We start from the raw sequence: 72,089 nt of genomic DNA, 5'->3' as shown, positions 1-72,089 counted from the left end.
ACTCTGCTTCTTCACCTGTGACATGTTGGGTAGCTCGCTTCCTTCAGGCTTGGTGTGAAGGAGGAGCCGCAACAAAACCCAGCTTCATCTTCTTAATGGTGGATGAGTCAATGTCAAGCATCTTGGGGTCAATGAATTCCCCAGAGAGATCCACCTCATGGAACTTAAGGATGGTAGTTATGAGTCTACCATATGGAAGGTTTCCCCTGTAATGAGGTACTGTACAGTGTTCCATAGTCTTCATAATCAAGTATGGAAGATTGATAGGATTGGCAGTGACAAGACACCAAGTAATGTAGGCTTGAAAGGGATTGACTTGGTCTCTATGGCCTCCTTTGGGCAAGATGTTGTAGCTTACAATGAAACTGATCATCCTAGGTAGTTCATGAAGTTGGATAGCTTTAACAGTTGGTTCAAACCCAACATTGTCTTTCATGGTGGCACTATAAATTTCATCTACATTCATAAAGGTCTTGGCATCCCCTTTGGGAGGAAGATATGTCATATCTCCTAAGGTGGGAATTCCCAGGATCTCTCCTAGATCTTCATAAGTGAACATGATGGGAACACCCTTTACTAGGGATGTGATGGTAAGCCTATCATTCACTATTTGGGTTCTAAGATTACAGTAAAAATGTCTGGCAAGGTCAGGATAGCAGGGATCAACATAAATTAAGGTATTTTTCCAACCCAAATATTTAAAATATTCTTCAATGTCATAGTCAAGGAATTGAGAAACTCTTACAGTTCTTTCCTTGTCAACCTTTCTCTTCTCAAATCTTCCCCAGAGAATGGAGGCTTCTTCTGAGATGAAGAGAGACTTGTCATATGCTGCAGGGCTCTCTCCAACTTTGGCTTTCTTCTCTGGTAGCTTGCCCTTGCTTTAGTTTGGAACCATTTGAAACTTAGGGCTTTAGAGATTTGAGAGAAATAGAGATTTTTGGGTTGGAAGTGGGTAGATTGTGTAGGAAGAGTGATTTGGGGCTTGGATTTGGTGAAATTTCAAGAAATTTTGTAGGGTTTTGCCTTGGAGTTCAGAGAAAAAGGGTTTTGGAGAGGAGAGGTCTCGAACAAAAGAAGAGGAAAATGAAAAGAATCCTCTCAGTTCTTGTTTAAAAATAAATTTTTCCCGTGTCGGTCGACCTACACGAGTCTGTCGGTCGATCGACAGGTCAAAAATAGGGATTTTATGGGATTTTAGCCCAGAATTCTCTAGCAGCCTGATTTTTGGGCTTTTTGAGGATTTTACTTTACTCAAATGGGTTGCAGATCCTGAGTTCTCTCCTCAAATAGCAGAATCTCTCTTTACTTAATGGCTTGGTGAGGATGCTTGAAAGTTATTTTATAGTTTCAATGTATTTTAAAATAATTTCCCCTTTTTGAACTGTCTCTAAGAAAGTGATGCCTAATATCAATATGTTTGGCTCTTGAATGGAGAATGGGATTTTTGCTTAAATTGATTGCACTTGTATTGTCGTAATTAATTGGAGATGAATCAAAATGTATCCCATAGTCCATGAGAGTTTGCCTCATCTAAAGGACTTGAGCACAACACCTACCGGCCATAATGTACTTGGCTTCAGTAGTGGAAAGAGCAACAGAGTTTTGTTTCTTGCTAAACCATAAAACCAAGCAAGATCCTAAGAAGTGGAATGTGCCACTTGTACTCTTGCGATCAAGATGGCACCCTGCAAAGTTGGCATCCAAAAAGCTTATTAAATCAAAATTTTGGTTCATTGGGTACCATAATCCTACATTTATAGTACCTTTAAGATATTTAAAGATCCTTTTAACGGCACTAAAGTGGGATTGCATTGGGTTGGCTTGGAATCTAGCACAAGCACACACGCTAAACATGATGTCTGGCCTACTAGCGGTGAGATATAGAAGGCTGCCAATCATGCCTCTATAGCATGTAGGGTCTATGGGAGTGCCTTTCTCATCTTTAGATAGCTTTAGAGAGGTACTCATGGGGGTGCTAGATGACTTTTGTCCATCAAAATCAAATTTCTTGAGAAGTTCTTTAGTGTATTTAGTTTGACATATAAAGATTTCATTTTTTGTTTGCTTAATTTGAAATCCTAAGAAAAAATTTAGTTCACCCATCAAACTCATTTCAAATTCATCACTCATGTATTTGCTAAATTCAACACAAAGATTTTCATTGGTAGATCCAAATATAATATCATCAACATATATTTGCATAATAATATAGTCTTTTCCTTTATGTTTCACAAACAAAGTTGTATCAACCTTACCCATTTGGAATCCACTTTGGATTAGGAATTCACTCAATCTCTCATACCAAGCTCTAGGAGCTTGTTTGAGTCCATAGAGAGCTTTGTTAAGTTTGAAGACATGATCCAGATATTTTGTATCCTCAAATCCGGGAGGTTGTGCAACATATACTTCCTCCATGATAAAGCCATTTAAAAAAGCACTTTTGACATCCATTTGGTACAGCTTAAAATTTTTATGACATACAAAAGCAAGTAGCATTCTAATAGATTCCAGTCTTGCTACCGGTGCATAGGTTTCATCAAAATCTATCCCTTCTTGTTGATTATATCCTTTGACAATTAATCTAGCTTTGTTTTTAATGATTGATCCATCTTCATCAAGTTTGTTTCTAAACACCCATTTGGCTCCGATAATAGAATGATTTTTGGGTTTTGGGACAAGCTCCCAAACATTGTTTCTTTCAAATTGATGAAGCTCTTCTTGCATAGCAACTATCCAATCACTATCTTCCAATGCTTCTTTTATGTTTTTAGGTTCAATTTTGGATATGAAGGCAACATTGTTGCAAATGTCTTGAGTTTTAGATCTAGTTTGAATTCCTTTGTCTAAGTCTCCAATGACATGATCCAAGGGATGGTCTTTCCAAGGTCTAACCTCTTTGGGTAGATCCTTTGGTTGGTCTTCGGGTTCTCTTAGAGAGAAATTTTCTATGCTCTCCCTAATCTCAACAAATGTATCATCATTATCAACCAATGGCTTGTGTCTATCTTTAGGAAGAGATTCATCAAATTTTATATTCATTGATTCTTCAATAATCAAGCTTTTCTTATTGAAGACTCTATAGGCTCGACTATTTGAAGAGTATCCAAGAAAAATGTCATCATCGACTTTAGCATCAAATTTTCCTAAGTTATCCTTAGTATTCAATATATAGCATATACATCCAAACACTTTAAAGTAATTAACTTTAGGTAGTTTATTATGATAGAGTTCATAGGGTGTTTTGAGTAATATAGGTCTAATTAACGCACGATTTAACACATAGCAAGCCATATTGACCGCTTCGGCCCAAAAATATTTTGGAAGAGAATATTCATTTATCATTGTTCTAGCGGTCTCTTGGAGTGATCTATTCTTTCTTTTAACCACCCCATTGGATTGAGGTGTTCTAGGAGCGGAGAAGTTATGGGTTATGCCTTATTCATTGCAATAACTCCCAAATTGGTTGAGATTGTCAAATTCTCCTCCATGATCACTTCTAATGGTTGTTATGAGATATCCTTTTGTATTATCTTACATAGAGATGCAAATTCATCAAAGGCTTCATCTTTATATTTTAAAAATAGAGTCCATGTGAAGCGAGAGAAATCATCAACTATTACAAAGATATATCTTGAACCGCCTAAGCTAGGTGTAGTAATAGGTCCAAACAAGTCCAAGTGTAGTAGTTCTAAGGGTCTAATGGTAGACACTTCATTTTTAGATTTATGAGATACCTTGGTTTGTTTTTCTCTTTGACAAGCATCACATACATGGTCTTTTTCAAATTTGAGTTTGGGTAAGTTTCTAACTAAATTCTTAGATGCAATGGTCTTAATTACTTTTACATTAACATGTCCTAATTTTCTATGCCATAGGTAGAGATCAATATCATTTGACATAAGACATGTATTACTAGAATTAGCTTCATCCAATAAGCAGATATAGATATTATTTTTCCTAATTCCTTTCAAGATAGTCTTATCATTTGAATTTTTCACTAAGCAATGAGAGGTTTTGAAAATGACACAATATCATATATTACATAGTTGACTCACACTAAGTAAATTATACTTTAAATTGTCCACTAAGCATACATTAGATATGATTGTGCCTTCAATGGTGATTTCACCGATGCCAATGATTTTTCCTTTGCTATTGTCCCCAAATGTCACCATTCCTCCATAGTAATTGTTTAGCTTGGTGAATAGATTGGGGTTAGCCGTTATATGCTTGGAGCATTCACTATCAATATACCATTCAATTGCTTCCTTGCTCTTCAAGCATACCTACAAAAGCAATCAATTATATGTTGGTCCCCATAATCTCATGGGTCCATTGAGGTTAGGATCGATCATACCCTTAGGTATCCAAGCTCTTCTAGAATTTTGATTTTGTGTTGTAGGTGTGAGAGATATAGGTTTTTGATGTCCATATGATCTTTGGGTTCTTCTTGGCCCTTGAAATTCATAGTGTCTATATGGAACATAGTAATTTTATGATGTGTAAGACTTATTGTTGATATAGGCCCTTTGGTGATCATGGGGCCTAGTGTATATGTTTGGTCTATAGTGATTTTGAGGTCTTTGGGGTGCATATGGCATATATGAAGCATTTTGCCTATATGGTTGAAATGGCTTAGGCTTGGGATATTGCCTTTGTGGCCTTTGGGGCACAAATTCTCTTTGAGGTTTGTTGGTCCTCTTTTGAGAAGTATAGTAGAATGCATGATGCTTCTTTTTTGTATTCGGTTCTTTATATATCACTTTACCATCAATATAGGCATCGATGCAAGTTTTATGCCCGGGTAAATGATATTTTTCACATACAATGGGATGTGAGGTTTGGCCTTGGTTTGATTTTCTCCATTTTGGAGTTCTCATCTTTCCCTTTTCTTTGGCTTGATGTGGTCTTTTACCATCATAGCCTAGACCTTCTTTATTTTGAGGTCCCTTTTGTGGGGTTCCTAATAATGTATCTAAGGTCTTTTGACCCTTAGTAAAGGTGTGCAATGTGGAGGTTAGATTCTTATTTTTTTCTTCTAGGTTGTGTACATGTGAAGTCAACTCATCAATTTTATGTAGAAGATTGGCTGCTTCTTTTTCTAAGGCCTTTTTAGAAGCTTCCTCTTGGAGACTTACATTATAAAGTTCTTCAAAGGCCTCTTGAAGTTCTTCATATTCTAAATCATCATTGCAAACCGACAAGGAGCTATGATAGGGAGAGTTTACCTCGTCATCATCATTATTGTGAGTCATTAGTGCCAAGTTGACGGTCTCTTCATCGGATTCATTATTTTCTTCTTCACTATCACATGAATCCCATGATATCTAGGTGGTGCAAGCCTTTTTCTTTCTACTTTCCTTCCTTTTTAGATTGGGGCACTCAGTTTTGAAGTGTCCGGGCTTTCTACATTCATAACACACAATGTCCTTGTTAGTATTGAAAGGTTTTTCCTTTGAGTATGTTTTACCTTTATTTTCTTTTGATGGTTATCCTTTGTAGAATCTTCCTCTTCTCTTTCTTAGGAATTTTTGGAACTTCCTTGTGATTAGAGAGATTTCTTTCTCTAGATCCTCTTCATCGCTTTCTTCTTCTTCGGATTCACAAGAGGTCTTGAGTGTGTTGGACTTTCTCCTTGGTTCTTTTACATCTATAACTTTATCATCTTCAAGGAGTTTAATTTCATGGGTTTGTAGAGTACCCATCAATTCATCCATGTGTAGGACCTCTAGATCTTTTGCTTGTTTGATGGCGGTCACCATTGATCTCCACTTGGAGGGTAGTGATCTCAAGATCTTCCTTACATTCTCTGCTTTGGTGTATTCCTTTCCTAAGCTTTTCAACTTGTTAACAATGTTAATAAACCTAGTAAACATATTAGAAACACTTTCATCATCAAGCATTTTAAACAATTCATATTCATGAATAAGCTTGTCAATTTTGAGTTGTTTAACTTGTGATGTTCCTTCATAAGTAACCACAAGAGTATCAAACATCTCCTTAGCTGTGTTACACATACTGGTTCTATTGAATTCCTTTTCACTAAGAGCACATTGTAGGAATGCAATAGCTTTGTAGTTTTGTTGTATGTGTATTTTATCCGATGGTGTCTATTCGGATTTCTCCTTAGGTATAATTTTTCCTCCAACTTCTTTTGTGATTTGGAAGGGACCTTCTTCAATCACAGTCCATACATCAATATCATGAGCACACACATAATTTTTGAACCTACACTTCCAGTAGGCAAATCCTTCACTATCAAAGTATGGTGGCCTAGAAGTGTTGAGCCCCTCAATTTGGTGTGTAGATGATGATGATGCCATGGATCATTTTTAGCACAATACAAAGACAAATTTAGTCTTAGTTTTGAGCTCCCGCTCTGATACCAATTGTTGGATAACTTAAAGGGGGGGTGAATAGGTTACCACTAGTGAATTTTGACTCTTTTTCGATTGATTGCACACTTATATTAAATATAAAAAGCAAAAGTAAATGAGGCACAAGATTTATAGTGGTTCGGCTAACTTAGCCTACATCCACTCTTCTCAACCTTAAGAGAATTCCACTAGTATTTCCCTTTCAATACAATAGGTGGGGAAATAACACATTTACAACTCTTTTTAACAGGATAAGAGGATCCTTACAATCTTAGTTTCAGGACAAGAGTATCATTTCAATCTCTTAAGGATGACAGGGTCCTTGTACTAATCTAAGTACCGGTCTAGATTAATACAACAATGCTTTATCAAATCAAAAGCATAAACAAGTAAATACAATAAAAGTTTGGTATAAATACCTATCAAAGAGTAGTGACACTTTTACCCTTTGAGTGATGGTGCTCAATGATATGAATGAGAGTAATGCACCTTGAGTCTCCTAGATGATTCTCCTTGATGGCATGAGTTGGAGAGAGTGGAGAGTTAAGAGCTTGGTAAGATCTCTTTGAGGAGCTTGAATTGAATAATTTAGCTCAATGACAAATTTTTACTTTTGTACTTTCACAAATGTACTATGCACTTTTTCTATTAAAAGATGCATTTTGTTTCTTGTTTGGATGTGTTTTATAAAATCAAAAGTTGGAGTTTGTTTATTCTCCAACAGATATAAAACAGTCATATTTTTAGACTGTTAGTCAACCTATAAAGGTTTTCGGTCGACCATAAAAAACTAGCCGTTGAAAAACTAGCCATTAAGGCCAAGTTTGGGGCTGTCGGTCGATTGTCGATCGACCTATGGATCGACCTACAAGTGTCGATCGACCTATAATTCTGTCGGTTACAACCGACAGGCTACTGGAAACAGGTGTGTGTTTTTTATGTTCTGTAGGTCGACCAATAGACAGTTGTCCTATTTTTGACTGTCTGTCAAGGGGATTTTTGGTCTAGCTTCCTTGGGATTTCATAGGTTTTTGTTCAACACTTTTAATGGTCATATTTCTTGAGTCTAGGGTATGGGAATGAGTTCCTCCTAGGGTCTCTTGCATGTGAGTGTAATGTGTATGCAATGTGATATACACATGTAAAGAAATGTGTTCTAATGCACTTGAATCTTCTTGGAGAGTCTTTGTCTTGTTAATTCTTGGCTTCCTTTAAAAGATGTTCTTCAATCTTCAAACTTCTTCTTTTTCTTAACTCTTCTGTTGTGAGCTCCGTTGATCAAGTCTTTCCTAGATGCTTGATGCTTCCAACGTCTGACTATGAAGCTTGCTTAAAGATTGGAATATTAGTATTAATCTTAATGTTTGTTATCATCAAAATCAGTTTATGGAGGAATGTGTTTTTCAACACCCTGGACATATAATCTTCATCATCACTATCATCCTCATTAGAAGCATCGTTATCAACAATGGATGAAGAGGCTTGCTTGGGCCTGGCTTGCCGACTAGCAGGAGGAGGAGGAACATTGGATCCACTAGTAGGAATGCCCATCTTCTTCAAGATAGAAGCATCGATTGTAGAAGGATTTGAAGTTGGAATTTCATCAGATAGATCAACTTCAAAATGATTGAAGATAACTATTAGGAACCGACTATAGGGGAGGCTTGCCTTGGAGTCCCTTTCAGCAGCCAATTCCATAGTTTTCATAATCACATAGGACAGACAAATTTGGTGAGAATTGGCAATGCACCAAATGAGATAGGCTTGGAAGAGGGTAACTGCATCTCTATGCCCACCAAGAGGAAGGATATTATAGGTCAAAATCAAATTGACCATTCTAGGAATGTCTCCAGATGAATAGCAGTAAGACCCTTGGTTTCCCCCAAATATTCTTAAAAATTGAATCATACACCTCATCAACATCCATAAACCCTGATGGAGATGTCTTGGTACGGAGATACTTGCGATCTCCAGAGTCATCTACCCCAATAATCTGAGCAAGCTTCACAATGTCAAAAGAAATATGTTTTTCATTAACAAGAGAAGTGATTGTATAGTCTCCTTCAACTACAACTACTTGGAGATTGCAATAGAATAGTTGCACAAGCCTAGTACAGGCTTTCTCTTGGGGATAGAGTATGGAATCCCAACCTAACATCTCAAAGAAGGTATTGATTTCAGAAGGAAGAATATTGTTGAGTTCAATAACACTTACAAGCCTTTCTCTAATAAGCTTCTTAAGTTGAAATTGCTTCCACCAAATCGAAGCCTCCCTATAGATGAACAATGTTTCATCATAAGCATCTTTCTTTGAAGCTACTATCTTCCTCTTCTTTGAAGATTCTCCTTTTGAAGTCATTGAGAACCAGGGTTTTGAAGAAAAAGGAATTTGAAAGGTTTTTTGAGAAGAAAGATGTGAAAACTTAGAGATTTGATGGTGAAGATGAGTTTGGATCACCAAAAATGTAAAAATCTGCAAGGGTTTTGCAAGATGTTGCCTTAGAAACCCTAGGGAAGAGTTTTGGACAGAAGAGATAGGGGTTTTGAAGAGTTAGAAATGAGCCATTTCAGTCTCAGTTTTGTTTAAAAAGCAATTTTTTTGCCACCCAGTTGATCGGTTTTGACCATCCAATCGACCGGATGACCTTGAATATGCCCTTTTTGGCCTGTTTGGCCCTGAATGCTATCATAAGATCTATAGGGGCAGGCTCAGAGGATTCTTCTTAGAGAAAAGGGTTGCACATACCTAATTCGCGTAGAAGATTGCAGAAATATTCTTCAGACAGCGGTTTGGTAAAGATGTCAGCGACTTGCTTTGCAGTTTCAATATGTTCGAGGACCACTTCTCCCTTTAGAACAGTATCTCGAAGAAAGTGATGGCGAACATCTATATGCTTTGCTCTTGAGTGAAGAATTGGGTTTTTACTGAGATTGATGGTGTTTGTGCTGTCGCAGAATATTTTAGAAGGATTGAATTGGATTCCATAATCTTGAAGAGTCTGACGCATCCAAAGGATTTGGGCACAGCACCTTCCAGCTGCAATGTATTCAGCTTCGGTAGTTGAGAGTGCTACATAGTTTTGCTTCTTGCTGAACCAAGAAACCAGACAAGATCCAAGAAAGTAACAGGTACCACTTGTGCTCTTGCGATCAATATGACATCCAGCAAAATTAGCATCAGAAAAGCTAAGTAATTCAAAATTATTATGCATTGGATACCATAGTCCTATATCAATTGTCCCTTTCAAATATTTAAAAATTCTTTTAACAGCACTCAGATGTGATGGCATAGGATTAGATTGAAATCTAGCACATGCACAAACACTGAACATAATATCTAGCCTACTTGCAGTTAAATATAGCAAACTTTCAATCATAACCTGATTACGAGTAGGATCAACAGGGATTCTACTCTCATCTTTTGAGAGAGTGATTGAGGTACTCATGGGACTGCTAGAGGCCTTTTGGGAATTAATGTCAAATTTCTTCAATAATTCTTTGATATATTTTGATTGATTGATAAAATCCCATTTTCAGTTTGTTTGATTTGAAGGCCTAAGAAGAAATTGAGTTCACTCATTAGACTCATTTCAATCTCACTTTTCATGCAATTTCTAATTTCAATACATAGTGAATCATCAGTAGCACCAAATATAATATCATCTACATATATTTATACTATAATCAAATTTGAGCCTTTGCGTTTGACAAATAATGTAGTATCTATCTTACCAATGGTATAGGCATTTTCAAAAATGTCTTCAACCTATCATACCATGCTCTTGGTGACTATTTAAGTCCATATAAAGCTTTCTTTAATCTAAAAACATGATCAGGAAGAGAAGAACTTTCAAAATCAGGGGGTTGAGAAACATACACTTCTTCTTCAATGAACCCATTCAAGAAAGCACTTTTCACATCCATTTGAAAGAGTTTAAAATTTCTATGACAAGCAAAAGCTAAGAGCATTCTAATGGCTTCTAATTTAGCAACAGGGGCGTATGTCTCCTCAAAATCAACTTCCTCTTGCTGATTAAATCCTTGAGCCACTAGTCTAGCTTTATTTCTTACCACAATGCCATTTTCATCCAATTTATTTTTGAACACCCATTTGGTTCCTATTATGGATTTATTTTTGGGTTTTGGCACAAGCTCTCAAACATCATTTCTTTCAAATTGATGGAGCTCTTCTTGCATGGCCAAAATCCAATTACTATCTAATAAAGCTTCTTTTATGTTCTTGGGCTCAACCATAGACAGAAATGCAGCAAAATTGCAAGTGTTTTGTAGTTTAGACCTGGTTTGAACACCTGATTCAAGGTCACCAATAACTTATTCTAATGGATGACTCTTTAAAGATCTAACTTCTTTGGGAAGTTCCAAAGGGTTTTCTTTGGAAGTTTCTATATGAGAATCTTCATCTTCTTTTAGGGAAGTGGTCTCAACTCTTTTAGAAATTTCAGAAATTACCTCTTCATCCTCATCAACTAGAGGTTTGTATTTTTCTGTAGGAGATATATCAAATCTAATATTCATAGATTTCTCTACAACTAAGGTATTTTTGTTGAATACTCTATAGGCACGGCTATTGCTAGAGTACCCAAGAAAAATGGCTTCATCTGATTTTTCATCAAATTTTCCTTTATAATCTTTAGTGTTCAAAATGAAGCATTTACAATCAAAAATTTAAAAATAGTCAACTCTAGGCTTCTTTCCAAAATTTAATTTATAGGGTGTTTTAGATAAAAAATTTTGAATCAAAATACAATTTAAAACATAACATGTAGTATTCACAGCTTCAGACCAAAAGTATTTAGGTAGGGAATATTCATTAAGCATGGTTCGGGCTGTCTCTTAAAGAGATCTATTCTTCCTTTCAATAACCCCATTGGATTGGGGTGTTCTAGGAACAGAAAAATTATGAGTGATGCCTTCATCATCACAATATTTTCCAAACTGGTTGGAGTTGTCAAGCTCACCACCATGATCACTTCTTATTGTAGTCACCAAGTAGCCCTTTTGATTTTGAATTTTTTTACACAGATTTATAAATTCATTAAAAGCGTCATTTTTATGTCTAACGAAGCAAGTCCATGTATATCTAGAATAATCATCAACAATGACAAATGTGTATACTTTTCTGTTCAAACTTGGAGTAGGAATGGGGCCAAATAGATCTAAATGAAGAAGTTCAAGTGGTCTAGTAGTTGAAACAATGTTTTTAGATTTATGAGAAATTTTGACTTGTTTACCTTTTTGGCAAGCATCACAAAATTGATTCTTGTCAAATTTTAGTTTGGGTAATTTTCTCACAAGATCCTTAGAGGCTATTGATTGAATCAATTTGATGTTAATATGTCCAAGTTTTCTATGCCACACATTTGAAGCTTTATAAGAAACTAAGCAAGTATTGCTAGAACTAGCTTCATCAATAATGCAAGTATATATATTGTTATTTCTAGTTCCTTTCAATACTATTTCATTATTTGCATCCAAAACTAGGCCATGTGAGACATCAAAACTTACTTTGTATCCAACACTACATAGTTGACTTACGCTAAATAGGTTGTAAGCAAGTTTGTTTATCAGATAGATGTTTGAGATGATGGTTCCTCCTATGTTAATGTTTTCTATGCCAATTATCTTTTCTTTACCATTATCTCCAAAAGTCACCCATCCTCCATCATACTTTCTCAACTTTATAAATAACTTTGCATTTTTCATCATATGCTTGGAGCACCCACTATTGATGTACCATTCAACTTGTCCTTTGCTCTTCAAGCATACCTACAAAATAAAGTTTACACATGTATTGATCCCCACAATCTGTTGCATCCACCATTGTTAGAGTTGAGAGATTCCTTAGGTACCCAGACTGTCTTGTATTTGGGACTATAGTTTGAGTCCAGAACATAGTTCTTAGGTCGTTGGTACCTAGGGTCACAAATGTCAAATGGAGATGGTGCCCTTTTCTGCCTTCGTGATCTTTGCCAATCGAAAGAGTTTTGGGTCCTTTTATCTCTTTGAAATCTTTGATGGTCATAAGGTTTATATGAGTTAAACTTCATATATGGCCTGTGGTTTGGTTGAGGTCTATAGCTTCTTTCCATTGTGTATGGAGCATATGGTCTTTGATATTGGCCTTGGGGTCTTTAAGGTCTTTGAGGTCTTTGAGGTACATATTCTCTTTGGGGTCTATTCTTTCTTTGAGAGGTATATTGAAATGCATGATGATGTTGATTTCTAAACCTTTGATTTCTATGCCCTTGATTTCTATAACCTTGATTCCTTGAAGGGGGAACATGAGAAGTTGACGTTTGACCTTGATATGTTCTTCCCTCTACCACTTTTTCTTTACCTTTGGCATGGTATGGGATTTTCCCATTATATCCTAAACCTTCTTTGTCTTGTGGTGGTTTTTTAGGGGTACCAAGAAGAGTGTCTAAAGATTTTTTACCCTTGGTGAAGGTTAACAAAGCTGACGTCAATCTCCCATTTTCTCCTTTAAGTTGGGCAATATAAATACGTAGGTCATCTATTTTATTGTTTAATTCTATTACTTCCTTTTCTAAAAGGAGTTTGAAGCTTTAAGCTTGCGACTTGCCTCATAGAGAGCTTCAAATCCCTTTTCAATAGCATATTAATCTATGTCATCTATATCTATCTCTTCAATTGAATCACTATATTCAGAATTAGAAGTGAGATAGGCTGAGTTTACCTCAATGTCTTCTTCTGTTGCCATGAGAGCTAGATTTCTCTTCTCTTCATCAGAATCTCCCACTTCTTCTTCTTCACTTGAATCCCATGAAATTTCAACAGCATACGCTTTCTTCTTATCTTGTCCCTTTGGACACTCAGTTCTAAAGTGGCCACTTTTTGCAGTCATAGCAGACAATATCTTTCTTAGAAGGAAAAGTTTTATCTTTGGTAGAAATCTTACCTTTGCTTGCTTGTCCCTTATTGCAGTATTTGTCTCCTTTTCTTTTGAAGAATTTCTGGAATTTCTTAGTGATAAGAGACATTTCCTTTTCTAAGAGATTGATATCCTCTTTTTTATTGCTCTCTTCATCTGATGATTTAGTTATCTTGAGAGCTATTGTCTTCTTCTTTGGTTCTTTTATTTTTGACCATCTTTCATCTTCATTCAATTCGACTTCGTGAGTGAGAAGTGATCCAAGCAGTTCATCCAGACTCACTTTGTTGAGATCCTTTGCTTCCTTTATGGCCGTTACTTTCGGTCTCCACTTAGGGGGAAGTGACCTGAGAATTTTTCTTACATTCTCAGACTTGGTGTATGTTTTACTCAAGCCCTTCAACTTATTTGTAATGTTAGTAAAACATAAAAACATGTTTAAAATGCTTTCATTCTCTAACATTTTAAACAATTCATACTCATGCACAAGTTTATCAATTTTGGATTCCTTTACTTATGAGGTTCATTCGTATGAAACCACAAGTGTATCCCAAATCTCTTTAGCCATTTCACATATGACTATCTTATTAAATTCATAATTGGTCAAGGCATATTGTAGAAAGATGATAGCCTTGTAATTGTACTAAATTTTTTTCTTTTCAGCAGGAGTTAATTTAGAGATTTCCTTAGGCACACTTTCACCATCTACAATTTATTAAAAGAATAAGGTCCATTTTCAATAACATGCCAAACTTCAAGATTATGTGCACATGTGAAGTTCTAGAATCTAATTTTTTAATAAGAAAAATTATCTCCATTGAACAAGGGAGGTCTAGAGACATTTAGTCCCTTAAGAGAATTGGTGTAATGCGATCCCATAGATCTCTTAGTCTCAAGTAAAATGAGCTCCCGCTCTGATACCACGTGTTGGATAACCTAGAAGGGGGTGAATAGGTTATTACTAGTGAATATATATCCTTTTAAAAATTTCTTTGAATTTAAACAAGATAGAGAGAAAGAAAATGCGTAAATACAGGACACACAAAGTTTATAGTGGTTCGGCTAGATTAGCCTACGTCCATTCCTCTCAACCTTGAGAGAATTCACTAGTTGCTTCCTTTCAGTACAGTAGGTGGGAAGAACACCTTTTACAATCTTTTTCTACAGGATAAGAGGATCTCAATCTTTTAAGGATAAGAGAATCCGAGTCTTATAAGGACAAGAGAATCCTTGCAATGCCTAAGTATAGTCTAGGCCAACGCAACTAATGCTTTATAAACTTAAAAGCATAAACTAAATACAAGAGAATAAAGGTAAAATTACCTAGGCAAAGAGTGTGATGTGTACTCCTTGCAAGTGCCAAATGTTGCAAGAATGAATGCTTGCATAATAAAGACCTTCTTTAAGAACTATGCCTTAGTAAGTGAGCTTGGGAAAGTCCTTTAAGCTTTGAAGTCAACTCTTGAATGATGTAGACAAGACTTCAATTATGAAAACAATTATCACTTTTCACCTTTCTCAAAAGTAGGATTTTGGACTATGGTTCATATATGAAAATAATTGACATGTTCTCTATTTATAGGCTAATTAGTGGCCTAAAGAACATGTACAAAATGTGCTCTAACGGATCTATTTTTTATCAATCCGGTCGACCTAAAGATTAATCTGGTCGATCGGATCCTAGCCGTTGGAGAAATAGCCATTCAAAAATTAGCTGTTGGAGGGCAGTATAGGCATCCGATCGATGTCCAGTCGACCGGATCATCGTCCCACTTGATCCAGTCAATCGAATCATTTAAGGGAACATACCCGAGCAGTTACTGCTAGATCCGGTCGATCCATGTATTGAGATTCGATCAATCGGATCACAAACCGGATCCCAGTCTTGGCAAGACTCAGGCAGTATGCCTGTGGGAATTGGTCCGGGAATTTCTCCAATAATTTTTACCAACTTTCAGGGTCATGAGGAGTTCATTTATAACCTCCTAAGGTCCCTAACTGATGTACATGTTTGTTTCATTAATTTTATGCAAGTGCAATTACAAGAATGCAATGTGAGTGTTCTAAGTATATGCACACATTCACTTTGTCTTTCTTACTTTATGTGACATTCTTCAATCTTCAAAAGCTTTCTTGATATCTTCTTTTCTTGACAAGCATCGTCACGTCTTTAGGGTCTTGATCTTCATTAGTTAGTTCTCTAACTTCTTTTTACTTTGTGTCTTCTAGTTCCATAACTTGTCATCCTGTTGACATTGAGACACACACAAGACCTTGTCTACATGTTTGCTTAATCAAAACATTTATGGAGGAGGGGATAGAATACCCCAACAAATACTTCTGTGGACTTTAATGTGTTTAGGTTGGGCAAGCAACCTGATATTGATGAAGAGGTATATATGCTTCAGGGATTTTTCGATGATGTTGACACTTTCTTTGAGATTGATTTTGATTTGGGATTTCAAGAATGTATGCAGGAATTGAAAGGTGTTGATGATACCACCTTATCTGAGGTCTGGAGCTTCCAACCACCATTGGAGCCCCTTGGACCCTTTTCCACCTCCATTCCTAAACCCTCTATTATTGAGCCTCCCATATTAGAGTTGAAAGTATTGCCCTCCAACCTCAAGTATGCCTTCCTGGGGTAAGATGACACTCTCCCTATAATTATTACTTCTGATTTGACTTTTACACAGGAAGAGAGTTGATTAAGCTTCTGAAAGAACATAAGGAAACCATAGGTTGGACCATGTCAGACCTCAAAGGTATTAGCCGGTCCATTGTTCAATATCATATTCATCTGATGGAGAGTTCTAAACCTTCTAGGGAACCCCAAAGGAGGGCTAGTCCTATGATGAGAGAGGTAATCAAGAAAGAGATCCTAAAGTGCTTGAATCATGGCATAATTTATCCTATTTCTGATAGTCAATGGGTGAGTCCTGTGCAGGTTATGCCAAAGAAAGGAGGAGTGACTGTAGTTGAGAATGCCAATAATGAATTGATTCCAACCCGTATCCAAATGGGATGGAGAGTGTGCATTGACTACAGAAAATTGAATGCGACAACTTGGAAGGACCACTTACCTTTGCCTTTTATTGATCAGATGTTTGAGAGACTAGCTTGCCATGAATATTATTATTTTCTTGATGGATATCCAGGCTATAATCAGATCCTTATTGCTTTGGAGGACCAACATAAGACCACATTCACATGCCCTTATAGAACCTTTGCTTACCGGCGTATGCCTTTTGGACTTTGCAATGCCCCTGCTACATTCTAAAGGTGCATGATGAGTATCTTTTGATATGGTAGAGCACTTCCTAGGGGTGTTTATGGATGATTTTTCTATTCGCGGCTCTACCTTTTCTAATTTCTTGCATCACCTTTCTTTAGTTCGTACAAGATGCATAGAAAAGAACTTGGTCTTGAATTGGGAGAAGTGCCACTTCATGGTGAAGCAAGACACAGTTCTTGGTCACATTGTGTCCAAAGATGGGATTCAGGTTGATAGATCTAAGGTTGACCTCATTATTAATTTACCACCACCCAAGAGTGTGAAAGACATTAAATCTTTTCTTGGTCATGCAGGTTTTTATAGAAGGTTCATCAAGGATTTTAGCAAGACAGTTAGACCTCTCACTTTCGTTTTGGCAAAGGACTACCCATTTGATTTTTTCTCTGAGTGTCATAAGAGTTTTGAGCAATTGAAAAGAGCATTGGCCTCAGCCCCCATTATTCAAGCTCCAAATTGGACAGTGCCATTTGAGCTTATGTGTGATGCCTCTGATTTTGCTATAGGGGTAGTTCTTGGGCAAAGAATCAACAAATTACCCCATGTGATTTATTATGCAAGTAGAACTCTTAATGATGTACAGCTTAATTACACCACCACTGAGAAAGAATTTTTAGCTGTTGTCTTTGCATTAGAGAAATTTAAGCCCTACTTGATTGGATCACATGTGATTGATTATACTGACCATGCAGCTATCAAATATCTTGTGCAGAAAAAAGATGCTAAGGTCACCTCATTAGGTGGGTCCTCTTGTTGCAGGAATTTGATTTTGAAATTAGGGATAAGAAAGGATGTGAAAATTTGGTTACAGACTATCTATCCTGGCTGCCTAATTCTTTGGCTATTGATTTTTCAGTCAACGAGAACTTTCCTGATGAGTATCTGATGGCAGTGCCTAGTGAACCTTGGTTTGCTGACATTGTCAATTATCTGGTTATGGGTGTGACGCCTTCACATTGGTCCACCCAAGATAAGTATCGTTTCTTTTCACAAGTCAAATATTTCTTTTAGGATGATCCTTATCTGTTTAAGACTTATCCAGATCAAGTTATTTGGAGATGTGTTCCTGATCATGAGCAACAATCTGTCTTATCTTTTTGCCATGATCAGGCATGTGGAGGCCATTTTAGGCATAATAAGGCAGTGGTCAAAGTGTTACAGTGTGAATTTTATGGGCCTACTCTTTTTAGAGACGCTTTTACTTATTGCAAGATGTGTCCTTCATGCCAATCTTTAGGGCGTCTTACCAGGAGGAACATGATGCCCCTCAACCCAATTCTAGTGGTTGAGGTGTTTGATGTATGGGGCATAGATTTCATGGGGCCTTTCCCTAATTCTTTTGGTAACCTATACATATTACTTGTTGTGGACTATGTGTCCAAATGGATTGAGGCAATTGCTTGTAAGACCAATGACCACAAGGTGGTTATGAAATTTCTAAAGGAGAACATCTTCTCCCATTTTGGCACTTCCCGTGCTGTCATTAGCGATCGGGGTAAGCACTTTTGCAACCGGCCCTTTGAGGCCCTCATGAGGAAATATGGTGTCATTCACAAGTTAGCCACACCCTACCATCCCCAGACCAGTGGCCAGGTTGAGGTTTCAAATAGGCAGATAAAGCAAATTCTTGAGAAAACCATCAACCCAAACCGCAAGGACTGTCTAACCGGTTGGTAGATGCGTTATAGACCCATAGGACCGCTTTTAAGACCGATCTTGGTCAATCTCTGTACCGTCAAGAAGCTTAACTTTGATCTACCCACTGTAGGTGCCCATAGGAAACTCCAACTATCTGAGTTGGAAGAGCTTAGGAATGAGGCATATGAGAATGCCCGGATTTACAAGGCAAAAACCAAGGCTTTCCATGATAGGCACATTTTGAGCAAATCTTTTGAGGTAGGCTAGAAAGTTTTATTGTATAATTCTCGTTTGCACATCGTTTCAGGTAATTAAGTTGTGCTCAATATGGGATGGCCCCTATATTGTTCAGACTGTTTATCCTCATGGGGCTGTTGAAGTTCTTAATCCAAGTACAGGTGCTACTTTGAAGGTAAATGGCCAACGTCTGAAGCCATACATTGAGATGCCTACTCTAGTTGAGGAAGAGGTCATGGATCTCCATGAGCCTCTTTACCTTGAAGATTGATTTTCCTGGTATGTATCCCCTCCATTGAGGACATTGCATGAATTAAGTGTGGGGGGTGTGTTGGACTTAATTGATGAAGTTTGTGAATTTTAATTGTGGCGGTAGTTTGATTTTGTGCATATGTTTCTTTGATTACAAAGCGAGAGAAAGAGGGAATTAGGTGCCCTAGCATGTGAAATAATAAGAAATCCCTTTTTGAGGACGGTAATGGGTTTGTATCCGGTGAGAGGGACAGAATTGGAAAATATGAGCACTATTTCATTTAATGGCTAGATTCCTCTATGTGTTTTATGGACCCTTTGATCTTTTGGTTAGTAGTTGAGACCAATTTGTTTGTGGCAAGGCATAAAAGTGAAAAGAAAAATATAAGCACTATTTCGTTTGATGGCTAGATTCCTCTATGTGTTTTATGGGCCTTTTGATCTTTTGGCTAGTAGTTGAGACTAATTTGTTTGTGGCAAGGCATGAAAGTGAAAAAAAAAACAAAAAAAGAAAAAAAGAAAAAAAAGAAATAGAAAGGAAAGTGGAATTCCTTGGGGTTAGACAGGGCACTGTTGCCTCAAGAAGCAGGGTGACTTGTTTGAAATTCCTTGGAAGAAAACTCAAAAAAACTCTTGCATCAATGTCTCAAAGTCTCTGTAGATATATGCAAAAAGCGAAGCTACCAAGTATTTGGGTGTCTAGTGTATGCTCCACCATGTCATTCAGGGAGCAGTAGTGTAGTAGAAATAGAGTTATGGTTGAGAAAGAAAAAAAAGCTTTTGCCTTAATGCCTGAAAATGAAGTATGGTAAAAAATACTCAATGCCTAAGTCTTTGGCTCCATCGATGCTGTGAGTGGTTTACCTGAAGGTGAGTAGTGTTCAGAAAATATGAGATCCCTTAATCTTGATGCATGCTTGTTACTTGAATTGATGTGGGGTGATAAAATTCAAGTGTGGGGGAATCTTTGGCTCCTTGATCTTGCGTTGAGCACTTTTAGAACTTGTGTGCCCTATCTTACTTATGCCATAATTAAAATTTGCAGCATTCTTTCTTATTGAATTTTGGGTGTATATTCACTGCAAACACCCATGAGACAAAACTCATCCACTAGGGGTAACTTAGGGGTTTAAAGGCTTGTTGCACATGCTAAGTGCAACCGTGATTCCTATGAAAGTGAGTTAGGATTTTTTGCATTCTAGATTATTTTTTTTTACTTGAGGATAAGTAATGTTCAAGTGTGGGGGAATCTGATGAGCACATTTATGTGTGAAATCTTAGGGCATAAAGCATACATTTTGCCACATTGGACAGAATTACTAGGTGCTTTCTTATGCTTTTTAGGTTTTTGGGCTATTTATTGCTATTCTGGACTATCGGGAGCTGCATGTCCAAATTTACACATAAAGCTGCCCAATGTTTTTGCATGGTTGTGTTCAGAGTTAAATTTTGAGCAAGATGGACGTGACATAATTCAGTTATGCATCCGTTTAGGCCTCCATGCTGTTGATTATTCTTTTTATCTCAAGAAAGGATAATGGGTTAGAAATGAGCTGTAATGCAAGCCCATAGCCATTTTGCCACTTCCCAAGGATATTTTTGGCATCAAGGAAGGTACTTCTAATCAATGGTTGAGATCTACCGCAAGTACAGGACCGTTTTGGCAATTTTCCAATCTTGAAGAGAGAGAAGAGCTTCTACCCATATGGAGGGACCCACACTGCCACAAGGTTCCACGATTTTTGAAGGCCCATAGCTGTCCACGATTTTTAGAGGGTGTACACTACCCTCCATGATTTTTCTAGAGGGCATATTGGGTATTTTACTAATTGATTGAGTGGAATCCTAGTCATCACTCTCTCTCTCTCTTCCAACTTTTCAAGGGCACTTTTGGAATTCTAATTTTGATAGATTTCTTTTGAAAAATATTCTCTCATCCATGGAAGGTTGAAAAGTCAAAGATGCCTTGATCTCATTGCTTGGAGAAGACTCCTACAAGAAAAAGGAAGCACAAGATTAGAATTAGAAGGTTACTTTTTCAAAAATAAAAGGTTTATGTAGCTAGGATTCTTATTTCTCTTAGCTTCTATTTTTTTCTTTTTGTTTGGGATGCAAGGAATGTAAAGGAGGAAGGAGAAGGGAATATTCCATTATTTTTGAAACCCTTTCTCCTTCTCTCTCTCCCCTCCACAATTTTTAGAAGGAAAGAGGCCCCAAAACCGTGGAGCCCCTCTCCCTCTTCTCTCTTCCCCTCTCTTCCCCCTATAAATACCCCTACCTTCTCCTTTGTAATGCTGTTCAAATTATTAGTGAAATTTCTTCTTTTCTTCTTCTAGTTTTTGGCTTTCTAAGTTCTAGTTTGATTTCATGCTTTCAATTCCATTGTTGTAATGCTTTTGATTCATGATTTAATTTATGTCTTCAATATGGTTGTAATAATTCTAGTTTAGTTTCAAGCTTTCTAGTCTAGACTTCTATATTCTAGTGAGAAGATTTAGAAGATTTGGAAGAGGAAGCCATGGCAGGATTATTCAATTGTTCGAGCTTCTTCAACTATGTTCATGCAAGACCTAATTAGTTCATGCAATTCAACTTTGGTAGAAGGGAATATCAATTTCTTTTTCTTTTTTTTTGTGTTCTTCTTCTTAACCTCTTAATTCTTCTAGTTTCTAATTTCTTCTTCTTATTCCTCTTTCTTCTTCTATTAGTTTTATTTTATTAGTATTCCCATCTCCATTAATCCCTCCATTCTATTAGGAATATTCATTCTTCATTATTTTTATTTTCATTCTCATTCTCAATCTCTCTAATTCAATCATGCTATTAGGGTTTTTTATTTTTATTCACTATTATCATTATGCATTATGGTAGGATTTTAATTTAATTATTTTTATTTTAATTTCAGATTTGGTAGCGTCATTTCAAATGTGAGAAGCAAGCAATTTCAATCTGGTTCAAGCCCCTTTGGGTTTTGCATCTCTAATCTCGTAGACTCATTCTCCCTCTCTAATCTCTTTCTTTTGTTTGTTTTTTTTTTTTATGTGGTTATGGTGTGTGGCTGTAATTTATTCCTTTCAATCCGCATTAGTATTGATAGGTTAGATGCTTGTGTGTTAGGACGTCAATTCAATTCGCTAGATGCCTGTGAGTTAGGATGCATTAATTTTTGTTAGTTTAATTAGTTTAATTTAACACTTTAATTTGGTTCACTTTGCATTGCTTTTAAGTGAGTAAAGTAGAGTGGCATACATCTCCTTGAGTTCGACCTGTAGCTACAATTGATCTGTACGCTTGCGGTTATTATTTCTTGCAAACAAAGGCCTTCGACTGGGCTGGAGCGGGCTATGCCCACATGCTGAGGACGTTGGAATCCTTGGCCATATGGTGCACCCAGTGTGTCGGCGGTACTTGGTTATGCCTGAGGTAAATTATTGTCTTTTCTTGCTTGTATCTTGAATTGTAGCGGTACTTGGTATGTTGTTTGTATTGATGCCTTTTGCCTTGATTGCAGTGCTGGTGTTTTAATCATCTGGGATTTTGAGCCCTAGGTTGAGGGCTCGAGACGACACTTACTTCCCTAGGGCGGGAATGTGGCTGGCTGACCACACTCGTCCTAAGGAAAGGAGGTTTAAGTGTCGATGGTGAGGGAGATGTTGGACCGGATCTCCCCGTAGGAGGTGAAATTGCTTTCTTTTGCCTGTTCTTTACTTGTTCTATGTTTGATACTGTCTTGAATGTGCTTGTTGGCAGGTTGTGTGGCAGCCCTTCAAGTCTGTCGAACTGTGCATGCAAGCTCGGCTAGAAGCAGCTAGGAGACTTGTGCCTCGGTGTATGGTCTTTACTGGACCATCCGGGTATGCCTGGTACCTGTGAGATCAGGCCTATAGGCAATGGCCCGGCGTAGAGGCCTTGCATTCCCATGAGGCTTCCTCGCTTCGTGCTCGAACCGGAGAAACTCTCCAAAAAGGAGATGAACCGATTCATGAAGGGCATTGATGCACGGCCCTTCGTCGAGTCTAACTCGTGGGGACTATAGATGCTGAATTTTGTCACCATCCGCAACAATGATGACAATCAAACACGAAAGACTGGCAATGCCCTTTGGAAACCCATTAAAAAACACTACCCTATTTTACCTCAAAAAACTTACCCAACATTCGGCTCACGGTAGCAGTACTGCATGGCAGCCTCGCACGCAGTAGCATCACTGTGCGGCAGCCCTGCTCGTGGCACAATTTTGCCAATAAATAGCCCCCTCCACCCCTCATTTCAACAAGTTCCAAGTTGGGGGAGAGGGGGCACCCCCAGAGCTCCGTTTTTCTGCTTTTTCCTATTTTCTTTGTTTCGGGGCTCTTCCCCAACCCAATTTTGGGCCTTCGAGCCTAGTCTCTCTGTCTAAAGTCTGGGTCACCAGAATCCACCTTCCCCAACCATTTTCTATCCAAGCCCCGAGAATCCCCCCATGGCCTAGTCCCTCTGTCTAACGTCAAAATACCCATTTTTTGATGCTGTTATTCTGTCCGAGGTCTTAACACTCGGTATTCGTGAGCCGTTACTCTATCCGAGGTCTTAGCATCCGACATCCATAAGTTGTTACTTTGCCTGACATCCGAGTATCTCAACTCCGAAGCTATCCTATGCCATTACTCTGTCCGAGACACTAGCACCTGATACTCGTAAGTCGTTACTCTGCCCGATGAAGATAAAGCCAGTCTTTTACCTCCACCTGAGTTGGGGGATGCGATCCGTCTGGCATAATTGTATTGGTTTAAAGCATACATGTATTTACTTTCTTCATTAAACCTTAAATTTTGTAACAATGTAGACTTTTAAATTATCCTCGTGTAGTGCACAGTAGTTAGTGTAAATTAGATTAATTTTAGTTAAGCTGTTTGTGCATCATTTTAGCCATACATGTGGGAATAGGACATTCATAAAGGGAGAATATTCAAAAATAAGCATCTAGTAGAAAGAGTGGTTTATTCAGGCTAGGTGGGTGCCTAACACCTTCCCACTCTCATAACCTGACCACTTACCCTGAATCTCTGACCAGACCAAACGAAGTCTTGTGGCCCTTCACAAGGCCACATCAACAAGTCCTAGGCCCTAATGCTACATGGCGACTCCATTTCATTTAATTGTATGACCCCCATCCCCTAATAAATTGACATATACCTGAGAAGACGCATTCCTTCTCTCTCCAATCAAGGAGCATGATAACCCTCCAAACCAAGTGGGGAACGCACGATTTTGGAACTGATCCTCATATGGACGTTACCGTGGGTATAGGGTGAAGGAGTTGATGTGCGTTCGACTTACTCCTTTGTGTATACGGGTTAGTTTCGAGTTCCTTTGCTTCCCATTTTTTCCAATCTGCTATTTTGATTGCTAACCGTCTTTTGGTATCCTCAGGCCCCAACTGATGTTGGGCCTTACGAGGCTGGGGAGACCACTAGTACTACTGCTGCTGGGGTCTCAGCTCGTGAGGCCACCTTATTCGAGTCTGCTCCTAGGGGGTGCCCTCCCCTGATGGCGACACTGGGGCTAGATCATTGTCGGCACCCTCGTGTTTGCATAAGGTGCCAGATGCCTTCTTCCCTGTGCCTAGGTGGTCTTTCATCTATCAGGGTAGGGAGGTGCCTATCCCCTAACCATCTGCATCTATTGTTGGCTTTCCATGCGGCTTCGACTTTGTAAGTTCCTTGATTCTGCTTTGAATTTGCTTTCTTGTGTAACAGGTTAACCATCGATATTGGTGTAGGTCCCTGGCCATAGGTATGACGATCTATTAGGGATGGTTATCAGTTTGAAGGAGGTGACTGCCTTACAGAGTGATAGGATCCTCCAGCTGGTAAGTGGTGCGTTGTGTTGTATTATTATCTGCATGGTTAGTACACAAATATGTATGATGATGATAATGCTTGTCATGTGATGTAGGAGGGTGACATTCTAGGGTACGAGGTGAGTACCAATCGGCTCCAGAAGGAAGGGATGAGGCTTTAGCTGTGGACTAGCCTGCCCCATCTGCAGAGGTTTCAGTGCCACAATCTTCATCGATCCAGATCAATGATCCCATGGATGGGATGCGAGAGTTAAAGATGAGCAGGAAAAGAGCTGGAACGAGAGTGATGATGAGGACGGTGAGGATGATGATGAGGGGTCCGGAGAGGACGAGGATGGTGGAGCCATGGAGATGATGTTGATGGGGGACAGTAGTTGTGCCCTTTTTTTTTCTTTTGAAAGTGTGAGGATGAGAAACAATTCTAGGCCTTTGAGCCCTGTAAATATTTTTGAATGATTTTAATCCAACTTTATTTGATCTAATTCTATGGTTTTTTATCAAATGTGTAGTTGGATAGGTCAAAATAGGATGTATGGATGTGAAAGTGATGTGAGATGGTCCATTGTGACCCTAGGGTTTAAGATGATGTGTTGGGATAGTAGGGACCCATTGATGTAGTGCGGACTGCCCTGTAGTGTGTAGGATCAACCAAGCCATGAAAAACATAGTATCGGCATTGAGATGCTATCGACTGACAGTGAAGGGTCTTTCATTGACATCAAGAGGAAAATTGTGACTATTGAGTGCCATTAACTAACTGTTGAACCAACTTAGATAGTAAAAGGGCACTGCTTGACAGTAAACCATTTGGGTTCGACATCGAGGTGAAATCTTTAACCTTGTGTCGATGTCGAGAGAACCATGGTTCGTTGTCAAATTGGGGTGTTTCACTGTCAACCCCATACTTCCAATTTTGATTTGTTTCCTTTTCGGAATGCCCAGTTACGAGATTTTTTTATTCCCCTTTCCTTTTTGGGCCTTTGCTCGTCCTTAGGGATATATTTAGGGGCTTGAGGAGTGTAAAAATTCCTTACTCTCTCCCTCCTTGCTCTTGGGGTGTTTTCCTTGGGGTTTCTTGATCCCTTCTTCTCTATTTTTTTCTTTTCTTCTTCCATCAATGGACAAGGCTTTAAGTTCATGGTTAGATTCCATGCTGAAGGATGACTGTGAAGCCCTAGGGAGAGTGCATCTCCAGCCTTTGATGGGTATGAAGAATATGGCGCTTTCATGGGACTTGCTTCAACGTGCTTCTTGCTATTGGGTCCCAGAGATACATGTGTTCCGCTTTGGTATAGCTGAGGTATGTCCTATTTATGAGGAGTTTCGTGCATGCTCTCTTTCTCCTCGTCATAGTGCTATGATACATCCCCTTCTGAAGGACGATTATTCCAAAGATGTCATGTCCTTCTTTGGCTTGGAAAAGGGACGTCTTCCTCACTTTATGCATGGTCATCGTATTGATGTTTTGATGATTATTCGCCTCTTTGCGAGTCAGCGTAGGGGTGACCATGGTTTTATGGAGTGTAGGAAGAGGGCCTTCTTATTCTGTGTAATTGCTCAATTCTTCCTTCGTTCGGGTGTTCGTGGGGCTTCCCCTGTGCTGATGGAGGTGATCAAGCAAATCCAATAAGGTGGTGATATCATTCCTATTGTCATAGCAGAAACGATGAGAGGATTAGATGTCTTGAAAAGGAATCATACTCCTCGAAGTGAAGACTTTGTTGGTAGCCCATACTTGCTGCAGGTATTTTCCTTTCTCTTGGTGCCTTTTCTTTTTCTTACTCTGCCATACATTTAGAACTACCCTTGCTTCCATTCGTATGGTAGGTTTGGCTTTGTGAGAGGTTGCAATTTATGAAGCCAATGAGAGGAGACTTCAAGATCAAACACTGTCACCTCCATTTAGTAGTGATGGAGTACCATCATTGGGACACATGGGAGCATGCTCTATCCCGCATCTCTTTTAACGACAGCTGCTGGAGGTACTCTTGATGGCCTGTTGATGCCCCAATGTTGAACTCTTCAGGGTGTAACTATGTGCACTTGATGGAGCTAGGTCACACTTCTTTCTATGTACCCAATCGATTGTGTTGGCAGTTCGGACTAACTCAAGATGTGCCTAAGGACTTGGTGAATTTTTATCTACTGGAATAATTGGAAAAGGAGTTGGTGGTAAGGATTGTGAGCTTGTGGCAATCCAAGACAATACTGAAGACCGTGGGAGCTGTTGATGATGGTGGAATGATTGTTGAGTATAGGTGAAAACCCAAGGAAAGAAGAAAGAGAAGACGGTAAGGAGCAGATTGACATGGGAGAGGAAGGAGACTTCAAGCTCTTCAAGTTTCAAGCATTCTAGGGAAATGGAAGAAGATGATGGTGAAGACACGAACGATTTGATTTTTCTGAAGGCATGGATTGCAAAATTGCAGAAGAAGGTGGAAGATTTGAGTTATTAGGATGTTTTAATTGCCAAGAGTAGTTCACCTTTTCTTATTTTAAATTTTGCATTGTGTTTTTTTTTGTTAGGCTTTGAACTTTAAATTTCTGATTGAACTTTGAATTTGATTGAATGATGATTTTTATTTTATTTTATTTTAATTTTTTATGTGAATGGTCCTGATGTTTATTTTACCAAGATGCCTACGTACCCTCAAGTTTTTGAGGGATCAGGTCGAACGTAGTTCCGTTGTTTAGGAAACTTTTAGACATAGTACTTCTTGAGTTGATCCATGTTTGTCAAGTAAAGGAGCTCAAACCCATCTGGATCCACTATTGGAACTGCTTGTCCATGTAATATTTCGTTGATCATGTAGGGGCCCCTCCAATTGGGCTTGAATTTGCCTCGTGGATCGTGTATGGGGGCTCATTGCTCTTTAAGCACCAGGTCACCAATGGATAGTTGGCGTGGTACAACCTTCTTGTTGAATGTCTGTATCATCCTTTGTTAGTACTTCTTCATGTTGTCGATAGCACGCATCCTTTTCTCGTCAATGAGGTTTAGTTCTTGGAATCTGGCCTTGACCCATTTTGCTTCTAAAATTTCACTATTCATCATGACCCGAAGAGGGGGTATCTCTAATTTGACTGGAAGGACTGCTTCCATTCCACAGACTAGTGAATAAGGGGTTGCCCCAGTCGATGTTCGGATGGATGTTCTGTATGCCCAAAGTGAGTAAGGTAGCTTGTCGGCCATTTTCTGTATTATCCTCTTGATGTTCTTGTTGGCGGCTTCCATTGCACCATTAGTTTGAGGTCTATAAAATGATGATGTATGCCTTTGAATGTTCATCTTATCGTATAACTTCTGCACTTCTCCCCTGAAGTGAGATCCTTGATCTGATATGAGTTCATGAGGGACTCCATATCGGCACATAATATTGTTACTTATGAACTTGGCCACCTTGGTTACTGTTAGTTTGGCTTAAGATTGTGCTTCCACCCATTTGGTAAAGTAGTCAATGGCTAGAATGTATTCATGACCATAGAAGATTTAGGGACCACAGGCCAATGACATCAATGCCCCAAGTGGCGAATGGCCAGGGAGAGCTTAGAGTGTGTAGCTCCGAGGGTGGTGTATGTATGAGATTGCTGAATATTTGACACTTGTGACACTTTCTCACGTATTACATATGGTCGGCTTCCATGGTGTTTCAATAATACCCTAGTCTAAGGATCTTTTTGGCCATCATCCTTGCATTCATGTGAGGCCCACATATGTCTTGGTGGATTCAATCCATGACTAGCTTCACCTGTTCCTCATCAACACACAACATATGTACTCCATCATATGATTTCTTATATAGAATGTCCTCCAGTAGAATGAACTGTGTGGTGTATCTTCTCAAGAAACGCTTCTCCTTGGTCATAGCATCCGTAGGGTATCGCCCTTCCCTAATGAAATCCACAATGTTTGCATACCATGGCCTTCCATCAACCATCAAAGCATGGATGTGATTGACGAACACCGGTTCATGTCTTGGGTTAATCAAGAATGGATGTACTTTGGTTTTGGATTCCATCTCAACCATGGATGCCGGAGTTGCTAGTGCATCGATGAACTAATTGTTGTCTCTTGGCAGGTAAGAGAAAGTGATTTCCGTAAATTCTCTAGATAAAATCTCCACGTATTCTTGATAAGGTATCAACTTCTCATCCTTTGTCTTCTATTTTCCTTGCATTTGGAATATGACCAAGGAAGAATCTCCATAGACTTCTAGTCTCTTAAGTCCTATTGATAAGGCGGTCTTAAGTCCTATGGTACAAGCTTTGTATTCAGCCATGTTGTTGGTGCACTCAAAGTTTAGCTTAAATGCCCAGGGCATATGGGTTCCATCAGGTGCAATTAGTAGTATGTCAGCTTCGTAACCCTTGTGATTGGCTGCTCCAAATAGTAATTGCCAGACCATATCGGCTTCTTCTAGTTCCAATTGTGCAATATCCTTGTTGAGAAATACATCTTCCAACGGTGTAGTTTTAAGGGTTGGATGTGCTGAAAAGTGATCAGTGATTGTTCGTCCTTTGATTGACTTTTGCGTCATATGTTTGGCATCAAATTCTGATAATAAGAGCAACCATCGTCCTAATCTCCCTATTAAGGTGGGTTTCTCGAATAGGTATTTGATTGGATCCATTCTCGAAATCAAAAACACTTTGTGGGCTATCATTGAATTCCTCAACTGCCTTGTGGCCCAAATCAGATCCTTGTAGACTTTCTCTAGTGGTGTATAGTTAGTCTCACAGCCCATAAATTTCTTGCTTAGGTAGTATATGGCCTGCTCTGTCTTGCCTTCTTCTTGGTGTTGTGCTAGCATTGCTCCCATAGCCGTGTCTATTATAGACAGATATAGCAACAAAGGTTTACCAGATATCAGGGGTGCCAATACCGGCGGATTGGTCAAATATTCTTTGATTGTATCGAAAGTGGCTTGACATTGCTCATTCCATTCCTGTGGCTCATTCTTCTTAAGCAGCTTGAAGATCGGTTTGCACACCATGGTTAACCGAGAAAATAAACCAATTGATGTATTGGATTCTTCCAAGAAATCCTCTTATTTCTTTTTTGGTTTTGGGTGGTGGTATGTCCATAATCGCCTTAATCTTGGTGGGGTCAATCTCAATGCCCCTATGGTTGACTATGAATCCTGCTTGCCAGCCGTAGTCCCAAATAAACACTTCTGGGGGTTTAGCCTTTGCTTGTATGTGTTAATTCTTTCAAAGAATTTTCTTATGGCTTCAATATGTCCCTCACGTTCTTTTGACTTGATGATCCTGTCGTCGACATTGACCTTGACTTCTTTGTGCATTAGGTCATGTAAAATGGTGGTTGCCGCCCTTTGATAAGTTGCCCCGGCATTCTTGAGCCCAAACGGCATTACCTTGTACCAGTATGTTCCCCATTGGGTTATAAAAGATGTCTTTTTCTTATCTTCGGGTTCCATCTTGATTTGGTTGTACCTTGAGAACCCATCCATAAAAGATAGAAGGGCATGCTTGTCGTATTATCTACAAGTATGTCAATGTGAGGTAGGGGAAAGTCATCTTTTGGGCTTGCTTTGTTTAGGTCCCTAAAGTCTACATACATTCGTACTCGTCTGTCTTTCTTGGGTACCGGCACAATGTTGGTCAACCATTCAAGGTACTTCGTCACTTTTTTAAGAATCCTGCTTCAAGTTGTTTAGTGACTTCCACTTTGATCTTTAAGATCTATTCTGGTCTCATCCATCTGAGTTTTTGATTTACTGGTTTCATTCTAGGGTACAAAGGTAGACGGTGTGTGACAATGTTGGTGTCAATTCCAGGCATGTCATCGTATAACCATGCGAACACTTCCATGTATTGCTTTAAGAGTTCAATCAGAGGTTGGACCTCTTGTTCATTCAAAGTGGAGCCGATTTTTATTTCTCTTGGTAATTCTGATGATCCTAAATTAATGATTTTAAAACTCTCAGGGATTGGTTAAGCTCTTTTTTCTTTATTTTGTTGTATTATTTTTAGGACATCAGGTGGAGGATCATTGAACATTTCATCCTCATTGATGTAAGTAAGAAGAGGCACAATGTAACCGGAAGAAAGTAATTCATTAAAATCAAACTAGGACTCAGACATGGACTAAAAAAAACTAGAAGAACTGGACTCGGACTCGGACTCAAAACTCGAACTAGAAGAGCTGAAATGTAAACTAGGACTAGGAATAGAACTGTCGACACCTTCGTAGAAGCGGTAATCTGAAAACTAGATCCAATTGGGTATAGCTCCTTCAGCTAGGTAGATCATTGCTTATGGGTTTGGATTCCACTCTTTAAGGCCATCCAATGCAGCGATTACTCCTTCGAATAGGTCTTCAATATGGAAAGTAGCCGCTTCATCTTGCCAGTCTTTGTTTGAGTCCACACGATCTTCTTGAAGGATCTACAAGCAGTCCATTTGATCGTAAAGAAGATTTCAAGACCTGACATTAGTTGTTGAGAAATTTCATCATACCATGGTTCATTAAATCTACAATAAGGGAGGGTGTCCCCTTCTTTGATGAAATATCCATGGAGAGTTGTGGGGTAAGGTGTAGTAACGTTTAGCTCAGCTTTCGGGTTCTTTGACTTCTTTACCCTTTTGTACTTCTCGAGGTCCTCATTGTATAACTTTTTCATGTAAGTTTCACTCCTTTTTTATTTCTCTTTCTGGACCCGTTTGAAGAGATCCTCTTTGGTCAGGGCGTAGCTTAGACCATAGTACTCCTTGTTGTGAGAGGATAATATTAGCTCAGACATTCCTTGATGAGATTTCCCAAGGCCCATAACTGGTAAATACCCCATTTTCTTGAGCATTTTTTGAACTGCTAGGTTGTGACTGTTCAGGTGCGTGAGAAGAAGCTTCTCCCTTAGGGGTTGTGCCGGGTTTGTGGCACACACAGTGTCGAACTAAAAACCAGCTAGCTGAGGGTAAGATTTCTTGCTAGCCTCTACGTTGGCAAGCATGCTTATTACCAGAATTGGCCAAGATGGTGATGACATTGTTATAGACTATGAACTTGAGCTTCTAATAGAGAGAGGATGGCACTACTCCGGCCGCATGAAGCCATGGCCTTCCAAGGAGCATATTGAAAGATGAAGGGATGTCGATGACTTGGAAGTCGACTTGGAACTTAGCTGGGCCCATGGTGATTTCAGTGTTTAGAATTCCAATGACATTCCTTCTAGTATTTTCATAGGCTCTCACTCCTTGGGTGGAGGGTTGTGGCTTTAATGGGTCAATCCCCATATGCTTGATGGTTCGTAGTGGGTGGGCAAACATTTAAGGCTGAGCCATTGTCCACTAAGACTTGATGGATTCGACTGCCATTGCAATCAATAGTAATATAGAGTGCCTTTGTATGGTTTTGCCCTTCAGGTGGAAGATCCTTGTTGAAAAACATGACAGCCTTGATTGCATAGAGGGCTCATACTATATTGGCTAGCTGGGCTGGTTCTGTCTCAATTGGTACATGTACTGTCACACCCCAAACCACCCCCTGGGAGGATTAGGTAGGTCACCCGAATTGCATAATGGCAATCCCTCAAATCCCACGGATCTAGAAGCAGTTAGTACATTCACAAACAGAGACGAGGATATATATATAGGGCGAGGTAACTCATGCCCCAAAAAGAAAGAAAGAAAAACTAAAAGCAGAGACGGGGATAAACTCCTGACAAAGTCAAAAAGGAGTCCCCAAGACAAAAAGCAGCATCAACATCCACGTCAACACCCTTCACGGGTTAGTCCTCAGTAGTCACAGAGAACACTCGGACCATCGGCACAACCTCCATCGGGGTCTACACCAATATGGTCATAACCACTAAGGCTCTCCTCCACGAAATGAGCCTCCTCGCCACAGTGACATCCACCTGTACAATCATCTAATAGAAAAGCATGTATAGTAGAGTGTGAGCCCCACTGAGCCCGTGAATGAAACATATCATCATGCAAGCATATGCAACCATAATCATATGGATCCTACATGAAAATGCAGTCTAGTTATTTATTAACCACCTAACATCACAACTAGGGCAGGTTAGTGCTACTACAATCCCCAATACATATATCCCTGGTGCGGGCTTTTAACCCCGTGATTAACCTGTGAGGCATCCGTCCCTTTTTCTCTTTTCTTTTCTTTTCTGGCTTATAGCCCGGCATATAGCTCATAATCACATTTCTTTTCTTTTCTTTTTTTTTTTTCTCATATATACGGTCACTCCCACAGGCATCCAACACCTTAACCCCTGTTGGCAAGGGTGCATAGCACGGGTGATGAAACTCTAACCCCATGTCTATATGGCATCGTATGAGTCGGGCGGTGTCAACCGTATCCCATACTACGGGCTACCGCAGGCCTCATTTCCAAGCCAGTTACGGCATCTAGTCTAGCATTCATAATCAGCATAGAATATTCAAGCAGAGTTGTCCAACAGTCAACACAGTGTTGTAATGAATTTGTAAGATTTGAATTAAACATATAACATAGTATTAATATTGTAAAAGTTTAATTTCAGCATATTATTCATGTTACAAGTACATATACGATGACATTACACTCACCTTGGCCTAGTTCTAAAAGTTCAGTTGTTGTTTCAGTTTCGGCTATAGTCTGGCAGTGCACCTCGAGCGCGGTATCAAATCCTAAAGTGTCAAATTAGATATGTGTTATTTAATGTTCAAACTATTTTTGGGTGTTTTAGTGTTGATCTAGACTCACTGGTCTGACTCGGTACTCAGTCTGATATCACTTGGAATTCTCTGGGTCTTACACTGGGCTTTGGGTCTATGTCCCGATGCATCATCCAGAGAATGTAGTTCAGGGTTAGGTATGAGTACATGGTTCATGGTCCCAACAGTCCTACAATACAGTCCCTAGGTCAACAATGTAGCTGGACCAATCCAGGCAGGGTTTCCCAGCCCTGCGAGGCCCACTTAGGTACCCAAGGTGTACATAATTGTGGACAGATGTGAGGAGGGGTATTTTTGTCATTAACCACCTCCTTACACGGTTCATAGTCCATGGGTGGAAGCCCCCAAAGTCAGATTTGCATATCACCCCTTTTTAATTCTTTGGGAGATTCACTGGGTGATGTGTGCATCGCCCAGACCTTGTTTAGAACGTGAACAGGCTCCAATTCTTGGGTTTTTGCACAACAGGTAGTGCCATGGTCGATCCCTTATGCATGTTAGGTCATTGTGGACCTCATGTGGAGTAGTTTGCAGTGGTCTACATGGATCATGACCTGGGCCCACCACTTGGCAGCCAGGAGCTGCCCAGACAGCCCAGGGAATAGTGGCCCAACTATGTTCCAGCATATGGCCTTGGATTGGGCTGCATGCAAGAGTGATCCTACATAAAATAGGGTGGTCTAAGGCTGCTGCAACACAGGGCTAGGCCGAGAGCAGCCTGTGTGCACAGATCCAAGCCCAGACTGCGTGTCCTTAGTGCAACAGTGCAATGCAGTCTGGCACAGAGACTGGTTTTAGTCCTAAGAACAAAACAGCAGTAAAAATCATTAAAAATCCTCAGATCTTCCATGCAATCTGTTTGCTTGCATGTTGGATCTAAGGCAGTATACGGCAGCCCCCAGGGGTTCTGAGCTGTCCATGTCCAGAATTACTTCCAAAATACTGAGATCAAAGGAGGTGAATAGAGAACAGCATAGCAGCATAGGGAGGCATGATTTTATACCTGAATCAGGTCTGTGTATGCAGCTGGAGCTGAGCCTAGAGGCAGGGGTAAGCTCTTCCCTTTCTTCTCCTTCTCTTTTCCTCTCTTTTCTCTCTCTTTCTCTCCCATGATTTAAACAGTACTAAAGCCTTTAATTTTAGGCTGGGGTCCCCTATTTATAGATCAGCCTCAACTAAGGCCTGTTTGGCAACCTGGGTCCACTCCAAAAACACATTTTTGAAACTAATTCTGGGCCATTCTGGCCACTCTGTTGGGGTCCACAAGGGTCCAAGGGTAATTTATGGTGCCTAAGACTCCCATCTACCTCTGAAGAGTGTTCATGGCCAGTATGGGTGGTCCCCATACATCTATTGATTAAAATACTACTTTTTCCCACTCTAGGCGATTCACTGGGTGATGTGTGCATCGCCCAGAGAATACAGCAAAGTTGTAATCCTCTGTGCTTGTACAAGGGCTTGGCCCAGGGCTTAGGCCTTGTACCAACATCATGCCCAGGGTCCAATGCACCACTTTCTAGTTGTGGGTCCCACATTTATGAGGAAGAGAGAGATTACCTAGAGTCCATGCAAGACATGGTGCTGTGGGCAGTACAACTGCATGGGTCTGCAATCCATCTTCTGACAGGTATGTAAGAGGACACCCTCGGGGGTTCTCCTTTAAATTCAATCACTGGAGTGATCCTCCATAGTGTGCTTAGATGCCATGTCAAGGGTTCCTGTCCTTCATTCAAATTCCCAGCTAATTAGGGGCAGGTTTGACATTTCTCCCCATCTTACAAAAATTTCATCCTCGAAATTTTCTTACCCAGTAGCTTGAAGAGTTGGGGATATTTTTCCTACATTTCCTCTTCGCGCTCCCACGATGCTTCCTCTATGGGGTTGTTTCCCCAACAAACCTTGACGAATGCGACCGTATGGTTACGGAGGTTGTGTTCTTTTCTGTCCAATATCTCCGTAGGCTATTCTTCATAGGTCATATCCACATCTAACTATTCAGGTTCAGCTAAGAGTACATGTGCCAGGTTGTTGATATACTTTCTTAGCATCAACACATGGAAAACATCATGGACGCCTTGCAAGAAAGGCGGTAATGCCAGCTAGTATGCTACGTGTCCCACTCTGTTGAGGATTTCATAAGGACCAATGAATCTTTGGCTTAGCTTGCCCCTCTTATTGAAGCATAGCAATCCCTTCATTGAAGACACTCGGAGGAATACCTTCTCTCCGACTCTAAACTCAATATTCTTCCTCCGATGATGAGCATAACTCTTTTGTCTTGATTGGGCTGCTTTAATCTTCTCTCCAATGATATTCACCTTCTCACAGGTTGCTTGTATCATTTCGGGCCCAAGATACTTTCACTCTCCAACTTCGTCCTAATACAATGGGGTCCGGCACTTTTGACCATAAAGAGCTTCATACGGTGCCATGCCAATGGTTGAGTGGTAGCTATTATTGTATGCAAATTCCACCAAAGGTATGTGGAATCCTAACTATCGTTCATTTCCAATAGACAGGCTCTGAGCATGTCCTTCAAAGTCTGGATTGTCCTTTTGGACTGTTTGTCTGTCTGAGGATGGAAAGCCTTACTGAGACTTAGTTGAGATCCTAGTGCCCCAGGAATCCAATTTGGTGAAGCTAAAATTCACACTTGCTGAACTTGGCATACAGTGTTGTGTTCCCACAACCACTGCAACATGAAGGTAAGGTATTGAGCATGTTCTTGTTCACTCTTGGAGTACACCAAAATGTCATCAATAAATACGATGATGAACTTGTCCAACACGTCATGGAATACTCTATTCATCATATCTATGAATGCTGTCGGGGCATTAGTTAACCCGAACGATAAGATTAGAAATTCATAATGTCCGTATCAAGTCCTAAATGCCGTTTTATGAATATTACCACTTTTTATTTTCAACTGGTGGTATCTAGACCTAAGATCGATCTTGGAAAAAACTCTTGCTCCATGTAACTGATCAAATAGATCATCAATGCATGGTAACGGGTATCAATTCTTAATCGTCAGTTTATTTAGTTCAGGATAGTCGATACACAAACGCATACTACCATCCTTCTTCTTTACGAATAGCACGGGTGCTCCCCAGGGAGACATGCTAGGTCATATAAAACCCTTCTTCACCAGGTCTTGTAGTTGGACCTGCAGTTCTTTCAGCTCAATAGGTGCCATTCGATATGGTGCCTTGGATATATATGCTACGCCAGGAATTAGATCAATCACGAACTCCGTCTCGCGATTAGGCGGTAGCTGAGTCAGATCTTCTGGAAAGACATCAGGAAATTCTCTGACGATGTCAAGTTCCTCCAACGGCTTTATCTTTGCCTCGGTGTCCATCACAGTGGCCAAAAAGGCTTGACATCCTTCATCCAGCAACTTCCGTGCCTGGAGGGCGGATAAGGTTATTCTTCTGGGCTTCCTCATTGGTTCACTTTGGTAGGTGAAAACCGACCCATCGTCTAACTTGAATATTATATTCTTCTCCGCATAGATGACGTTTGCTCCATAGGCGGATAGCCAATCCATGCCTAGTATCACATCAAAGTCCTTTATATCAAACTTTATCAAACATGCGGTCAGGTTCTTCCCACAAATTTCTACTTGACAGGGGTCATAGACTTCCTTCAGGCTCACGACACTACCCATTGGTGTTCTAACTACTAAATCGTGCCCGATGTCCCTTGGTTGATTAGTCATCCTACTCACAAAGGTAGTTGATATGAAAGAGTGGGATGCACCCGAGTCGAATAGTACTAGTGTGGGGATGGTTGAGACATTCAGGGTACCTAGGTTTTGTGTAAAATTTAGGTTTCACACTTCATAGGCTATTCCCTACAATTTATTAGTGTTCAGTGGAGTTACCTATCATTACATCGGGGTTTGCCTCCGCTCCTTCATTCGTCAGCGCGAATACCTTTCCTCACGTTCGATTGTCCCGTGGCTGAAAGGGTCTAGCATAGGACTAATTTGGAAAGTAAGTGTTGTATCTGTGGTGCATACATTCCCTAGCCATATGTCCTGCTTTGTTGCACACATAGCATTTGTTGGACGGAACGGCCGGTGATGAGGCTTGACTCACTTGGCTTGTAGCTAGTCGGGCTGGCGAAGCTGCTATTGTCGCTTGGCTTACAGTTAGTTGAGCAGGTCGAGTATAATTGGGGTAGAAAGGGTTTTAACTCACATCTTGCCTGCGGTATGGGGTCGGATTGGGGCTCGAACTAGTCCCTTGGAAACCTTGTTCGGCCATCCAAAGTTCTGGTAGTTATTTGGCCTCTTGCCCAACCCGGGCGATGCTGTAGCTTTCTCTTTTTCTTTCTCCTTTAATCTATCTTCCATAGTCTTCGCCTTGTCGACCATCTGAGCATAATCCTGAATGTCCATAATTGACAAGACTCACCCGATCTTAGGTTTAAGTCCCTTCTCAAATTTCTTTGTCTTGCTTAATTCCCCCTTTAGGTGTTCCGAAGCAAAATGGAATAGATCTTCGAACCATTGCTGGTAATCCAATATTGACTTGGTTCCTTACACAAGTGCTGAGAACTCAGCTTCCTTTCTGTCCCTAAAGCTCTCTGGGAAGTAGTTCTTGAAGAAAACCTCCTTGAATTGCTCCCAAGTAGGGTTTGGATGAGTGGCTTAAAGATTCGGCTTGGTAGCTTTCCACCAGGCTTCAGCCTCGTTCGACAGCTAATAACCCGCACATATAAGCTTTTGCGCATCCTTGCATTCAAACACATCAAATGCCTTCTCCAGGGCACTAATCCATCGTTTCGGCTGCATTGCCTCCGAGTTTAACTTGAAAAACACGGGTGGCTGGAGTTTCTTGAACCTCTCCATTACCTTTGTTGTAGAGTTTTCCTCTAGGTGTTGAGGTACAGGTGGTGGAAACAGTATTGGCCGGTTGGGTGGTGGAGGTGGTGCTGCACGCTCTTGCATCATGGCTACAAATTGTGTAGACATTTGGCCTAGTAGTTCTTGTTGTTGCTGCATGGTCCGCATCATAGTGATCATGAAGGCATTCACCTCACCAGCTGCTATACCTGGCTGAGGTGCCGCAGCAGTGGCTTGAGCAACCATTGGTGCCCTCGACGAAGTAGCTGACACTTCAAAATTTTGAGCTTCGGTTCCATCTGGCAGCTCAACTTCTGGGACAGTTCGGGGGCATCTTCCTTGACGACCACCTCGGTTGGTTCTAGTGTTGACCATCTCTGCTTTTCTGGAAGAAGCTACTTGTTTAATAATCCAATACCTCTTACCAAGGTCAACAAGCAATTCCTATTTAACACATGTACATTACCTATTCCACAGCTGCAGTGAAAATTATGTTGTCATCCCAGCAAGGTGTATTATTTGTTTATTGGTTTTGTTCTAGTTATCTGTTTTATGTTGGAGGAGTGTTTTATGCTATGATATGTTATGCATGATGTTATCTTGAATTTAATTTAAATATAAATTTTCTTAATTATGTACCAGTGTCTAGCAGGCAAGTCTCTGCAACTGCCAGCTGGTGATGATAGTCTGCACGTAAAGATATGCTATATCACCTCTAACTTCGTTAGCTAGGGATAGGTAGATGGCTCGACCCACGGGTCCACTAGTGTCTGCAAGTGCTAGGTAAACTACCAACTGGTTCTCAGCATGGGCCTGTGTCTCACGTATCCGAATCAGTTTCCTCCTCAGTTGCCTAATATATCGCATGTTGCTGGGGTCTCCAAGCCCGAACAACGCAGCAAGGTCCTGCCATAAAGAAGTTCTAAGTATCAGGCCACTGTGGTGACTTAATTTCAAGAATTAAGTACATCACTACAGGGAAATTAAGTAACAGGAGCAGGAAGATAAGTAGGTTAGCTCGAGGTTGCACAAGGTGTCTTGGTACTTACGGGGTTCAAATTCCACTTGGCAGCCTAATAGATTCTATTCCTAGTTGAACTAGGTCATGGATGGGGTAAGATCTACGCTCCCTAAGACTACTCAATACAACATACCTATATATCTATGTTCGAGTTTGCACAGCATCACTCAACCATGGTTTGTACACACATGAAAATAGACACATAGTATTTAATATTAAGAGTACACACTATTGTCATTTATATATATTTATATACTCATTTAAACAAATGAGAAAATTTTATTTCCCCATGTCTTACCTCTTACCTCAATAGTTTACCCATGGTGATGACCTATAATTGCCCTGTTTAGCCAATATGTGAATTATTATTTCATTAGTTATATTATTATATAATATTTTTTTTTATTCACAGATTTATTTAATTACTATTTTTAGGTCTATTATGCTGCTTTTAGGTGAAACTTACATGTCCATATTCATTTGCAGGAAAATTGCAGAAAATCATTCTCTACAGTCCTCCAAACACCCTGGGCAGAGCTCCAAGGCTTAGTGTGACCACCTTCCACACCAAATCCACTCATTTTCATGGGTCCCCCGAGCTCCAACGTGAATCTAGGGTAAGTTCTTTGGAATTTTCTCCCATTTTGGACTGTTGTCCACTGATTTCACTCCTTTTGCTTTAAATCTCAGATTTTTACTTGCCCTAATTTGTTTTTATCTTTCCTTCTTGCAGCACCATGTCTACCAGACAAAGTACGATAAGGAAATCGGTGGCTCGCAAGAGGCTATAGTCAAATCCCGAGCCTTCTTCATCCTCTTCTGTGCCACCGGCCTCACCAAGAGAGGGTTCTTCCTCAGAGGAGCCAGACTTCGACCGGTTCTGGTTTTCTAGGTATGAACACTCCAGAGATTGGTCAAAGTTCAAGTCCAAAAGCATTGTGAATGGGAGGATGGTACAGGTGGATGACTTCCACCAATATGGGTTATATTCTAGGTTTAACATCCTAGGCTGGGCATCCATGTTGTCGCCCACAGAGCCATGCTACCCAAACCTGGTTCGGTATTTCTACTGTAACCTTGTGCCATCTGGGGCACGGGAGTTCGGTCTGGAAAGTAGGGTAAAGGGTGTGGATATCAGACTCACCACTGCCATCTTAGCAGAGATCCATGGGCTACCTGACATAGGCAAGAGACGTTACTACAAGCCCAGGATAGACATTTCAAACATGTTTTCCTTGGAGACTAGGAGGAGGGTCTTCAAGGCATTAACTGGTTCAGAGGGGGTCCCTAAGTCTGAGGCTGACTATAAGCCTAGGGCTAGGATCATCAGTAGATGCATTTCATATAACATCTACCCAAAAGGCGAGAATCGGGGCAGTATCTCTATGCTGAGGGCTTACATCACCTACTGCCTATTGGGAGTTGGTAAGGGGGGTCCAGTGATCAACTTCCCCTATCTACTGATGCAGGCCATGTTATACCATGCATAGAACCCATCTGATGGGAACCTATCAGATAAGAAGTTCCTAACCTTAGTGTTTAGACATTTTGATGTTCCCCTAGATGGAGTGTACATGGATAGGGATAGGTCTAGACCTATTAGCAAGACCTCGATCCTAAAGATGAAAGTGTAAGGGGAACCAGAGAGTGATCCAGAGGAGGGAGATGAGATGGAGCAGGGACAGGAGATTGGACTAGAGGAGTAGGGTGACATAGAGGGGACTAGTGCGCAATTCACTGATTTGCCCTCATATGTGCTGACTGGTGCTACGAGCTCACAGGTGCCGGAGTCCTACGGGTGGTCTGATATGATGGCCCAATTTTAGGGCCTCTGCACACAGCTTACCGAGATGTCTACGAGGATGGATCAGGGCTTCAGGTCCCTAGAGGGGAGAGTGGGTTCTGTAGAGTGACGCTTGGATTTCTGGGACACTTACTATCGCATCGATTCTCGACAGACTCAGCCTCCACCGAGTGATATTCCCCCTCAGGAGTAGCTTTCCTGGCTCGCCTCTTATGTTCAGCTTGACTTATTTGATGTAGTTCTGACTTCTCTTTTTTTTTTTTTTATCATGGTTTATGTAGTAGTTTTTTTTTTTTTTATCAGCTTATGTATTTGGAAGTAGTACTTCCAATTAAACTTTATGTAGTGGCTTCGACCACAGTTAACTTTTTATTAATGTAAATATGCATTTTATCTTTTTATTTATAGTTACCCCCCTATAGCTTTTAATTATTGCATGTTTTATTATTTGTAATTTATTATTCCTATTATGCCGTCTGTGAATGTAAAAAGAGCTTCACGCTCTGATAACAAGCTCTGTCACACCCCAAACCGCCCCCTGGGAGGATTAGGTAGGTGACCCAAATTGCATAACGGCAATCCACCAAATCCCATGGATCTAGAAGTAGTTAGTACATTCACAAACACACATCCATAGTAATATCACATGTAAACTCAAACTGCTACAGAAAGTACAATTACATTAAAGGATAAGGAAGCATAGCAATATAGGAAATGATTGTTATATACATAAGTAAGCTGAATCATTCCCTCTCTCACACCCACACACAGAACAGTGAAAGTTAATATGTACATCAACTGAAATAAAAGGTAAATTTGTATACAGGGCGAGGTAACTCAAGCCCCAAAAAGAAAGAAAGAAAAACTAAAAGCAGAGACGGGGATAAACTCCTGACAAAGTCAAAAAGGAGTCCCTAAGACAAAAAGCAGCATCCGCATGCATGTCAACACCCTTCACAGGTCAGTCCTCAGTAGTCACCGAGAACACTCGGACCATCGGCGCAACCTCCATCGGGGTCCACACCAATATGGTCATAACCACTAAGGCTCTCCTCCGCGAAATGAGCCTCCCTGCCACAGTGACATCCACCTGTACAATCATCTAATAGAAAAGCATATATAGCAGAGTGTGAGCCCCACTGAACCAGTGAATGAAACATATCATCATGCATGCACATGCAACCACAATCATATAGATCCTACATGAAAATGTAGTCCAGTTATTTATTAGCCACCTAACATCAAAACTGGGGTAGGTTAGTGCTACTACAATCCCTAATACATGTATCCCTGGTGCGGGCTATTAACCTCTTCCCGCGATACACCCATTGAGGTATCGGAGAGGACCAGTCAGCTCCCGCATTCGTTCACCAAGGTCAGCCCGACCAACCCTCTGTGATTTACTTGTGAGGCATCTGTCCCTTTTTCTCTTTTCTTTTCTTTTCTGGATTATAGCCCAGCATATAGCTTATAATCACATTTCTTTTCTTTTCTTTTTTCTTTTTCTCATATATATGGTCACTCCCACAGGCATCCAACACCTTAACCCCTATTGGCAAGGGTGCATAGCACAGGTGATGAAACTCTAACCCCATGTCTATATGGCATCGTATGAGTCAGGCGGTGTCAATAGTATCCCATACTACGGGCTACCGTAGGCTTCATTTCTGAGCTAGCTACGGCATCTAGTCTAGCATTCACAATCAGCATAGAATATTCAAGCAGAGTTGTCCAACAGTCAACACAGTGTTGTAATGAATTTGTAAGATTTGAATTAACCATATAACATAGTATTAATATTGTAAAAGTTTAATTTCAGCATATTATTCATGTTACACATACATATACGATGACATTCCACTCACCTTGGCCTGGTTCTAAAAGGTCAGTTGTTGTTTCAGTTCTGGTTGTAGTCCAGCAGTGCACCTCGAGCGCAGGATCAAATCCTAAAGTGTCAAATCAGATATGTTTTATTTAATGTTCAAACTATTTTTGAGTGTTTTAGCGTTGATCTAGACTCACTGGTCTGACTCGGTGCTTAGTCTGATATCACTTGGAATTCTCTGGGTCTTGCACTGGGCTTTGGGTCTATGCCCCGGTGCATCATCTGGAGAATGTGGTTCCGGGTCCGGTATGGTATTTACCACTGTAGTACATGGTTCATGGTCCCAACAGTCCTACAATACAGTCCCTAGGTCAACAGTGTAGCTGGACCAATCCAAGCAGGGTTTCCCAGCCCTGCGGGGCCCACTTAGGTACCCAAGGTGTACATAATTGTGGACAGATGTGAGGAGGGGTATTTTGGTCATGAACCACCTCCTTACACTATTCATAGTCCATGGGTGGAAGCCCTTAAAGTCAGATCTACATATCACCCCTTTTTAATTCTCTGGGAGATTCACTGGGTGATGTGTGCATCGCCCAGAGCCTATTTAGAACGTGAACAGGCTCCAATTCTTAGGTTTTGCACCACAAGCAGTGCCATGGTCGATCCCTTATGCATGTTAGGTCATTGTGGACCTCATGTGGAGTAGTTTGTAGGGGTCCACATGGATCATGACATGGGCCCACCACTTGGCAGCCAGGAGCTGCCCAGACAGCCCAGGGAATAGTGACCCAGCTAGGTTCCAGCATATGGCCTTGGATTGGGCTGCATGCAAGAGTAATCCTATGTAAAATAGGATGGTCTAAGGCAGTTGCAACACAGGGCTAGGCCGAGAGTAGCCTGTGTGCACAGATCCAAACCTAAACTGCCTATCCTTGGTGCAACAGTGCAGTGCAGTCTAGCACAGAGACTGGTTTCAGTCCTAAGAACAAGATAGCAGTAAAAATCATTGAAAAATCCTCAGATCTTCCATGCAATCCGTTTGCATGTTGGATCTGAGGCAGTACATGGCAGCCCCCAGGTGTTCTGGGCTGTCCATGTCCAGAATTACTTCCAAAATACTGAGATCAAAGGAGGTGAAAAGAGAACAACATAGCAGCATAGGTAGGCATGGTTTTATACCTGAATCAGGTCTGTGTATGTCGCTGGAGCTGAGCCTGGAGGCAAGGGTAAGCTCTTCCCTTTCTTCTCCTTCCTTCCTTCTTTTTCTCCTTCTCTTTTCCTCTCTTTCTCTCTCTTTCTCTCCCACAATTTGAACAGTACTAAAGCCTTTAATTTTAGGCTGGGGTCCCCTATTTATAGATCAGCCTCAACTAAGGCCTGTTTGGCAGCCTAGGTCCACTCCAAAAACACATTTTTGAAACTAATTCGGGGCCATTCTGGCCACTCTGGTGGGGTCCATAGGGGTCCAAGGGTAATTTATGGTGCCCAAGACTCCCATCTACCTCTAAAGAGTGTTCATGGCCAGTATGGGTGGTCCCCACGCATCTGTTGATTAAAATACTACTTTTTCCCACTCTAGGTGATTCACTGGGTGATGTGTGCATCGCCCAGAGAATACAGCAAAGCTGTAATCCTCTGTGTTTGCACAGGGGCTTGGCCCAGGGCTTAGGCCTTATACCAACATCATGCCTAGGGTCTAATGCACCACTTTCCAGGTGGGGGCCCCACATTTATGAGGAGGAGAGAGATTACCTGGAGTCCATGCAATACATGATGCTGTGGGCAATACAACTGCGTGGGTCTGCAATCCATCTTCTGACAGGTATGTAAGAGGACATCTTCGGGGGTTCTCCTTTAAATTCAATCACTGGAGTGATGCTCCACAGTGTGCTTGGTTGCCATGTCAGGGTTTCATATCCTTTATTCAAATTCCCAGCCAGTTAGAGGCAGGTTTGACATGTACACTTGCCAGAGCTTTTAGGACTGCCTCTCTATAGGTTCGAGAACCGGTTAGCAAACCCTAGATTGAGATGTTGGGTTAGGTCTTCTTGAGCTGCTTCAGAACTTCATTTTTTGGCTCAATGGTAGCATGATTCTGGTTCTGGTTCTGGTTCCTTGCCAACTCGATTGAGTTGCCTACATTGTGTCGGGCTGGTTTAAAATTTTTCCCACTCCTCGTGTTTGCATTTTTGCACCCTTTATCAGATGGGAAACAGAGCTTAGAATCAAACTGGGCTAGAAGGCGATCGACATTTTGATTAGACTCATCTAATTCCCCATCACTTATGATGATCATATTGATTTTGAGTTCATCGGTGGTCACAGTGAGTTCTTGAAGCTTATCGCACAGAGCCCATACCATGCCTTCGATTGTCGGGTTTCCTCATCTAGGTCTTTGAGGTGGTCAAAGATCTCGTCTTCATGGCAAGGAAAGGGCAAGCTAGTTTGTCGCCTTAGATTGAGTCCTTCAGGCACATTTCTGTGAATGTATGCATTGGACCCTTGAACTAATTCATTGATAGCATTGATTTGATCTCGGACAGTGTTCCAAAGATCTATGTGCTTGTCCCACATCCACCAATATCGCTGATCTGATCTTTGAAGCTTGTTTCATAGTCTCAACTTGCACTTTCTGGCCCGTTATTATGTCCTGACTTGAGCGAATTAGTTCCTGATCTTGATTTTGACGCTCTCGGAGAAACGTTTGCATGTTTTGGTGATGGTTGTCCATGTCTCTAGTATGCCCTGGAATGAATTGGGCTAGATTCTTGAGCTCTCAGCCTATCCCAGGTAAGGATCTTATGTCTTCAACCTGTTCATATTACCAATACGCTCTTTGACTGTGATGTCTAAATGGTTGAGGGCTTCTTGCAATATGAGCCCTAAGAGATGAATTGGCTTCCTTTATGATGTGGTTAGTCCCCTCTAAGATGTTGTATAGACTCTCAGCTTACTCTTGATGGTCATGCCCAAGTGCTATGATTGAATGTCTTAATTGTTGGACGGTTGTGGCAAGCCTTTCCCTTTCTTGGGTATGATCAAGTGACTGATTATCCTCAAATGGACTATTAGGTGGAATACAAGGTGGATCATAAAATTGCTCGTTGGTAGTCACATCAACATAATAGCCTTCCTAGACCTCTTCATCTAGGTATCTTTCAGGTATTGACTCGACGGAAATGTCTATCACACCCCCAGAATGACTAGACCTAGTGGGGCCCATGATACCGAATCTAGTTGGGGTCTATGCAAGTTAAACTTAACATTCTCATAAAAACATACTGTGCATGGATCATAAACAGTTCATGAATTTTAAAACTCCATCACCATCACAGTTATCCATCCAAAGATCCATGATACATAAAAACCATCAGAGTCATAACGGAAACATTCATGGGTTAGGAGCATCTAAATAAAACTTATAAACCTTACAAACATATATCTACCCCAAATACCCATCCAATGGGTAGTAACACTGTTGGCATCTATCCCTATTATTTACAGTTATCCTATAAAACATTCAATAAGATAATTGTCAAAATATTCATAATGATAATAATGATCTTATCCAAGCTGTAAGAAATAGAAAAGGTCCTCCTCTTTAACCCGATTGATCCTGCTCAATCACTAATCCTTTACCCTTGTCTTTTGCTCCTTGATCTATGAAAACATTCAACAATAATGGGATGAACTCTACAGCTCAGTAAGCAAGATAATCAATCACGCATAACTATACATATACATAATCCATAACTATTCTTGAAGCAACATGCATCTTACATTATTTTTATCATTCTTTGAACCATTCATAAGTTATCCAGTTTCGTTCTTAGCCTTAATCTCATCTTACTTTTGGGTATGGTATTCACTAGTGTCGGGTTGTGTCTTGGTAGAAGCCTTGACGCCTCTTATGACACTATTTTATACCTTACCGAATCGTCTATTGACTCAGGACATCAATTGACTTTCTTTCTTTATCCTTGAACATTCATTGTATACTAAAAGTACCATTTCATAATTAACTTTAACATTACCATGAACATGTACATGATACATAGGGAGCATATCATAATTCTATGCACAACAAGGGCACATACATTCGTTCCATTCCTTAGTCTACTCGTAGTCCTATGTAATTACTCATCCATTCAATCATCCGCATTATACTATGTGTGGGATACTCATTGTATCATCTTCATCATAACTTTGCATTTAGATTCTCACTCACAAACCATCTATCATGCATTCTTACCATTCTAGGCATTCACCGTACGTATAATACTACATTAGTATCTCTTATCACGTTAAACCATCATACTTACACTCTAACATGCATCCTTTATATAAATCATGCATGCATAGTTCATAGTTGACATGAATCATAGCATTCATTCGTTCCAATCATCATTCATATATTTTTATCATTCATAACTTATAACTAACATCTCTTCTCATTTTGAGTTCTCATACCCACTTTCTAATTTACATACTTTAAATCTATCATGCGTGCATCGTACATAGTTAGCAAAATTCATAATATTCATCCATTTGCATTATCATAGATATAGGGAACAATCATTATACCATTATCAACCGTAACGTCGCAATAGGTTCCCATTACCAGTCCATCATTCAAGTTTCCTTGTCATTCCAATCAATCACTTTACACTTAACATATAATTATCATCTCTTTTCGTATTGAGTTTACATACTCATGTGCTATCATGCATTCTTTACATAATTTATAGCTAACATAATGCATGACATTCATTCATTCTATAAATATCAATCATACATGCATAGTTTAATAGGTACATGCTCCAACATAATTGAGTTTCGTTACCTATAGTTCAATGCTTCCAATACTTCCAACTTTATAACCGATCTTCGGGTAGCCGTAAGGATCATCAAAATATCCCATTTATGTCATTTTCGGTGTTTTAAGACTGATCAATTTATAGAACAAAGCCATACCATTATTTTTCAAGAAATAAAAAATTCACCCCTTTCCAAACTTTGGGGGTTTCTTCTCCTAGCTGCCAAACATGAAATACCCTACTAAAACCCCTCAAATTAATGCTTTAAAATCCCTTTGAGATATCAAATAATTCCTAAATCACTCAATTTAAGAATAAAAAGAAATACCTTCTTTTTCATAGAAAACTCCTAACTTCAAGTGTCCCTCTTCTCAAATCAAGGGATTCCTTCAACAACATAGATATAACTTTCTTACAACCTAAACAAAAGGTTTAAACAATCCCTGTCATAGATCTATACTTTTAATTCAAAGATTAAAACTATAATCAAGCTTACTTACTTTTAGATTCCAAATAGGAGATTGCTCTTTCAAACCAAAGCTTAAATCCTCCAATTACATCCCTAAACTTGCTTCAATCATCTTCAATTTCACCAAAAGACCTTAAAATCTTCAATCCAAAGCAAAATCTCATTCTTCTCTATTTTCCCCTCTTTCTCCTCTTTAGCTAAGTGAATAGAACTAAAACAAAATGTGAATTTTCTTCTCGATAAGGATTATTTATAATCCATGGTACTTTGGTAAATAACAAGTTTCCATTTAGAAATACCCAAAAAACCATGTAAAAAACCTAAGCCCTAATCTTAACATCCAATAGTGCTCAAGGATAAAAATATCTAGCTAAAGTCTTTTACTTAAATACTCTTAGTTTCATTTCTAGGTTAAAATTAACTCAACCCAAATTCACTTAAATTCATTTAAATTAACTCAAGCCAAATTCACTTAAATTAACTCAAATTAAATTCACTTAAATTAACTCAAGCCAAATTCACTTAAATTCACTCAAATTAAATTTACTTAAATTAATTCAAGTCAAATTCACTTAAATTCACATAAATTAACTCAAGTCAAATTCACTTAAATTAACTCAAATTCATAAATGAAATAAATCAAACCAAATAAACCTAAATGAACTCAAATTCACAAATGGACCCAAAATCAAACACAATACATACTAGACCCATAAATAAAATAAGAACCATGGGCTTTAAAAGAAAATCTTATAAGGCCCATACCTAACCATTAATAAAAAAATAAGCCTATGAACCATTTTAACACAAGTAAAAATCATAATTACAAGAGAATTCTTACTATCAATCAATATCATACAGTAGAATCAGTCTCCTTCCATCCAGTCCAGTCACTCTATACAATAAATAATAAACTACTATTAAAAGACAGTACTTGAGTCGGGGTATTACAATCTCCTCCTCTTGATGGGAATGATCTTCATTGGAATCTTGGGAGTCTTCATCACTATCAACCCCTATGTTTATCATGTGGACGTCACCAGGCAGAGCTTCCACTAGAACAAGAGCAATTAGGGCTTGGACCAATTCTTCAATCCATTTTGTAATGGAAGAATCATGCTGGTTCTCGACCGGTATAATCAAAGCTTATAGATTAATGTCTCGGTCCTCCTCTTTTAGTTTGTTAATGAACTTAAAATTTCCATCATGTGATGGGAGGGGATTGTTTTGAACATTGGGTTGATTTGACTGGACTACAAACTTCCCCTCATCAAGTAGATCTTGGACTGTATGTTTCAATTGGTAGCACTCATCAGTCGAATGCCCATTTTGTTGATGGTATTCGAAAAAAAGGTTGGGCGTGTACAATTTTGGTGATGGGTTTGGCAAGTTAGCCGGCTGAATTTTGGTCAGTAGTCCTTTTTGGATCAATTTCTTAAGGACTAGGCTATGGCATGCCTACATCCGTAAATTGTCTCTTGGATCGGTTTCCCCTACCCTTGAGGCATTGTTCTCAATCAAAAGTGGGGCCTCTATGGTTGGTGCCACCACATTCACCTCAGTATTCTTATTCGGAAATGTCTTCTTACTAGCCCCAATTCACTGGTTATTCAAAGTTATACCTTGCTTAGGGTTTCCTTGGATCAAATCAGGAAGGTCCAAGGCATCTTTGACTTGTTGGCGTGCTTCAAACAGGGCCTCAAAAGTAGTCAAAAAAATGAAGAGAGGCTCATTTTAGAAAAGAAGAAAAGAGGGTAAGATGTACTAATTCAACCACACAGAATAAAAATATCACAAAAAAAATGAAGAGAAGCTCGTTTTTACTGGGTATCTTTCTACATACAGTATTGGACAAGTTCTATATTAAGACCTAAGAAAAACAACAAAATAACAACATTCAAATTAAATATACAGGCACAGAACTCAGGCTACAAGACCCATTAAAAGTAGAATTTCCAGAAACAAGCATTGCTCACATTTATCATTCCCATTAAGTCAGATAGAAATATGGAAAGAAGGAAAGGGGAAAAATAGTAATTGCAGAGATTTAACATGATAATGCAGTGCTAATCCCGATGGAGGGAATTCCAATGGAAGATTAGCTTGCAACAGGATCACATGTATAAGAATAAAAACCAAATTTAGAGAAAATTGAATAACTCAATCGGGAAAAAAAAATTTGATATGATAAAATTTTGGGAAAAGAATTCACAGAACCCCATTATTACAGGATTCATTAAAGCTAACTATTTCTTCATAAAAACTAACAGGAACCATAAGAACTCACAGGTTCTTAAGTAGGCATTGAAGCACGAGAAGAAAAACTTGTTGTCATAGGAGATCAAAAACACCGGCACAACCCAAGAAGAGCAGTTTGTGGTCTACCTATGAGCATATGTGGGTCAGTGGGTGAGGAAGTAATTAGTTTTTCAAGCGCAGAGTGTTCCAAAACCATAACACAAGAAACATTATACCAAAAAAAATAATATATCACCGAAACCTAAAAGGATACTAGGCTTTGAGGGAAAGCTTAAAGGTCCTTGACGTTTCAAGGAATTATACTAAGATCCTTGATGTTTTAAGAAATTACACCTAAGGTTCTCAACGTTTGAGATATTATGTTTAGGATACCTAAACCAAGATAACCCTCAACTAGTTAATTAAGTTTTTTTTATTTTTACTTTTATGACATGCGAATGTCCATCCCCACTCAAATCTGGGACCCAATCAAATATAACAACAATGCAATATTTTGGAACTTTTTACAACAACCAGTCCTTTTTAAGCTCTGGATACTTATTCTTTCACACACTGAAAATGGTTTGACTTTTGGCAACACTCCCATGAAGTTTATTTGGGAAAATATGACAACAATGCAATGTTTAGGAACTTCTAACCCAGACCAGTCCTTTTTAAGCTACAGATTTTGATTCTTTCAAATAAAATAAAAATACCTTAAAATTTCTTTTTAACTTACCGTGAAGTCTCCATCCAATCAAAGTCTATATAAATAACTTGGCATGTTCTTTCATTTCCATCACAGCAAAGAGCAACAGGCAACAAACAACAAACACACTACTCCACGTTCCTGCTCTAATGGCAACTGCTATTATTTCCAAGGCAACATTATCCAAATGGTTCTCCAACAAGAGCTTCGTACTAAGTGTCCATCACCTTCAGCATTCCCAAAGACAATCAAGAAATGATGAACTCCAAGTGATATTTCGTCACTTGGATGCTGATGGTAATGGGAAAATCTCAGGCTCTGAACTAAAATCCTACCTTGCATCCGTAGGAGAGTTCATGTCACCTGAGGAGGCTCAAGGTGTGACCAATGAATGAATTGGATGCAGCAGGCCGCGAGAGTTTGATGCTCGGGTTTGACGATTTTTCAAATTTGATGGACCATGAAGGTGGGGATGATGATCTAAAAAGAGCCTTTCAGATGTTCGAAGCGAAGAGTTCTGGGTCCATTACATCAGGGAGCTTGCAAAGGATATTCAGTCGCCTTGGAAACAAAATGTCAAATGAAGAGTGCAAGGCAATCATACAGGCATTCGACCGCAACGGCAATGGTGTAATTGATTTCCCTGAGTTCCAGCAGATGATGGCTTAATCGTATCAATGTTTGCACCTGTTCTACGTGTGTTTGTGTGTGGCAAATAAGTTTACACAGGTAAAAATAATGGTCTTTCCCCTATTTTGTTCAGAAAACTGCAATGAAAGTGGGATTAGGCACTACTACTGTAAAACAGAAGTGTTCTACATAATTAATAATTATGAACAGGTTTGCTATATATTGACTATGAAGTTCAAGCTTGGTAATGTTTTTTTGTGTTTTTTTTATATTGTTAAATCAAATTTATTGAGAAAGAAAAAGAAATTATAAAACCAAAGGACGGTAGCCATAGAGCATCTCAAGGACAGCCCCAAGGGAAGAAGAGCACCTCCACGGCTAAGAAGAACACGTACACACGCTCCAAACAACACCCAGTTTGGTAATTTCTTGTTATCCCTACAGACCTAGACTCTTTTTTTTGGTAATGAAAGATTTTTTTTTATAACCCCTTGGGTAAGAAACTAAACAAAAGTCATAAATGAGCTAAGGAGATAAGTAGGGGGAAAAGAGTTAAAATAAACAGAGGACTCTTGATTGGTAGCACCAGCATCTGTGAGAGCATTAGCAGCAAAGTTCCCTTCCCTGAGAGTATGTTGGAACGAAATATGAATAAACTGCTCTGCCAGGAGAGCACAGTGTCACGGCCTTAGACCTTACTAAGCAACCGCGCCGGCACTTAGCACTCACACTAGCACTAAGTCAGCCTTTCACCAACTCTAGCAAGGGACTTGGGAAGAGAACTTAGAGAACACTAGAGAGACTTTGAAAGAATGCACTTGAATTACTTGAAAGCTTTTAGTACAAGACTTGATAGCTTGCTTGCCTGATTGGGTGGTTGGTTGGTTGATTGATTGTGCCTTAGCCAAATGAGGCCACCTCTATTTATAGGCACCTCAACTTACAATGTATGGTTAGGATTTGTACAAGTGTTCTCCATCCAATGGTGGAGAACTTTCTAGCCTAAGGAACTAGAATTTTCCCACCTCCTTTGTGGAGGATTCTAGCTCTTTGGAGAACTCTAGAATTGTCCTCCTTCCTTAGATATTTACAAAGCTTTTCTAGAAGCTTCTCTAGAAACTTCCTTGACCATCTTTGTTTCTAGAGGTTCTAGAACATATCTAGATTCTCTTCTAGTGTAGAGAGTTCTAGGCCATGGACTAGGTCTTAGCCCAATGTCTAAGTCCATGGGCTTGCAAGTTAGGCCCGTGGGCCTTTGTTGGCGGGCCGTGACACTCTCCCCGCCCAAGTTGGCGACGCCTCGTCGCAACCTTCTTGGAGAACTTCGTATATGGCCTGCATGAACGCCCGTATAGCCTCCTCCCGTGTGAAGTAACAACGTCCATTGTGCCACAACTTGAGTCTTCCATGTCTCTCCTCGTATGGGCCAGTTTGTTGGCGAGCCTTCTCCTTAGACACCTCCTTTAGGGACTTGTCGAGCACTAACTCCCCGTCTTTGAAGCTTGTCGGTCGCCTTCTTTTGCTAGCCCTCCTCTTTCTCTTCTTCTTGGTCTTATCTTTGCAAGACCGGGCCACATCCACCTTCCCCTTAGGTGGTGATTGTTTGTGGATCCCTGATGGCCTGATGTCCTTACATCCATCAAGAGTCTTCTTAGTAGGCCTTGCTTCTGCATTTACAAGGCCGCCTTCCTTAGCTCCAACCGATACGTCAAGAGTGGAGTCTTGGAGCTTCTTTCCCTCTTTCTCGAGTCGAATCGCGGTCAAGAGCCTGGCACCCTCCTTAGTCCCTGACACCGTGGGGACCATGCATGGAGCACCTTCCTCCATGATGCACACCGTGTTGATGAATGGCATGGGTATAGCCTTAACCCTTCTAAGAAAATCCATGCCAAGCACCACTAGATAGTCATCCATGGGCACCACCGACAGATCCAAGGTGCCGCTCCACGTCCCCATCCGCATCTCGACCCCTTGAGCTATGCCTTCAATGGGACGAGCTTGGGAGTTAACCGCCTTGAGCCATCCTCCCTCCTTGGACACCTTTAGTCCAAGCTTCTTTGCCTCCTCCATTGAGACAAAGTTGTGTGTGGCGCCTGTGTCGACCATAGCTCGCGAGGGCTTCCCGTTGATGTGCACCTCCACATACATAAGCCCCTTCTGAGAGGTAGTGGCCTTGACCTCCGTCGCCTTGGCCTTGATAGCACCCAGTTGTTGCAGAGACCCCACGTGTGCTTCCTCTTCACCCTTCTCCAATAGGGCATTGAGAGCTTTCCTCTTGGGGCAATCCCTAGCCCAGTGTGGCCCGTCACACAAGAAGCACTTGTCCCTTGGAGTGAACTTATCCTTTTTGTCAGACTTGGCCTTACCCTCCTTACTTGTAGTAGCCTTACTACTTCCTTCCTTGGGAGGGTATTTCTTGGGACCTTTCTCTCCCCCACCATTTCCTCCATTGCTCTTCTTGGCCTTAGCATTATCTTCTCTCCTGAACTCCACCAATGACTCCGCTGCTGCTATGGCCGAAGCAAGATCTTGCACGCCTCGGCGTTGTAGTTCTTGCGCGGCCCAACCTTGGAGACCATCCATGAAGTTGAAGAGAAGTTCTTCATCGGTCATACTAGGGACCTCAAGCATAAGTGTTGAGAATTCCTTGACATAATCCCTAATAGACCCAATGTGTTTCAGCCTTTTAAGGCTCTTTCTAGCCAAGTAAGCAGCATTTTCTGGGTAGAATTGCTTCTTTAATTCCTTCTTGAACTCATCCCAGGTGTCTATGGTGCACGTACCTCTTTCTATGTCGGCATGCCTCCTTCGCCACCATAGAGTTGCTGTGTCGGTGAGGTAAAGTGTTGCGGTCCGCACCTTAGTCGCCTCGTCCTCGAGTGCCATCGCCTCGAAGTACCTCTCCATGTGCCACACAAAGTTGTCGACTTCCCGCGCATCTCTCTTCCCATCAAATGGCTTGGGCTTTGGTACCTCCACCCTAGGTACCTCACGCGAGGTAGTGGCTCCCCCGGCCGCTGCCCTCCTACACATTGCCCAATCCACTTGTACCTCATCGATCGAGCATCCATCTTAGCCAATGCTTCCCATACTTGAGCCTTGAAGCTGGCAAACTCTTCCTCATTGGGCGTGCACTATGGTGTTGAGAGTGGTTTGTAGGGACTCCTTGAGCTCCCCCATTTGGCTCACTAGCTCCTCCTTGAGCTCCATCATGTGGCCTTCGAGCTCCTCCCCACTTTGCTCTACAACATCGAGGCGCTCCTTCACCTCGGCCGTTGCTAGCTCCACCCGAGCTAGGCGTGGCTCCATAGCTCCACTAACGTCCACAGACTTGTCCTTGCCTCTTCGCCTCTCCTTGGTGGGAATGGCCTCCCTCCCACGGGCTTGCTCACTCACCATCATGTCTAGCACTTCGATTCGTTAGCCATGATGTCGAATCTACAAGTATCTTCCTCGCAACGAAGCTCGATACCACACTTGTCACGGCCTTAGACCTTACTAAGCAACCGCGCCGCACTTAGCACTCACACTAGCACTAAGTCAGCCTTTCACCAACTCTAGCAAGGGACTTGGGAAGAGAACTTAGAGAACACTAGAGAGACTTTGAAAGAATGCACTTGAATTACTTGAAAGCTTTTAGTACAAGACTTGATAGCTTGCTTGCACTGATTGGGTGGTTGGTTGGTTGATTGGTTGTGCCTTAGCCAAATGAGGCCACCTCTATTTATAGGCACCTCAACTTACAATGTATGGTTAGGATTTGTACAAGTGTTCTCCATCCAATGGTGGAGAACTTTCTAGCCTAAGGAACTAGAATTTTCCCACCTCCTTTGTGGAGGATTCTAGCTCTTTGGAGAACTCTAGAATTGTCCTCCTTCCTTAGATATTTACAAAGCTTTTCTAGAAGCTTCTCTAGAAACTTCCTTGACCATCTTTGTTTCTAGAGGTTCTAGAACATATCTAGATTCTCTTCTAGTGTAGAGAGTTCTAGGCCATGGACTAGGTCTTAGCCCAATGTCTAAGTCCATAGGCTTGCAAGTTAGGCCCGTGGGCCTTTGTTGGGCGGGCCGTGACAACAGTCTCGCATAATTAATGAGATTCTCCATGATGCAGGCCTGGACTCCTTACAGATGATGTGGAATCCCAGCTCAATCATCCAAAAATAGTAAGGCGATCAGAAAGGATAAGAGCTCGACGTGGCTGAGCTTGGCTTTGAAGATTGAGTAACACCTTCGATCGTGGGTGTCTCTTCTTGTGTTGTCCAGACTTCTATTATTAGCAAATTTTCTGTTTTAGTTTTTCATTGATTGTAGGACTCTTCATAGCGCGTGCATGTTTCTAATTTGGTAGTTTAATCTCCACCATAGGATCTTGGAGGGTGGAGATTGGGTTTTGGTTTTCCTCTTCTATTATATATTGCAATCGGATGTGAGATCTAGAAGGCAGATTATTTTGAATGAAATAAGATTTCAGTCTCCACTTGGAGCTTGTGGAGGAACTTACGAGTTCCATGTTCTTCTTCCTCTTTCAAACCTGTCTCCGTTGGAGGGCTGCTCCATTTTGGTATCAAAGCTGAGAAGGGAGAAGGTGAGTATGGCTCCCAAGCGTCGAGGGGGTCGCACTAACCGCATGGAGGATCTCACGTTGAGAGAAGAGAATACCTAGTTACGTCAGCAGGCCGCTGAAGTAACTCGTGAACTTGAGCGTCTGCGAACAGCGTCGCACCATTCCAACAGTTCGAATAGTGTCGACACTACTCCGGCATCTTCATCAGGAGATGATCAGCATAGTTTTGCAAGGAGACCTTATCACCGACCTACTCAGTAGGAGAGAGAGGTTGACTGGTTCGCAAACTGAAGGGTGACATTCCAAAACTGACAGGGAATGAATCCCCTGATGAGCTGATCGACTGGTTGGCATTGGTGACTGAGGTTTTTGATGCCAGATCAGTGTCGGAAGACAAACAAGTCAGCATCATCGTGTTGTGGCTATGAGGGAAGGCTCTTGCTTGGTGGCGACGAGAGAAATAGATCCATCATCACGACGGTCAAACACCTATCACCAAATGGCATAAGATGGACGAGGAGATCCGCAAATATTTTCTACCAGGAACATATAAAAGGGAGTTGTATCACAGATTTCAGCACTTGAGACAGGGTACATGGACGGTAGAACAATACACATCAGAATTCAATGAGTTGTTGATTCGAAACAACATCAGTGTCTCAGAGGAGATGTTGGTGAATAAGTATATCGGAGGGTTACAATCCTACATTCAGGAGGTCATTGAAGTCTTAGAAATTTGGGACTTGAGCGACGCACACCAGCAGGCATTGAAGATCGAGCGATCTCATGGACGCCGACAACAATCCCACTTCCAAGGCAAAATTAATTCCCCGGCTAGGTTAGATCAATCAACAAATCCATCACCCAAGCCATCCACCCAGCCACCTCAATCCATCTAATACCATCTCATCACAGTCCAACCGCCTCATCCAATCAACAAACTAATCCCAGCATTCAATGGCTCACACTCATTGTTATGCTTATGTCGAAGTGTCACCAACAGAACCAGCGGTAAGGGCCTTCTGGTTAGGAACGACAATGAAGAATTGGGGGATGAGGATCCATTTGAATCCAATATTGTTGGAGAGCCACTGTATGATAATTCCAACACAGATGATGTGGGACAGATTTTGCAAGTTGACAACGGCGAGATGCTCATGATGCGCATAATTTTTCTTAAACCTCAAACTGATGTTGGTAACCGTTGGCTTCAGAATAGTATCTTTCAATCAGCCTGTACCGTATCCAATAAGGTGTTCCGGCTCATCATCGACTCTGGGTGTTGTGAAAATGTGATTTCCACGGAGGCCACTCACAAATTGCAGCTGGACCTGAAAGACCATCCTGTCATATACAAGATGACATGGCTTAAAAAGGACACCGAGGTAACCGTCTCAAAACATTGTTTGGTTCCTTTATCTATTGCTGCAACCTATTATGATAATGTCTAATGCGATGTTCTTCCAATGGATGCGAGTCACATCATCCTAGGGCAACCTTGGCAATTTGATAGACGGACCACACATGACAGTTACCGTAACACCTACACTTTTGTGTACAAAGAGAAGAAAATTACTTTGGATCCTTCTAAAGAACCCATTAAAATCCTTGTGATTGAATCGTCACCCTCTTCCACTTTGGTCACCCTGCGGAATCTATGGGGTGCAATGGAAGACGTACAAGTTGTCTATGTATTATTGAATAAATCTGAGAGCACTCCTGCGATGGCTACAATACCTACACGGGTCCAGCCCCTCCTGACTGATTTCCAAGACTTATTCTCTACTGATTTGCCTAATGGACTCTCTCCCATGCGGGATATCCAACACCAGATTGATCTCATCCCAGGAGCTACATTGTCGAACCTTGCTCATTACAGAATGAGTCCTGCTAAGCATGATGAATTGCAGAGGCAGGTTATAGAGTTAATGGATAAGGGGTTTGTCAGAGAGAGCCATAGCCCATGCGTCTTACCTACTTTGTTGGTTCAAAAAAAAATGGCAAATGGCGGTACAGACGGCAGAGCTATTAATAAAATTACTGTGAAGTATCATTTTCCCATTCCACGGTTGAATGACTTGTTAGACCAACTCTCAGGCGCGACAGTGTTTTTCAAATTGGATTTAAAAAGTGGGTATCACCAGCTCAGGAACCGACCCAGTGATGAATGGAAAACTGCATTCAAGACTCATGATGGATTGTTTGAATGGTTGGTAATGCCATTCGGTTTATCCAAAGCACCATCTACATTTATGCGCTTTATGACCCAGGTGCTTCGACCTTTTCTTGGGAGGTTTGTTGTTGTCTACTTTGATGACATTTTAATTTATAGCAAAACTATTGATGAACACTTGAGTGATCTACGAGATGTATTATCTGTATTGCGTAGTGAATGTCTTTTTACGCAGCCCTAGAAAAATGCTATTTCATGGTGGACAAAATCCTATTTTTGGGATTTAATATTTCTGGGAACGGAGTGGCAGTTGATGAAGCCAAAATTGAAGTCATTAAGAATGGGCCGACCCCTCAGTGTATCTTTGACATGTGCAACTTCCATGGGCTGGCCTCTTTCTATCGCTGCTTCATTTCGTATTTCAGTACTATAGCAACACCACTCACCGCCTGCATGAAAAAGGGTGTTTTTGAGTGGACCAGTGATGCCCAAGCCAGTTTTGAGCACCTGAAGCAAAATTAAGTGCAGCCCTTGTTCTAGCTTTGCTAGATTTTTCTTTGATATTTGAAGTGCTTTGTGATGCCTCTGGCACGGGTATTGGTGTTGTTCTCAGTCAAGTTGGCTGTCTCGTGGCATTCTTTAGCGAGAAAATTAGTGGCGCAAAGTTACAGTACAACACATATGATTTGGAGTTTTACGTTCTATATCGCACCCTAGAGCACTAGCGACAATATCTGATACACAGGGAATTCATTCTTTTTACTGACCATGAATCATTAAAATATATTTCAGGTCAGCATAAATTAAATTCCTATCGTGCCAAGTGGGTAGAATTTTTGCACGAATTCAATTTTCATCTCAAGCACAAGGTGGCCTCCAAAACCAAGTCGCCGATGCACTCAGTAGAAAACGCACTTTGCTCTCTACCATGCGAACTACTGTGTTGGGTTTTGATTCCTTAAAGGAATTGTTTGTTGGCGATCCCTACTTTTCCCATGTGCTCGAGGATGTACAAGCCAGAAGGGTGTCTGATTTTACTCTTTGTGACGGTTTCTTATTTCACCAAAACCGCTTATGCGTCCTTGACTGTTCCCTCCACCAGAAAATTATTTCGGAGTTGCATAATGAAGGGCACTTTGGGAGGGACAAAACTCTTCAATTAGTCTCGTCCAAGTACTTTTGGCCACACTTAAAACGTGATGTGCAGCGTTTTGTCATGAGATGTCGAGTTTATCAAGAGAGCAAGGGCCACGCCACCAACGCTGGTCTCTATTTACCGCAGCCCATTCTCCAGGCCCCCTGGGAAGATATCTCCATGGACTTTGTCCTCGGACTGCCACGCACGCAACGCGGTATGGACTCTATCTTTGTGGTCATCGATTATTTCTCTAAGATGTCTCATTTTATGCCCTGCTGCAAGACTATGGATGCATCCCGTATCGCTAATTTATTCTTTCGAGAAATTTTCATGCTGCATGGTTTGCCCAAGACTATTACTTCAGACAGGGACGCAAAATTTCTCAGTCATTTCTGGCGGCAACTGTGGAAGAGTTTGGGTAATTCACTTCAATTTAGCACTGTTTTTCACCCCAAACTGATGGCCAGACCGAAGTGGTCAATCGCCCTTCGGGTAATCTATTGCGCAGCCTAATAAATGACAATCCTCGTTCATGGGAGAACCGCCTATCTAAAGGTGAGTTTGCTTTCAATTGTTCTGTCAACCCATCGATCGGGTACAGCCCTTTCATGATTGTTTATGGTCGGCAACCGACCACGGAACTTGACCTCACGCCCATTCCTTTCCCTGAGAAGCCCATTGCATAAGTCAGTGACATTGTCTCCCAGTTGTGCCACATTCATGACGATGTGCAGTTCCAGTTGGTTTCTAGCTCCACTTCCTATAAGGCGGCTGCCGACAAGCGGCGGCGTGAAGTTCTTTTTGAACCTGGTGATTACGTGTGGGTGCGTCTGCCGCCCGAATGCCAACCTGCTAGTACACATAAGTGCTCGCAAGGTGGGTCCACTAGAAGTACTTGAGCGCCTTAATCCTAATGCCTATCGCATCAAGCTTCCATCCCATCTTCGCGCCCATAATGTCTTTAATGTCCGACATCTCACGCCCTATCTTGGTGATTCTTCCGAAGATGGTGCGTCCAATTTGAGGTCGAATTGTTTTTAACTGGGCGGGAATGATGCAGGCCTAGACTCCTTAGTGGAAGATGTGGAATCCCAACTCAATCATCCAAAATAGTAAGGCGATCAGAAAGGATAAGAGCTCGACGTGGCTGAGCTTGGTTTTGAAGATTGTGTATCACTTACGATCGTGGGTGTCTCTTCTTGTGTTCTCTGGACTTCTATTATTAGCGGATTTTCTGTTTTAGTTTTTCATTGATTGTAAGACTCTTTATAGCACGTGCATGGTTCTAATTTGGTAGTTTAATCTCCACCATAGGATCTTGGGGTGTGGAGATTGGGTTTTGGTTTTCCTCTTCCATTATATATTGCAATCGGATGTGAGATCTAGAAGGTATATTATTTTAAATGAAATAAGATTTCAATCTCCGCTTGGAGCTTGTGGAGGAACTTGCGAGTTCCCTGTTCTTCTTCCTCATTCAATCCTGCCTCCATTGGAGGGTTGCTCCACTCCAGGGGATGGATTGAGAGGATATTTATCACCATAAGATTATCACTCTCAATGCAAATATTTTGCAGGCCTTAATTTACAGCAAGTAAGAGAGCTTTGCGGATTGCGGATGCCTTTGTGACACATGCATAAGTCGTGCCAAGCCCTTCCGTTAAACAGAACAGAGTGTGGCTTTTGCTGTCTCAAAAAATTCCTCCATCCCCTACTATTCCAAGATTTCCTTTGCTGGCTCCATCTACATTAATTTTAACAGTGTCATCTAAAGGAGGGATCCAGGAGATATTAAGTAGATGTCTAGGTTTAGCAGAACTTATGTAAAGCTGGAGAAACTCCTCAGCAAAATGTTTAGCCTTGTAAATTAGAGTTGAAGTCGAGCACTCTTTTTTATGAAAGACCATGTGATATGCATTCCATAAGTACCATTAAAACTGTGAGAAGGAGTGACGCACGAGGTAAGAAATGTTCAAATGGTTGTGAGTACTATGGAACGAACATCTCCTTCATCCGATATTCGAGATAAGCCCAACGAGTTCCAAACTTCCCTAGCAGAGGGGCATCCCACCAGAATGTGATTGATGTCTGCAATGTCCTGACTGCATCTCCAACATAAAACTTCTAAGTTGAAACCCCATCTATTACGCAAGGCGGACGTGGGAACTCTTCCATGGATAAGTTTCCATAAGAATATCTGGATTTTAGGGACTGTTGGAAGGTGCCAGAGTTTAAGCCACCAAGATTGAGGGGGAGAGCAATTATCCTGCAAGGCCAACAGATAAGCAAAGCTCACACTAAACACCCCATTGGTTGTGTGATGCCAGACATACTTATCCTCTCTTGAAAATACCAACAAGGGGATGGATAAGATAGCTTGAGCCTGTGGAGGAGGTCACCATTGTGTGATCCGATCAATGTACCAATCCCAAGTATGAGGGTTGATGAAGAAAGCCACATTTTGATGGGCATGCCTCGGTAAGGGAAAAGGGGCCTCCAAAGGAGGAAAATTAGGTATCCAATAATCTGTCCAGGGGTTAATAGATTGGTCGTTACCTACTTGATGAAATAGTCCCTTGCGAAGAAGAGGTAAAAACCCAACAATTCATTTTCATCCCCAAGACGCATTAGTTGGGGAGACTGCATGTAGAATATCAGAATTAGGAAAGTACTTATGTTTCATAGTTCTTCCCCATAGTGAGGTTTCCGGAGTAAGAAGCTCCCAAGCTTTCTTTACAAATAAGGCCTTGTTCATGGGTTCTGAAAGCTTTAAATTCAGTCCTCCACTTCTTTTGGGTTGACAAATAGTCTGCCAACTCACTGTCAGAACCAATGACCCTTCCTCCTTGGCCCAAAAGAAGTTTCTATATAGAGAGTCTAACTCCTTTAGGGTTGACATGGGCAACTAGAATTATGACATATAGTGGAGAGGCATGGCAGAGAGTGTAGACTATATAAGAACTACCTTTCCCGCCGAACCTACAGACCTAGACTTGCTCTAGCAGTTTGGCACTGCTTGCTTAAAAGCATGCCTGAGGCTTGGTCAGTGGATCAAGTACTCCTTACTGCATTGGTGAACCAGAAGAGGGCTTCTAATTCGATTTGGCACCTTCCACTCTTTCCATCTCCACCCCATGTCCAGCTGCCTTGTAGCGTGCCCCACCTGAACAAAAATAATCCAAAAAAAATGTAGAAAAAAGCATGCTTACATTTTTCACTGTGTATAACTATGTGATAATTAATGTTTCACTAGTTTATATGATTCATCCATATTTAAATAATATTAGGCATCTTTTACTTATTTATTTAATGCATTCTCCTATTTTTCATATTTAGGGTATATTCACTTAATGAATTTAAAATGACATATTTAATAGAGATTTGCATTTTTATAATGTACATGATGCATCTTATTACATAGGGTTAGTATATGTATTTTTGGGGAATTTATTATATGCATTTACTATTATATATTTGCATATTTGCTTAATTAGGATTTATATTAACAATCATTAGAAAATTATGGAAAAATTGCATGATGATGTATAAAAATAAAAAAAAATAAAAAATTCATGAATCCTCTCTGTAAAATAATTCTCATGTTAAGATGAATGTCTTTAGTAGGTGATAACAGTAGAGGATTTTTTTATTTTACCTCTTTAGTAATTTAGCCCTTATTATTTCTAAAATTATGGAAAAATAGGGAAAAAATTGCATTAGTTATTTTTTATGCATTAAATCATGTTTCAAATGATTTTATGGAATTATAATGCATATACATTTTCATTCAAAGTTTTTCTGCATAAAAGTGCAATACATTTTCCTATAGAGCATTTTGGTAATTTTACCAAACCTAGGGAAAATGTGGGTTTTAACTTTGAGATGCTCCTTCCTTTGACAAAATAAAATATTTTAAAACATGCATGGGTTTTTTAAGACCCTTTGTATGGAAAAAGTGATTTTGGCCATATTTACTATTTTTTGCCACCGAGGGTATTTTGGTTGTCTGACCCCCATTTTATCAGTGCACTTCATGAAATGTTTTTATTTTATGCTTAATATCATATTAGGTCTAGGTTTAGGCATTCATACCCTTTCCTATGCATCTAGGGCATCTCAGAGGTTTTCTACCGCCATTACCCTCCAAAGGCATTTTGATAATTTCAAACAAGATTTTCGTCGAATTTTTGCAAACACTTTTCTTGTGTTCCTTGCATGTTTTTGGTGTAATTAAAACAAGGTTTTATGGATTTTTCTTGCTTGCCCTAAGTATCATTTTGTAAATCCCAATGCTTAATTCTATCTCAACTTAGTTGTTGCTACCTTTTTCATCATGCTAAACCTATATTAAGTGTTTGGTTATTTTCTTCCATTTGACTTTAGGACTCTGGCCATAAAGTTAGGATTCCCAACTTAGGGTAAATACACTAATTAAATTAATTAGGATTCATAACGTACTTAATCACTCTTAAGGTTAGTAGTTATGATTAAGACATTAATTTTAATTATTTAATTAGGTTCATAAGCCTTAACCAAGATAGGTTAAATCTCCCAAATTAGATTAACTAAGTGCATAACATGTATAAATAACAAGTATATAACAAAATGTATGGTCTAGGAAGACTGTTTCCGGTCGAGCATTTTGGGATTCCTAACACATTCCCCAAACATAGCTTGACACTTACTCAATGTTCCGGGGCATACTAGTTATTAAGTTTGGAGTTAATTTAGCGCATCTCCTTCAAAGCAGAAGTAACATTGACGGGTCTAGTCTCAAGGTGGTTACTCCCCTTTTTACCTAGTGCACCCTCTTGCGACGTGAGGGTATACGTACCACCACGAGGTACCAGATTATCAATCTGCTTCCCCTCGAGTGCACTTCGAATTTTTCGATCCATTGCACCTACGCTGTGTCAAAACTTTCTTAGCGTGCCAATCAGACAAGGTTGAGAGGGAAAAACCCCTGGGTCTTCTTGAACCATTGCCAATACCCTAAAGACCATGCGAAAGTTTCTCTCTTGACTTCATTTATTCCTTGCCAAAAGTGAAGTAGTACGGATCTGTGCTAATGATGGTAGACAGATTTTCAAAGTATGTTACTTTCATCCCTACTCCTACCCACTGCTCAGCTGAGGAAACAACATATATGTTCATGAAGAATGCAAGCATCCGTCAAGATATTGTAAGTGAGAAATCTAAGATTCAATGGAAAGTTTTGGTCTAAGCTACTCATATTCTTGGGATCTCAACAAGATTTCACATCAAGCGACCACCCTAAAAGTATGACTAAATGGAGTAATTCTGATGCAGTAGGAAACTTGGGGTAGATTTCATTCTAATGCCGACAAACCATGAATCCACAAGTGGAGGAAACTGGAAGATTTCTATTCAAAATGTAAGCTGCTTACAAAGGAAAATTCTAACCCCTTATATATAGAGGCTTGCTTACAGAAGAAGGAAACAGAAGTTCAAAATTCAAAATTCAAAACTTTGGGAGGTTGTTTCGCCTTCGAAACACGTGAAAACAGCCAAAAAGAGCATACAACAACGTCGTAGGTGCTAATACCTAAAGAGCTCGACGAGATCTATGATTTGATATATAATTCACCCTATTTTATTTAATTACTCCGACCAGTCTGGGAGGACTTCTGCTGGTCCTACCGGCTCAATAACTCATCTAATATCTCTTCTACATGAAGTTCAATGCTCTCCTAGAAGATTACCTAAGATACTTCAATTCATGAGCGCAAATAAAAAAAATCGGGTGAGCATGTTGGATATTAATCAATTTTGCTTTAACCTACATAAGAACCCGTCCACGCATAAGAGTCTTTTTGAACTTGTCACTGGCCAACAACCCTTGGTACCACACATGTTTTTTTTTGTTTTTGGCACCACACATGTTGGTTGTTGGGTACAAAGGGAGCAACCCCGAAACTCAGCAATTTGTGAAGAATGCAATGAGAATGCTGAAATGGATAGGGCCTACCTTGGTAAGGCCGCTCATAGCATGAAGAAATGGGCTGATCAGAAAAGGCAAGCTAACAAGTTCAATATTGGTGATATGTTTCTTGTGAAACTACATCTAGAATGATTAAAATGCTTCAGGTGACATATGACATCCATTTCAAATTATCAAACGGGTGGGCTAAGTCTCCTATACAACTACCCATTTGGCTCAAGCAATTTCATTCAATCTTCACTCTAGTTGTTTAAAGCCCTACCAGGATGATCCACATGACCCAAATCGAAATGTCTCAAAGCACCCACCAACAGTAGTGAAAATTTTCCAACAAGGGATGCCAAATATATTGTAGCTGTCACACCCCTATCCCTACTAGGGATAATGAGGTAATTAACCTATTGGGTATGATTAGGATGAACGTCATCATCCCATACACGACAGGATCACGACGCAGTGCCCCTCATCATAGTTATAAACTAATATTAATTCACAGTAATATCAGAGTGCAGAAAGAAAAAAAAATATTACATTTCTCAATAGATCATAGATGTGCGAAAGCATTTACATCAGTAGTTACCCCATGTTTATCCATCTAAGTGTTACATGTAGTTTATAAGATTTCACCCAAGTGACCATGACATAACTATACAAAATATTGTAGAAGAGAAATGTTTGTACAATGGGCAATAAGCCCCAAAATAAACAAAAAGGGATTAAATCCTACATCACGATGCCCCGAAGGCACAATCATCACAAGCACAACCATCATTGTCTCGATTAGTGACTCAGGGTCCTCACCACCGATAGAGTCATAATCTGAGGAATGAATCTCAAGGTTCGCCAAATAACCATCATTTGCACCAACATCTAAAAAGATGTACACAAGGGGGTAAGCTCCACTGAGCCTAGCGAGGGGATTGGGATTCACATACAACACAATATCATAGTCTATAATGAATGTAAATGTCAGTACATTTTCCACTTAACACACAGTCTAAGTCAGTAGGCATATGCTACTGTAATAACTCGGGAGACACCGTAGGTCACTTAGCCTATCACCATTGTGAAACCTCAGTTGTTACCATGGGGCCCACGCCGGTCGTAGTCCCAGACCACCTAGAGGCAGACCCCTATAATTAGTGATCATCCCTGACCTGACCTCTCTCACACTCCACAGGCAACAGGGAGCCCTGACTATTCAACACCTAAACCCCTGTTGGTAAGGGTCGTAGCATAAGAAGCGAAATCATAACCATAGATATACTACATGCATCCCTATCGTGTCGAGAGGTAATCCGGGTACCAACACAATACGGCGCATACAGACTAATATGAATGCAAGATAACAATTCACATAGGGCTCCAGTGTCGGCACATCTCGACACCGTAACCCGTCCACAAGTATCATAGCATGAATCATTCAAAAAAGTCATAGTATTAGAATGCAATATGCAGTCATGGATGGTCAATGATTTGAAATTCATACTATATAATGTATGTAAATGCATATAGTCAATCCCAAGAATCAACCCGAACCCACTCACCTAATGGTTCGCGTGTCTTTTGTATTATTCGTTACCCATTCGACGTAGCACACATTTTCCCGTAGTAGTTTAGTCACCTAGGGATGCATGAACACTAGTGTTAGGGAGTGTAGAAGGGGTCCCAAGAGGGTCCTCAAAGGTTACTATTAAATACAAAAAAACAGAGCACGAACGGACTCAGGAACGGAGGCATTTATACCTAGGTCTGTTCTTGGACCGTTCAAGCTAAAAAGCCAAATTATGAAGGACAAATTCATAAACGGATTCTGCCCGGTGAATTCATTCGTGGATCCGTTCTCAGTCATTTTAAAACCGAACCGAATGGATTCACGGACGAGAAGGATGAGTCTAGTTGTGAGTCCATTCAAATACATGTCATATAGTCATGGAACGGATCTTCGAACGGAGGAACGTGACTCCTCTCCAGTGCGGGACAGTGTCCAACACACATCCTACAGATGGACGGGCACGATCCACAAGCCATCACACATCCCAATGTGGATCGTACCAGCCCATTCGTTGGATGTGCATTGGACACTGTCCGACGCTAGAGAGGATACAAGTCCCCCATGTGCTCATACTCTCAAGCCAAACAGATTTTCAGCTTCTCAAGTGCGGTGCACTACCCAGTGCACCACTAAATAATCTAACCGAAAAAATATGGGCAGTGGCGTCTTTTTATCCTCTCAAGTGTTGGGTGGACGGTTGGATTCTCAAGTGTGGTGCACGGGCACTCCACTTGAGAGGATAAATTTCCCTCCCCCCCCCCCCCCAACACAAGAAGGCCCACAAAAAAGAGAGCACCAAATCCTCCACTCTTCTTCTTCTCCTTCATCTTCTAAATGATGCTTGCCATTAGAGACCTCGATGAGATGGTAAGTCATGTAAGCCCACTTACTCTCTTCCTCACAGGAGCTTAACAAGCCCTTAAAATCAGATAGGACTCCCCACACTGCATGTCTTCGAAATAGAACCCAAAAACAAAAAAGGTTAAGACAACCGATTTCGGATGGTAAACATACAATCTTCCAAGGTAGCAGGGGATCAAGAAACCTTTGACTATATACATCGATTTCCAGGAAAAGGAAATCCAGAAAGCCCAAAAAAAAAAAACTGAACAAAAATATAATATTTAGTCTATTTCAATCGATCAAGCCCACCACTACGGAATTGAAATGAGAAAAAAAAAAATTTTGAAAAGGACTGCATCGAACTCCTCTGCTGCTATTCTAACAAACCAGTTCGCGTCAGAACTGCGTTCCTCACTTTGCTGAGATCCCTCCCCTTCAAAGTCCTTCCAACACCTTCACACACAGAGAAGGAAGAAATCTGACTCATCGACAACTTCTTAGCGATCCATTCATGGGGTGGGATATGATCGTCATCGTCATCATCATCACCAAAAATTCCGTCAAAGCCCTCACTGTTACTAACAGTAGTAGCTTGACCATAACCACCACCACCACCACAGCCATAGCTATAGCCGCCATCGTATCCCTTTGTTGGATTCTTCCCATAAATCTTAGACCAGTCTGGTATTCTTACAGGTGCTGACGATTTCTGCGTAAGATCGATCTCGTGGGAAGAATTATTTGGTCTTGGAATCATTCTTGAAGCAGTTGGAAAACGCTTCACAGTCGAAGTAGAAGAAACAGAGCAGGAGGAGGTCACGTAACTGGTGACCTTGGAAGTGGAGTCTTTTGTGTCCATTACTACTGACCAAACATCTTCTTCTTCCAATTCTTCGTCCCTGAATGATCTCCCATCACTACCAGCGTTGAAAAATTCATATCTACCTCCCATTTATGATTCCTCTGAACACCCAAAAATCGCAGCAAAATTTTGCAGCAGCTTTTCAAAAGGGTATCCCCTCAAAGTTGTTCTGCAGAGTTCAGAATTCTGCTTGTACCCAACGAGAGGAAAGGAAAGATGATTTATAGGAGACACGCCTTTTTCCGGGATTCAAACGAAAGATTGTTGAAATAAGGAAGAAAGATAAAGAATAACTCTGTACATCCTCCTCTGTTTTCTCCTCACTTTGGAGATTGCTCCAAGCTTCAAAGTTAAAAGAGTTTCAGGCTTTCAGCTCTTCAGGATATTTTGGAACACGTAAGGAGTAAGGACAAAGAAGCATTATTGAAACCATTGATGGAAACCCAATCCTTATTCTTTCGACAGATGTGTTTCACTGTTGTAGAAACTTTCCTTGTTAAATTCTAAGGGAAGGCAAAGGTGGACATGACGGATAGGTCTATCTGACCTGTCACGCAGATTTCCATAATTAGTGATAGTTATCCATCTCAAGCGAACTAAATCTATACTCTTACCAATTAAAAGTGAAAAACTCTTTCATCAAAAAGAAGATAAGCTTTAAAGCTATACGAAACACTTTAGAGACAGAGTGATAGAAGTGAAGAACAGCAACAGCTTGAAATAAGCATGGGATTTTGTGTCTCTACACCGAATTTGAAGCTGGCTTCTCCGAAAGAAAGAAAGAGAAGAAGGAGATTGGGAGGAGGAAGAAGAAATTAGCTATAGACAGACACTGCTCTAACCAGAGAACCAGAGCTAGGAAATGAGCCCTGCAAGTGTTTTTAGGGAGTCACTCCAATGTGTCCAAAGGTTCAGAAAAAGAAAAAAAATCCTTGAAAAATCTGGGACCAAAAGAATAATTGAGTGGTCCTGAGTGTCAAATGCTGAAAAAAGGGACAGAGAAAGGGTAATGGAAATAGTCTCTCTCTTATGCTAAAGTCCCACACATTTAGGATTTACTGACAAGTGGATTGTCTATGAGACTGTGACTTCACTTCTGGACCATACTTATCCTTTGTCCTCACCAAGTCGTAGCTTTGGAATGTTTTGGGAAGTAGACTATGACCGGTAGGAGGTTTCAAAATTCCATCCTTCACATATTAATGTTGATTTTAGGCACATATCATTCATTCCCCTTCTACCAAAAAACACCAAATAATTCATTCCTCACCTAACAACCGGTTAGCTCTAATACTCTTTAGTCTATATATATTAATTGGGACAAGGGATGCTAACCGGTGTTGTGTGTAGGCGTGTAACTGAGTCAAGACCCAATCTGGTGTGAAAAAACCGTTGTAATCTTGGACTTTTTCACCTTTCAAGGGTGTGGCGGTCTTTTTGTGTCGGACTGTGTCTGGCATAGGTACACGCCCATACTACTAAGCTTTCTTTTTCCCATATTAATTTGTTAGAGAAAAGTACTTTATGGTGGGAGCGTGGCCCCTGCATCTAGATACAGAGGAGTGAAATAATTGCCCCACCGGCCCACCCCCATGAAAAGCGAAAATATCCGCCCATTTAATACTATTGCGCATGCTCCCATTGGCCCTTGTGAACATTTTATTTTTTGTGTTTTTAAACAATGTAATACCCTTCAGTTGTAAGAATTTATATAATTATATCAAGCGAGAGAATTTCCTATAAGGACAATGTAAAAAGGAATTTGTACACTACAATCAACAACGGATTGAAAAATAATATCATTCATATGGGGTCTACATAAAACCCACATGATTAGAATATGAGAGAGAAATGTCATAATCCCACTTTTTATTATGAAGAGGATATAAAGGAATCTCACTATACCAAGTCTTTTTCTTTTGTATCCAATTAATTTATTTGAGAAATATCCAACGTCACTGCTATGGCATCTTGGATGACTTTTTTTTTTAATTTAATGGAACATCTTGGATGACTTTATGTACTAGTTAGACCAAGGGTTGTTAAATCCTAAATTGAGTCGATCAAACTGATGGAACCCGATCAAAAAAACAACCCTGATGGAATCAAATTTATTCTCTATTGGGTTGGTTCGGTTTGGAATATTACGAAATCGATTAAAAATCGGTTCAATTGAAACTGCACTAACATTCAAAACTGGACAAAGAGCGATAAGCTGAAAAAAAAATGTTTTTTTTATAATTGTTTGTATATATACATGGTAAACTGAAATTGAACTGGATCAAACCCGATATCAAACTGATAAATTCCTAATAAAAAAATATTAAAATAAATCACATTCAAACCGGATCAAAACCGATCCTTCGCTTAACGGGCCAGCTTCGATTTCACCCATTGTCAGTTCTAGCTGACCGAACCGATTGTTTGACACTCTTAATGAGACTTCTACTACCTAATAGGTTAAGCTCTCTCTACTACCTATTAGGTCAAATTTTTTTGCTCACATATGCGAACAGAGTATCAAAGCCGCTATGCCACTACTTTGTGTACTACCCAAAAGGGCCAAAAGATTGGTCACACACGTCACTATCACCCAAAAGAGGAACAACATGTGAGAAAGAATATCGAGAATCATTCCATCAAATATTCGATGAAACCTTAGATGACCTCTTAATTATGAGGTGTTGGTCTTTGCCAACTGAACAACCCCCTTGGGGTCACCGAAAGGTGTTAAACGGTCTCAAGAAACCATAATCGAATCATTTATTAAATAATTTTTCGATTTCGTTTTAAACAGTTCAATTTGATTTTGACATCCTTATCTCCACCTATTAATTTAAGCTTTTGATGTTCAATCCTTGCTCTAGTTTTCAATCAACAAATTTGCATGTTCTATTCTCTTAAGAGTAAGGTCGTAAAGGTGCGTCAATCCTAATTTTTGAATACATTTGGAGAGCACAGTTTAAAAGGTAGCTACTCTATGGGGTTTTTTTTCTTTTTTTTCTTTTTGGTAAAATACTCTAGGGGTTAAGAGTATGCTTTACGTCAAATAAAATTTTGACTAAGGGATCGAACCTATTTTCTTTTCTCATGAAAATCTACTAATCTAACATTAATGGAATAAAGTTATTTGTATCATTGTTGGAAAATCAGGTTTTTCGACTCAACTCGTCCGGTCAAAAACCTGGTGAGTCGACCTGGTCACACCTTATCAGGCCAAGTCTTGTTATTTCTGATCTATATATTTTATATATGTAATAAAATAGTAAATATATAATAAAAATACAGAAAAAATAGAAAAATTACATATCAATGATTTAAGATTTTTTCCCAATGCAAACATGTTCAATAATAGATTCTAATCATTGACTATT

General features: G+C 40.4%; 2 protein-coding genes and 1 long non-coding RNA gene across 3 annotated transcripts; all 3 read right to left on the bottom strand.

Annotated features, from left to right (window-relative positions):
* Window positions 1-9,103: 9,103 nt before the first annotated feature.
* On the bottom strand, window positions 9,104-9,826 carry LOC122643530 (secreted RxLR effector protein 161-like). The gene has a single exon (XM_043837146.1). It carries the CDS (start codon window positions 9,824-9,826, stop codon window positions 9,104-9,106), a length of 723 nt encoding a protein of 240 aa, XP_043693081.1.
* A 42,671-nt stretch (window positions 9,827-52,497) lies between these two features.
* LOC122642952 lies at window positions 52,498-55,444 on the bottom strand. Its single transcript, XR_006330135.1, has 3 exons — window positions 55,360-55,444; window positions 54,113-54,118; window positions 52,498-52,553 (listed from the first exon to the last, which is right to left on the bottom strand). It is a non-coding gene; the product is annotated as an uncharacterized LOC122642952 (long non-coding RNA).
* A 12,780-nt stretch (window positions 55,445-68,224) lies between these two features.
* On the bottom strand, window positions 68,225-68,805 carry LOC122643528. The gene has a single exon (XM_043837145.1). It carries the CDS (start codon window positions 68,803-68,805, stop codon window positions 68,227-68,229), a length of 579 nt encoding a protein of 192 aa, XP_043693080.1. The 3' UTR covers window positions 68,225-68,226.
* Window positions 68,806-72,089: the final 3,284 nt, after the last annotated feature.

This window comes from Telopea speciosissima, chromosome 10 (assembly GCF_018873765.1).
Source record: "Telopea speciosissima isolate NSW1024214 ecotype Mountain lineage chromosome 10, Tspe_v1, whole genome shotgun sequence".
Classification (NCBI taxonomy): Eukaryota; Viridiplantae; Streptophyta; class Magnoliopsida; order Proteales; family Proteaceae; genus Telopea; species Telopea speciosissima.
Note: the sequence above shows the minus strand (reverse complement) of the source record. Positions and strands in the feature narration are given on the sequence as shown.

Coding starts and splice junctions, on each gene's coding strand:
- LOC122643530 (XM_043837146.1), bottom strand. CDS start 9,826: ATGAGTACCTCAATCACTCTCTCAAAAGATGAGAGTAGAATCCCTGTT.
- LOC122643528 (XM_043837145.1), bottom strand. CDS start 68,805: ATGGGAGGTAGATATGAATTTTTCAACGCTGGTAGTGATGGGAGATCA.